Raw genomic sequence first — 60948 nt, 5'->3', positions numbered from 1 at the left:
ATAAGATAAAAAAAGGAATGATCAGGTAAATCCCAAATTGCCAAACTAACACAAAAATATCTCAAAGCCAAATAATTGGGGCAAATTTGACAAAATGAGGATGTCAAAATCAAGTTTCTTCTCTCCACTACTTCTCTAAATCTTTTTTTGTTGGCAATTAGAGACGTCCATTTTCTTGTTTTTCTTACAGCTGTTTTTGCATTTGAGGATTTGGGTTTGGATTATTGGTGCTTGGGAAGAATTAGATTACTATTACTATTGATTGCCATTGGTTAGGTACATTATTGATACATGCAGAGATGAATGACAAAAAGTTGAGGGTGTTAATGCGTAATGCTGTTTAAGGTAAAAAGTAGGCATAGGCAAGCAAACAAAAGCAAGCTTTCCACTTTAATTATGATTATACACCTATTGATGCTTGCTTTTCCAAAAGGCAAACGTAAGCTCATATAAAGAATGGGGTAAGGTAAACCCCCTTCTATTCTCATGCCTCTGTCTTAATTGGAAGTTGGAACTAATTAAGACCTTAAACAATAGCACGACAACGTGATTTGTCCTTTACTTTCATTTAAAATTACACAATTTCATAGAGATTGACACTAAAATTGATGCTTTTTTTTTATTTAAATTTTTAGCCTTTTCTTTTCAAATAAAATTTTTTTCTTCAACAACAATAAATTTACTATTTTGATTTGAAATTTTATACACGGTCCGAATTCTAGTTTTTATATATATATATGTATGTATGTATGTATGTATAACAACATGACATGACTTTAATTCTAATCCAAGAGAAAGAAGAACAACATCATCTTTCCATGCCTAATAAATCAACACCCAAATCTAAAATCAATATCTTCAATTATGGGGGGGGGGGGGGGGGGGGAGTGTTGGGGAGGGGGGAGATTATTAGGATTTCAAACCAGCTACCAATATGAGAAATGCAAAAGATTTACTAGAACAGAATATCAACCTTCAAATGTGTATTGGCCAAATTTTTTCACCTGTTCTCTTCTCCTTCAATATAGTTTTACCAACTTCATAAATCACAACACTTAATTTTGCAACCAAATTTTATCAAATTTCTACACCTTTTTTCCCCCTTGTTATATCTGTACTCAAATGCTAAGTAAAGCGTCTCGCATGTAACTTGTCTATCTTACAATGTGCTTAAAACTTTTCCACTTAATCCTCACGTGGATTGCTATTTTTAGGAGTTTTTATATATAAAAAAAAGGTATTATAACGATTTAATATATATGAGATAAAAAAGTGATTGAAAAATATGTTCACGAAAAATGTAAAAAAATTTTCATAAAAAATCGCAATCCAAAACAAGGCTACAAAAAAAAAAAAAAAAGAAAAAAAAATCCTTAAACCCCAGATTAGATATTACCATAATCTTTCAAAATCTCACACATTAAAGAATCAAAATATTTTTTCCACCGCTCATAAATTGCCTGTTTGGATTGTTATTTTTTTAAATTTTTATAGAAAAAAAATGTATTGCAACGATTTTTATAATGTGAGTCAGTTGAAAAATATGTTGTAAAATTTTTTTAAGAAAAATTGACAATCCAAATCGTTGGTAAAATAAAAAATAAAAAATTATTAAAAGGTAAGGCCCGCCACATGGGCACTACTTGCCTGCCTCTTGCGACTTAACAGTTAACACTGCATCCCTCTTTAAAAAAAAAATAATAATAAATTAAATTGTTAAATAAATAAATAAAATTTTCCTGAATTTCACCACATTCACTCTCTCTCTCTCGTCACTCCGGATATACTTACATATTATATACATAGGCAGCCCCAAAAAAAATAAAAAGTCACAATTAATCGATTCTCAATTCTTTTCATTCTCATTTTGGATTCTTTTGGGGTTCAATCAGTTCTTCTGAAATCTAACAGTTTTATTACCAATAAATTCTCTCACCTCTGTTTTTTTTTTGTTTTGTTTTCTAATTATCTTCCTTTTCTTCTCCACCTGTGAATTACTAAAAGCAACAGAAGCTGCTGAGGCGATCGACGAAATGGCGTCGCCGGTCCGGTGAAGAAGCGTCGCCGGAGATCTATCTTAATTTGGATCTGTCAGTATTTCTCTCTCTGGAAATTTGCACACGTGCGTAAATTATAATGAAAATTTTAATTTCATGAGGATAGTTTAAGCTGTTCTCAAGTTGTTCACCACTGATGAGTGATATAAATCTGCTTCATTTTGCTTCTCTCTCTTTTTTTTTTTTTCGTTTTTTTGGGTTTGAAATGAATTTCCTTTCTGGTGTCATCTGGGTTCTAGTTTGCTTAATAAGTAGCTAAAAGTACTTATTGGGTAAACTATCATAATTCCACTAAGCTTTTAAGTATAATTTTAACTTATAAATATTCTCTCTTTTTTTTTTTCTTTTTGGGATTTAAATTTCATGTAAGAAGCTTAAAAGCTTCAAGTTCAAAATTTTGGGTTCAATCTGAAGGTTTCTTTGAGTTATGTCTTGTTGTTTGTATTATACGCTTTTGTAAAAATGTTGATTAGTTGCTGATTTGGCGGCGCTTTTCTGATTAATTGTTTCAGTTTTATAAGAGGAGAATGCATTTTGGAGTATTATTACGAATTTTTCAAACTAAATTTGATAAGATTCTTAGATAAGTTAAGTATTTGAATTTGATGTTTCGCGAAATGCCTAATCTTTTTTATAGCAAATTTCCAATTTTTTAAAGAAGTTTTGAATTTTCTTCTGGTGAAATTAAATTTGATTACTTTGTTTTGTGCTTCTGATTTCTTCTCTGTTTTTGTTCTTGGATTTTTGCTTCGCCAGGGTTGGTTTGAATTAGGCGACTTTAATAGAAGGGGTGGTGAAAAAACTGATTTAGAAAACATAAAAGGAATTTGGGATGCCCGGATGAGCAAAAGAACTGATGTTATTGGCAGTGGAAGGAGGAGGGTTCTTCTCTTCTTCAGCTTCTGGGTATAGCAAGGGACTGACCCTTCTTTTCTTGGGTCAAAAAAACGAAGAGAAGCCCATGAGAGTGACGCCGTGGAATCAGTACCAGTTGGTTGACCAAGATACTGATTCTGATCTCCAACTGGCTTCTGGCAAGAATCGGTTTGTCCGCGGGTGCGCCTCCTTTGTTTGCTTTGGTCGCGCTGCCGCTGGACTTGAGAGCCCATCCCCTTTAAAAGTGGGCCCAGCACAGCAGCAAGAAGTTTTGCCACAGCCTCCTGTTACTGAGAAGTGTAGGGATCAGATTCAGTATGCTAATGACCATAATTCTGATCCAAAGGTTGCTCTTAAAAGTAGCTTGAAGAAACCATCAACTAGTGTTCCTGTTGCTGAGGATGGTAGTGATGAGAGTGTGGCCTTGTGTGGAAAGGACACTGATGCTGTTGTTCATACTGAATCGAGGAAAGTTCAGTGGACAGATACATCTGGTGGAGAGCTAGTTGAAATTCGAGAATTTGAGCTTAGGTATGACAATTCATTTCCATGAAAAATTTAGCTGTATCTTATAGGAAAACTAATTAAAGGTTGCTGTGTCTAAAAACTTGTCTTATTGCTATTCAGGCCTTTTGTGATTAACTGGTTACAACTTTAAGCTGTGAATCTAAAGGAGGTTTTTTCAATTCATGGTTGGAATTGTTATTTGAAAACACCCAATTCATACAGACCCTATGTTTCATCTTGTTAAAACCTACTAAAAATGGTATTATTACTTGAATTAACCAGTAGTATTAGATACAAATACTGTCGGATAATTATGTTCATCTGAAGATTTTGTCTATGCTTTATCTAGTCTGTGCATTATCAACTATCACTGGTGCAGACATTAATTCTCAAGTTACAATGAGAACAACCCTTCATTAATGGTCCTGGAATTAAGGGAATTTGTTAGATGTTTACCATCTTTTATCCATACAGACTGGAAGAGAAACAAGTTGACCTATTATATATATATATATATAAAATCTTGACCACTGCTATAGTTCGTTAAATTTTTCCAAATTGGGCTGAGTTTTTTTTTTCTAAATTCATTAGGAATTCTATTGAACATGGGTGTGCCAAATGAGACAAATGAGATTTTTAAACTGCAATACAATTCAGTTCGTCCTCTAATTTTGAGAATGTACATGAGCTGTGCAATTCGTATTTCAGTAATTTGAGGTGTCTGTTGCCATGGTTACTTCCGATGTCTGTTCAAGCATATTCTGTTAGAAGTTCAGATAAGGCTTGAAACTGGTGTTATGAATAACTCATGCATGACATGCAGCAAATCAAAAAGTAATGCAATGCATCCCAATAGGTGATTCAGTGGCCAATGGATTAGTGATAAACCTATACATAGGTTCTGGAGTTTATCTGTGTTTCTTATCCGTCAGAGCAGACTCAGAAGCACTCATATGACCTGTTTTCTTGTTCAACATGATATGTTGCTTATTGTTTCATTCTTATCAATGCATATAAGTACTATGTGTTTACACATATTTTGCATCTAAAGATATTAAGTAGAAGGTTTGCCAAAAGGAAGGATAGACCTTAATGGTAGCTTGACTATCATACGTGTTAAATTGCTATCTAGTTCCATTCTTATTGATCCATCATGAAAAATTTTGCTCAAGAAATAAGTAGTCCTTTGCCTTTATGAATTGTTGTTTATGCTGTACGTTTTATCATAATTCATGTTAGATCAAATTGTTTCTGGTTGAGAGGAGTTGATGTTCTGAATTTAGGTGTAAAGGTAGGATAGAACAAGTAACTGTGGAATGAGATAATACTATAGAGCTAAATGCTCATAATGTGAGGATAAGTATGTTCCTGGTCAGGTGTTAAATAATTTTGATAATGAGCTATGAAGATTGCAGATTCTGTTTGATGTATTATCTTCTTATTTCATGCTTGTGGTCTTAAATCTCATCAAAGAGTATGTAGAACCCTTATCAAACACTCCTGTTTTTTTGCATATCTGATTTCTCCAGTGTTTTTATTTTGCATTTAATGAAATTGCAGCGACGATGGTGGATCTGATGATGAGTTTGACAATGGGAGCGAAAGAAACTGTTCATGCATGATAATGTAGTTTCGAGCTTCTTCTTCTGAAGCATTTTGGGCTGATTTGTGCCAAGATATTACATTAGACGCTGCTTAGTCATTTGAGCTGCAATTGTCAATGGAGTGTTTGAGAAGCAAATTTTTTGAGGCGCTCAGTAAAGAGGGTCAGTGCTGAGATGATATTCCATGCTGGAGTTGGCTTAACTGGTCTGTGGTGTCCATATGCAAGCGCTTGTAGTTTCAATTTTGTCTCCGAGAATTTCTTCATTTCCATGATATTCATGTTATATAGGTCATTGTCCTGTCCATTGTTTCATCATCATTCAGTTCATATCAATTTTTTTCCTCCTCCAGATTTTCCTTTATTTCTCTTTTCCCCCTTCCTTCTGAGAGTTTCTGGGATTTACATTTTCCATTGACGCTTGTAGCCTGTAAATTTTCATTATAACGATGGGATATGAGGCTTGAATGTAGATTTTGGAACTAATCACTAAGAAACAGTTTACGCCCCTTTATTTTTGGCAGGAAAGCTGCAGTTGGGAGTTGAGAGTTGAGACTGAAGTGAGACCTTTCTGTCACAAAGTTGGAATCAGCATTTTATCATCCAGCCCTTGCTGGACAAATGCGCTTCAAACAAGTTGGATGACTGGAGTTTATGATTATAAACTCATCAATTCAGCGAATAGTTGAGTCTATTTTAGCATCCCTTCGTGTTGTCTAGCGTCGTTCACGTTGCTGGTTGCTGCAAGTTTTGGGACCAAACGAGAAAGGAAAAAGAGAAATTGAACTCTTTTTGTTGGGTCATTTGGATTGTGACGATAAGATCCCAGCCTAGGTTATCTAGTTCCTGTTTGAGTTTGAAGAAAACTCTAACCTTGAACCTGAAGCAAATTCGCGATGACTGTTGAAGCTAAAAACTCCAATTTATAAGAGTTTATTAATATGTAGGGATAACTAGAGTTTATGATTTTACGCTCATTTAGAGCTGTTAAATGGAACGAGCAGCTCGAAAGCTCGATTGAGCTTGACTTGATAAGGCTCGAACTCAGTTCGTTAATTGTGGTAAACGAGTTGAGTCCGAGCTCGAAATATGCTCATTTAATTAACAAGTCGAGTAAACCCGACTCGTTTGTTATTTGAGTAGTTCGATTGGATTCGATAAGGGTATATATGTCATTTCATAATTCAAAAATATAAAAATTAAAAATTATATATTTTTATTGTGATCAATTTGTACGAGTTCGAGTTTGAGCTCGTGCAAACTCGGCTAGTTTGTGATAAATGAGTCGAGCTCGAGCTCAAACTCGAGTCACACGTCCCATTTGGTGAGTCGAGTTCGAACACATTTCAAAGCTCGTCCGCCTAGTCGAACAAGCTTGAGCCTGGTTCAAGTTAAGCTCGAGTCGAGCTTGCCAGTTAAATACTCGATTCGACTCAGCTCGATTAACAGCATTGCTCTCATCTGAAGCATGCAAGATTTTTTTTGTACAATTCACCGAATGGTTGAGTCTATTTTAGCATCACTTTGTAGTATTTTAGAAAAATTGTTACGTTTTTTGTTAACATATTTTTCAATCACTTTTTGACCTCACATATATCGAATCACTATGGCAAATTTTTTTCTGCAAAAAGTTAAAGAAAAATGCAATCCAAATAAATTGTTACGATAAGATCCCAACCTCGGTTATTAAGTTCCTGTTTGAGTTTGAAGAAAACTCTTAACCTTGAACCTGAAACAAATTCCCGATGACTATTGAAGCTAAAAAGTCCCAATTTTTAAGAATTTATTAATATGTATAATAGGAGTTAAAGACTCCAATTTACAAGAATTTAATGTATAAGAACTTTAAATGGCACGTAAGAATTCTACAGAATGAACATTTGAGGGTTTAACTTTTAACTTGCTCCATGTAATCTACAGGTTTTTCCCAAAACACCTCTGTTGAAGAATTGGTTGTATTCTTGGCGGTTATACAGTTGAAACCTGAGAATGAGCTGTGAGTGAAGTCAAAAGTTTAGTGCCAACCATCTCTCTCGTGTGGACAGTGGACTAAATACAAGAAATCACCACCCAATTCTCGTAAGAAACTTGGCCATATCTTAACCACAAAACTAAACTCCACTTCAGGACAGACTGATTCTGATAACACATGCACGGATTCACCACCCAATTCCTTTTTCCCTCCTCTCCCACCGTATTAGAACTTGGAAGAATAAGCACAGAAAACAGAAAGTGCAGAAAGCAAAATTCAAGAAAATGTCAGTGGCATCATCATCATCCTTCCCATGCATCAAACTGAGAATCCCATCATCACCTACCTCCTCTCCATCATCTCCCTCATCTTCTTCTTCATTCTCGTCTTCCTCTTTCAGATTTTCTACAGCTAAGCCCCCAATATTTACCATAAGGAGTTCTCAGGCTGATGGGCCTATTAGAAGACCAGTGGCTCCTCCTCCTACACCTGTAAAACCAACTCCACCGTCCCCACCACCTTCTCCTCCTGCTGCTGCTTCACCTCCGCCAACACCTATTTCCCCTCCCAAACCTGTGGCTGTGGCTGCTGTGGAAGATAAGAATGTCATTACCCTGGAGTTTCAAAGGCAAAAGGCTAGGGAACTTCAAGAATACTTTAAGCAGAAGAAACTTGAAGAAGCAGATCAAGGTCCCTTTTTTGGTTTTATTGGCAAGAATGAGATTGCAAATGGCAGGTAGATACATAATGTAATTTCAACTTTCTAACAGTTTTTTGGTTTATCGGCTTTAATTTATGCACCTTTCTCTTGGATTATAAGACTAAGTAGATGCGGTATTTGGGTATTTCGCTATATATTTCTGTATTGATGAGGATGGTATTCTCGTCCAATCTTGGGTCTTAAAAGCGATTCAATCTTGGCAAAACATGCAGTTGCTGAGTCAACAAAAGATTTAGTCTTGGTCATGTGCACTCATTGTGTTGAGAACTCTATTGTCCCCAGCTCAATTGCAGAGGGAAATAGTGAAATTTTGAAAGCTTTATCTAGATATGACGTTAGGCTTATGCCTAGGTCAATTGAGAGTGTTTCAGTATGTAGTTCAGTATTGATGAGGATGGTATTCTAGTCCAATCTTGGGTTTTAGAGATTCAGTCTTGGTAACAATTGCAGTTGCTAAGTCACCAAGAGATTTAGTGTTGGTAATGTGCGCTTATTGTGTTAAGAACCCTATCGTCCCCAGTTCATCTGCTGGGGAAAATAGTGAAAATTTTAAAGCTTTATCTAGACATGATGTTAGACCTATGCCTGGTTCAATTAAGAATGTCACAGTTGCCTGATTGATTAATTGAAAAGGTATACTGTATTTCTTTCCGTTTTGGTGCTCTGGCTACTAAGCTAGTGCTTATTAATCGATTTAAAATTTAAAATCTCAATTGATAGTGACAATGGTGGTTCTCATATATGGGAAAACATCTGATTGTTGGGTGTTATTGTGAGGATTGCAACAATCTGCCATCCATGGACAATTATCAATTTCTTGCCTCATTGAATTCTGACTATTACAAAGCAATTTGTAGAAATTGTCTTTAAGAAGAGAAAACCAAAGGCACATGTTACATGAATGAGAAACTCAGAACAACCTGATTTTTGGATGGTCATCCTAATGAGCTATACTAGGTGATTAACGAATCAATCCAGTTACAAGAGAGTTCATTTTGCAAAAGTTCATGAGACTGAAGGTTGCGACAATCCTGCTGTTCTAGTGGCATAAATACCTTCTTGCTAGTCGAATTAATCAATACCATTAGGAATATACAATGTTAGAACACATATTTGTGTGGGAACAGCCAATGATAGTCTTTCATGTGGATATGTTGCTGGTAGTAGGGTAAAAGCTATAACAAGTGGAAATTCAATTGTAAGGATTTTTCAGAAGTAGTCAGATGACTAAAGAGTACTTAATTAGAAAACCTGCAATTCCCTATTTTGACATTCGTCTGTTTTTTTTTGTTTTATTTTGTGTGCTAGGATTGTTGATTAACGTGCTTTCTGATTCTGACTGACATTTGAGCTAACGAAGGGCAGGATATTATCTGAAATTAGTGATACAAATTATAGTCACACCTCTTGAGTTGAGTTATGGAAGTTGTCAACTTAGTTTCTGTGATTAGATATTGCATTTAGGAGTCTGCTTACTGCTCATAATGTTGTTTTGTATACATGTGTCTTTATTCTTCTCAAATCTCTGCCTAAACGTAGTTTACATTGAATGCTAGCCGACTTTGTTATTGTTCTACAGGGACAACTTCTTTTCCACTGATGTTTCAGACATTGTATGCAATATCGCAAGGACTCCAAACAAATAACTTTTGCATTCTCCAAAGAGTCTAGATTTTTGTAAAGTAGTTTTCTCTGAAGGGGTCTAGAGTAATTTGCCTGAGAAGTATTCTTTCTCATTCATTATAACTATTGCAGAATCTAGAAAGATAAAAGTAATTTCACTCTTGTAGGAACTTGACGCTTTACACAAAATCTCTTTATTGCTTATTTCATCTCTCTCTCTCTCTCTCTCTCTCTCTCTCTCTCTCCCACACACAAAAGCTTAAGATTATGATGAGAAAAATGATATTGTCACTTTTGAAAATTGAGTGAAATAGTAGAAATGGATCTTTGGTGTTCCAGTTTCCAGACCATTCGTTGATATTGTGGAATAGTTATGGCAAATGCTATCAAAATTAAGCCAGTAAGCTGTGAGTATGTGCTTCATTATGAGTTATTACTACATAGCTGATATGTCTAACTATGTGAACTAGAAGAATCACAAATCATTTCCTATCTGCTGTCAGCATTAAAATGATCTACATTGACGATTTATCTTTGAGCTTCTTTTACAATCAGTACTAGTGCTGAATTCATTTGTAACATAGTCTAATCAACCACTGTTATATTTCTTCCCTTTACCTTAGCACGCACTGATAGTTATGGTGGAGAAAAATAAAACTAGTATCCACTTCATTTTTTATAGCTGCAGTCATAAACAGAATGCTGGTTATTTGAACAAATGTAAAAGCCAAACCACAAAACAGTCATATTATCACTTTAGTTAAACTGCTTACTAGTTATCCTTGGTAGCATTTTTTGCTATTTCTGCTACTTGTTAATAAGAGATATGTCAAGAAGGCAGGTTATTGTTTTCCATGGTGTTCGTGTATTTTGTGATTTGTTTTCCATTATGCATTATTTTCATAGAAGATGATTTCTGTCTCTCTGTTCTCAAATCCTGATTGAGCAGATGGGCGATGTTTGGTTTTGCTGTTGGGATGTTAACAGAATATGCAACTGGTTCTGACTTAGTAGATCAAGTTAAGATTCTGCTGTCCAATTTTGGAATTGTTGATCTGGAATGATTCTTCAATGGAGTACCATAAGGCCACTGCTCCAGCCCCTCTTTACTGTATCTTATGTACACATAGTTGATGTTCCCTTGTAACTTCTTGGCACGATTTGTTCCACATTCGTTTTGCTCAGGTCACTCGATTCCAGAATATTGCATCTATTGAACCTTTGAGTTTACCCATAATATACAAGTCATGGTTTCTCCAATGTTCTTGGGAGTTTTCGCTGTCCAGTCAATGATGCCAATCGATGAGTGGAGGCACGTCTTAAGCATCTTGTTGAAAAATGATTCAGAGTCTCCAAAAACAATGGAAACCGATTAATACTCTTCTGCTTTGGCCTCTCTTCTTGGTTCAGAAGGAGACCGAGGTGTGTGTATATATAATATGTTCACCTAATGCTTTTGGTCTTGACAAAAAAAAGGGAATGCAATAAAAAGTTCATTTTTAGGAATTTATGTTGTTCCAGGATAGCTGTAAGTTGCACAGGATTGAACCTTCAAACAATAATTGGATTTGGGATTTTCATTCGGATTCTGTCCATTGACATTACGTTGTAACTTAAGGTTCCCATTGTTTTGTGAGAAAGCCCTGGTATCAAGAACAGGATCATGTTAGATCTGAACAACTCCTTAATGTATTGTTCCTGCAACAAAGCATAAGTTGGTCACTTTTAAACACGCTTTTTTTTTTCTTTCCGCGAAGTGGATTTATTAATCAGTCTAGCTAATCCAGATATTATCCACCGCAATAAATGCTAGACATCTGTCAACGGCATGTTAATAAGAGCCTTAAATGGAAGAAGATAAAACAAGGGTGAAGCATGTCCGTCATAGCTCTTTTCTTCAAGAAAGCTCAGGGCATCGGTAATCTAAACGTTGAACATCAGATGTATCCCAACCCTTTTGTCCCATCCTAAACTATAATTGTATTGACCAGTTCTCTCTACAGGCATAGAATTAAGCAATCCAACCAAATTCCTTTCCTTTTCCCTTCCCTTCGTTTTCTATCTTTTGGCTCATTGTTAACTTTAAATATCTATGGGGGAATGACCCTTTTCTTGGACCATGTGTTAAGCTGTCATCAATCGAATGGTACAATCTAAGAACATCCCATTTGATTTGTTTATTTGTGTACTTTTGCCTTAGTTCTTGTTGATTTGTGTACCTTTGCCTTAGTTCTTGTTGATTTATCTAGATATACCAATTTTTCGATTCAACAATTTTCAGCTCATTCCTTCTAGCACTTCTCAAGGGATTAACGAAATGGAACTGAATAGCATCAAATAAGAATCAAACGCAGGACGTGGTCACGTACACATTTTGACGTTTTTCAAGACAAACATCTGCGTTAATTCGGCTCTAATTCACTCTTTCTTATGTCTGAGGAATAGCTTTAGTGATCTTGATGCAGAAGCTGGATTTGATCAACTTGAAATCTCGCTGGCTTACATCAGTAGGTAAGATGCAACTGGAAATTTGATGAATCAATGACATGCCTGCAACTAGCGCTGGATCATTTTAAAGTGTACCGCTAATTATGCGCTACACTAAGGTTGTACCCAATTTCTACATCTACATGAATTTCAAGAAGAGAAAAGAGAACGGTAGAGCAGCATATTTCAAGAACCGATTTGATATTCCTAAGCTTGAGAACTAACTGATCCCGTGGTAAAATCACATTTTTTTTCCTGTAGCCAAAATGATGTGAGACCATTAACAATAATGTTCCTAGAATCAAAATTACAATTTTTTTTAATCATCAGAATTTCCTAATCTAACTTGCCAGCATAGTGTAAATTAAGCAGCAGTTAGAGAACTAAAAGGGAGCCATTTGTTTCTCCTTAAATTGGTTACATAATTTACTTTTTCGGATGAAGCTAGGAAGATATCACTAATCAGAAGATTCTATGAATTCAAAGCATAATTCTGTTATGTTGCTTAACACCTCTTCGCCGGAGGAAGCTAAGATTGTGCTTAAAAATATTGAAACTTGGTAGGCTATAAGTATTTTACCAAGCAAAGCATGTCACTTAAAAGAATTATTCCAAAAGGCCGGCCAGCCGGCCTCCTCGTCTTTGACATCTTCTTCTGTTACCCTTTGCTTCCTTTCTTTCTTGGCTTACTACAGACTTGCCTACATCTCTATTATCCCTCTTCACCATATGTCTTCTTTTATTCCTTTTTGTTGATTTACTCATTTGCAGTTGCTGCATGGATATGTCACCTTTCAGCTTATTTTCTCTTGATCATCTAAAGATTTTGCATTCTTTTTTGCTTAGTGTATGGGGTGTACTCAGGGCAGGCCTTCAATGAATTCACCTCCTCCAGGATTGCTGAAGTTGGAGATGGAAAATGGTTATGATGCTAAAGGAGGTTATGCAGCAGCAAGGAAATCAACTGGACAGAGGCATTATACAATTGGAGCAGGTCAATTGTTCAGGCATGAATCAAGGCATGAAGGTGGTAGTGGAAAGACAAGCACTGGCAGGAGAGGGAGTCATGAAAAGAAGCCAATCACTCGAGAAGAAGCACGAGTTAGTTATGATGGAGGTGAAGAAGGTGGCAATTATGGTAGGGGTGGAACTACATCAAGCGCTGGGAATAAAAGAAGTCAAGAGAAGAAGCCAATCAATCTAGAGGTGCAGACATACAGTTCGAGTGCAAATGGTGGTGTTGGAACTGCCTCTGTTCGAACATCATCAACTAGAAGGGATGGAGAAGATGGTGAGCTAGTTGATGGATGGCCAAAATGGCTGATTGATAACATCCCTAGAGATGCATTAGAAGGTCTAATTCCGAGAAGTGCAGAAACCTATGACAAGATTGACAAGGTTAGTTTTAGCGCTATTTGTTTTTGGTTCGCATATGCTCCTATATGGAGGATCAGCTACTTGATAGCATCATTTGATTAATCAGAAATGATCTGTCCCTTTTTTCTTTTTTTTTTTTTTGCTGTAGTTTGCTATTCAAACCGATATTGCACGTATAAGCTATTCTTAAATTGTTTATTAAGTCATTAGCATACCTACGTCTGCAGTTTCTACCGAAGATAGCTAACAGATGCTTCTTGAGAAATGTAATATCTGTGCTTAGTGATAATATGCAATTTTGTAGATAGGCCAAGGGACATATAGCAATGTGTATAAAGCTCGAGACAAGTACACCAGAAAGATAGTTGCTATGAAGAAAGTTCGTTTTGACACAACAGAGCCTGAGAGTGTGAAATTCATGGCAAGAGAGATTAGGATTCTGAGGAAATTGGATCATCCAAATGTTGTGAAGCTTGAAGGTTTGGCTACTTCAAGAATGCATTATAGCCTCTACCTAGTCTTTGATTACATGCAATGTGATTTAGCAAGCATTATCACACGGCCTGATGAGAGGCTAACTGAACCACAGGTTAGAAAGTTCTCCATGTGCACTCGCTTATTGTCCGTTTGGATATTTAAGCATGACCTTGTTAATTGCTGATTCAATATTTTGACAAAGTGCAGGTCAAGTGCTACATGCATCAACTACTTTCTGGGCTGCAGCATTGCCATGAGAAAGGCATTCTGCATAGAGACATCAAAGGATCCAATTTATTAATTGATAAAAAAGGGATGCTAAAAATCGCAGATTTTGGGCTTGCTAATTATTATAATCCTGAGAAAAAGCGCCCACTTACAAGCCGAGTTGTGACACTTTGGTATAGAGCTCCAGAGCTACTCCTAGGCGCAACAGAGTATGGAATAGGTATTGATCTTTGGAGTGCAGGATGCCTCATGGCTGAGATGTTTATAGGGAGGCCAATTATGCCTGGTAGGACAGAGGTAATTGAGTTTGTTTATACAGGTTTGAAGTATGCAAAAACATTCATTGTAACATACATGATACATCAGCATAAGTTGACAGAGGTGGAAAAGTATGATAGGAAAAGAGAGCATGTCAAATAGATCATAACAAAGTATAGAACAGTGCAAAACCTGTTTGACAAATCTTGAAAATAGCTATATAATATATGTTCGTTCTTTATAGTTCCCTCTTAATTTTTAGTCACCAAATGCAAACTTGTTTGCATTATTGTTTTGTTTAGGTAGAGCAAGTTCACAAGATTTTTAAGCTTTGTGGCACACCTTCAAATGATTTTTGGAAAAGAGCGAAGGTGGCAACAACATTCAGACCACCACAAACCTATAAGCCTAGACTTAGAGAAGCTTTCAGGAATTTTCCTGCATCTTCTGTAGGTCTTTTAAGCACTCTTCTTGCTCTTGATCCTGAAACTCGCGGTTCTGCAGCATCAGCTCTTCAATATGAGGTAAGAAAGATCTGTAAGTGCATATCTTGCTAAAGTAATAAATTCGTTGCAGAATGAATCTGAACTGACATATCAAAGGTTCTGAAAATAGGACATTTCAGGCAGTGTTTGAGCCTTGTTTATCCTTTTTCCTGTTCTTTAATGCATGATTGAAGAAAGAATAGTTCCATTACTTATTTAGTTTTAACATTTGGAAGCATGCTGCAGGAACTTATCACTTGCTTAAACTGTGTACATGAAACTGACATACTGGACTCCCTATTTATTTCAGTTCTTTTGTACAAGTCCTTTGGCGTGTGATCTCTCTGGATTACCAGTGACTTACAAAGAGGAAGATGAAGAAATTCAAAGAACTGAAAGGAGAACGTGAGTTATTTGACATGTGTTTTCCTGAATAAGAAATAGCAAATGTAAAACAATAGTTTTACAAATTACTTTTGGCTTAAAAATGTAGTATACATCAGCCAATCCGAAGAGTTTCCAATTTATAACTGATACCCATATTATGATGCCAATTCACTGCAGGGCATAATAAGAAGTTCCAAATTGTAGGTTCTTGATCCTGTTTTTTATATGGTTGATGCAGTACTCTCGAACTTTTAACATACTAGTGAATAAGCACTATAATTACTTGATGAAGCTGAAGAAGGCCTTAGTATGCAGCTAGTTTGCTCAAGAAAGTTCATTTGGCTTACGGTATCTATGACAGATTGACAGAACTTGAATAGCAGATTTTGTAGTGCTTTGTTATCTGAGACCTTGTTTGATAATTCAATTCAGTACTTAAACTTAATGGATTCAGATCTTAACATGTTCAGATATGTTTGATAACAAAAAATAGAGGTCTGACTTATGTAGGCAAAACTTACTCTAAAAAATAAGTGATAACTGATAGGTTATTCACTTATCACTTAATGTAGAATGTACTCAGGATTTTTAGTATTTGCAATTCAGTAAAGGATTCAAATTTCAGATTTCAGTTTTATCAAACGTATACTGAGCGTTGATTTTGTTTCCCATACAGGCATAGACGTTCCAAAATGAGGCACCGGTCTCAATCACATATAGTACACAGGAACAAAGATACAGCAGCAGAAAAACCAGGAGATCCAGGTCGCTCTGAGGTATGTAATGAGTCGTACACATTTTAACTAAACCTGCACGTATGGAAGAAGGCATTGGCTTGGTAATGTTTCGATCTGACAGACAGCCCTTCTTAATTAGCACAACACTTGATCTATAATTTGTAACCTTAAACTTGGAATCTGTGGTATCTGTGTCCTATGCTACTTTCCAGGAGCCAGAAAAAAGTGCAGAAACAATCACACTCAGTCAAGGACCTGGAAGCAGTGCAACAAGCACATCCTCTAGTGGGAAGACAACAATCATCACCTCCTTTGACGCAGCAGACATGGGGAACAAAGAGAGTCTACCTCGGAATTTGGCATCACCAGACATACCTAATCGCCAGAATTCTTCAAGAACAGAAGCCCGTCCTCAGGCCAATAAAAACATAAAAAATCGGCCCCCATTGCCGGATGCCAAAAGAAGCTCTCGTTACAACATGAACATCAATGATAAGAATGACAACATTATCCAGTTCCGTGAGCAGGTACAAAGGTTTATATCCACCAGGGAATATCGAAACCGGGATCTTAACAAGCTCCTTGAGCTACATGCAGTTGATTAGGCCATCTTAATCAAGTCTAGAAGAAAATTAAAACTTATGCTTCTTTCCTTCATGTGTATCCTGCATCACTTTGTCCTTTCCTTGAACATTAATTGTTGAAATCAGAAGACATTACTAATTCTTTTCCCATTACCGGTTGCATATCCTCGCTTCATTGTGTAATTTGCTATGAACTGCGCCAAAATTGTTTAGAGGGTGGATGGTGCTAGATGGATCCAATTGAACATCTTGTTAGACAGTAGTTTCTTTTGGCTCTCAAAATTTGAAATCTGTCTATATAGTCCATCAGAGTACCAAAAGTGAGTTATAGCAATTGCAACCAGCACTAATGTTCTAACAGTTGGGCATGACGGTTTCATAACTACTCAGTACAAGTTCCATATGCCAATGCATGAACAATTATTCTTCCAATTAAAGAAAATTATCACCTTTCCAAAAAATAGCAGAGAAAAGCACAAAGCTAATTTTTTATGGTATCCACGAAAGTAAAGATTAAACCTTCCAAAGTGATCGTTGACTCTAGGGAAGTTTAAGAGAGACTTCAAGAATTTTGTGGACTGCCGCTCCAATGGGCTGGAAAATAGAGAAGAACTTTGTTGCTGTCTTACCACCACTTATATCAAGGAGTGAGAAGGGAAAAAAAATCCCTGCCACCAATCATTTTTATCCAGCCAATGCCAGCAGTAGTAGCCACACTAAGATATCAAATGTTGAATGGGCAATAGAAGATCCCTAATGCCCGTCAAATTTCCTGATTATGCAGCTGCTTACACTTCAGAAATCTTTGCTTAACAAGAATAATAATAATAGTGACAAAATAAAATTAAAAAAAGCATTTGATCGAGGGGTACCTTGAAATTTTCTTCTTCATACAAAATTGAAATCCAAACATTTCAGCAATGAAAGTCCAACTCAGATGGTAAGTATCTGCATAACTTGAATTCTATAGTCCTATTTGCGCTTGAATTCTTGATTGGTGCTTAAAATTGTTGAATTCTATATGGACACCTAAATCTAGTTCTTCTTTCTGTTCTCACCCTCCTTTCAGTAGCAAATGTTCAAATTGCATATGCTATTCCACCCACAAAAAAAAAAAAAAGAGAAAAAATTCGTTAACCTAGTTACTTCAACATGAAAATTAAGTGATAGTAAGGACGTAGTTTAGTGTTCTGATCTTCTATCGCCATTCACTACTTACCCACACAAATCCCTTCTGAAAAGATACACGATGTTTCTTATTAACAGGAACAAGAATTTACATCTCGACAGGCTTACAGAATTTGCATTCGTGACACAAGTTACAACTAACGCATGCGACTGTCTCCATTTCATCAAATTTTTGTCTGATCAGGAAACAGAATCACAATTACATCCTTTAACAAGCATGGAGAAATTCCCCAAGGCTCCACAGCCAAAACAAGAAAAGGAGACGAAGAAGAATTGGAAGAAGAAAGACAAGCCTAGAAACCATAACGTACATCACTAAGTTTGGTCTTGATCCACTTGAAGCTTTCCCTTACAGTTGCTTTGAGTTTACCTTCAGTTGTGAACATGTTATATGCTGCAATTCTCTTCTTCCTTTTGAGCTCTGGATCATTTGATGCTGTAAATCCTTCACCCCTTGTGCTTGGACCATTAAAAATGTACGAGTTTGATTGATCCTGGAAACCATATTCACTAGAGTAAGATGATGAATATTGTGGGAATGACTTACTTTTCTCCATGCCTCAACAATGTATTGGACACTTTTTTTTGCCTAATGTGATCATTTCTATTTCCTTGCTTTGCATCATATATATATGCATGATGACACAGAGGCATTTAACCAATTTATACCGTCACACATTGCAGTAAGAACGCTATTTTTAATTGGGAGTCTAGCAGAGGTTAGGTACTCATGAGAAAAACGTTCTTTTTTTATTCCTCCTTTTCTAAACTCAATTTCTAGAAGGCTAGTGAAATTCCAAGAGGGACATATTGTGGAATAGCACAGTGAAAGTAAAATAGGACTCCATCCAATAATCGACTTCAATTTTTTTACAGTGATCTTAATGGAGGACCACAACAAAATCAAGTACATTGAACTTCGGAAGGAGGAACGTTTTATTTTAACAATTACTGCCTGGTTTAGAATACAATGAACTTCAAAATAGGTTGAGAGGGTCTTATGAAAAATAACAGAAAACTATGAGTCTCAATAATGCTAACAATTAAAAGAACCAATACTCTACGTTGCTTGACTACCCAATTCTTTAATTGGTCCTTGGTCGATCTTGGCTTCAATATCTTATTACTGCCAAGCATTGGTGAAGTTGATTTAGGCCGAATCTCTTGATTCTTGATTGTGATGCCGGACTAAACAAGCTTCTACAGTCCAAATTTGTAACTGTATATTACCCTCCCACATTGGGAGACTGGGGAGAGTTGTGTAGAAACTCCAAAGACAAATGTGTATTCACTGTGTAATTCATTTCCAGCTACAGCAATTGATTGTCAACATCTTGATAGCTATTACAAATTTATATATATAAAAAAAAAAAAAAAAAAAAAGAAGAAGCAAGAATTGTTGTACATGCAATTGATGTTGGAGATACAGGCTTGCACCAAAATCATATGCATGAACAGGAGAAGCATCAAATGTTTTGTGAGGTCCATGTGGTTATGTTGGAAAAGGATGGCTTTTTCTAAATTTTCTTTTCTCACGCTGGGAATCATGAGAGGCAATAGTAGGAAATTAGTGGGGACTAGCTTTTGCAAGATTGCTCATTTGGGTGGCCCAAATTGGGTTCACATTTCTGATTTCACAACTTCGTATGTTAAAATGGAGGGCTAAAAATCCATCAAGAATCAGGTGGGGTATTGAGTGGGGCTCAGAGGCATTATCATGTCTTGAAAAGGACGAGGCAATTGTCTTTGGGGCAGGGGGAAATCTATGTAAATACCAATTGGATTGTGTCCAGCATGGTCACTTTAATAGGCGAATATATATGTTTTAAGGACCAAACTTTTTGCTTTAACCAAGTGTCTAAAAGGGGCATCGAGCTTTTCAAAGGTGTCTAAAGCCTTAATTTAAGAGGATTGAACCCCTTTTGGAACTTTGAAATGATTCAAATGGCTATAATTGCATTTACGTAATTCATACGTCAATGGAGTTATTCGTATTCGTTTTACGACGTGCAACTAATTTTGTTTAAATCGAATCGAGTTTCTTAAAGGAGAAACCCTATTAATATTATCCTTTTCATTTTCATGGTTTTTGAATCCAAAATTTCGCGGTTAAAGGATGAAAACCCTGCCACTTACATCAACATCTGTTGGTAATGCAATTTTACTTGATCAAAAAGTGATTGTGATTAATAGATGATAAACTAAAAAGTTACTTTTAGTGATAATATTATGCCTGAGAATTAGATATAGAATACCAGGTTTTAGTGACTGATTCATATATGACTTGAGTCAACCATATAAGTTTGCTGAAGAAGTGAAAAAGGCAAAAGGAAATTGGAAGATAGAAAGTAAAGGAAAAACGCCTGATGAAAATAGTGAAGGGACCCATTGTATAAATGGGCACGTAACTCTCTTAGCCCATGCTTAGGGCCCCTTAAATCTCTAACCTGCAGTCTAATCCACCTAACATTGCAATACAATCGTTAGTAATGGGCCTACTGCAATATTTGGATTTATGCGGAGTTCAGTCTGCTGTGCCTCTCGGGTCAGACCAGCAGGGGTTGGTAAAGTCAATGCTCGGATTCTATTTCTAATCGCGGGTAAGTTCACTAGCTATTGGTAAATTATATTTTACACCCTTCAACTATATCCCAATTTCCACTTTGGTTTTCAAACTCTAAATCGGAACACTCTAGTTTTTAAACTATATATTGATTCCACTTTGATCAATAAATTATAAATTATATCTCGATTCCCTTTTTGGATCCCTAATATTCTTTCTTCCCTCCAACTTTGAAATCTTTGTCTTTGTTATTGTTTAATCTGATTTTCCTTCTATGCTCTTGCAACATGCAACAATGTTGCTAAAATGACTAGCATTTCATTGGTTTTTAGAATCACATTGATAATTGTTCTTAAATGGGAAGGTTTTAATGGTTTAGGGACTAAGGTGTTTCAATTTATAATTGAAGGATCAATTTATAATTGAAGGATCAAAGTAGAAATTGAGATATAATTGAAGAGTGTAAAGTGGAATTACCCCCTTTCAAATTTCCCTTGTGCTTTTGGTTTCCCCTATTTAAAAAGCAAAAAAAAAAAAAAAGACATAAAAAAACTATTTCTATCGTTACTACGAAAATCATGTAATAAGCACTACAATACAAGGATAGTTTATCGGCAAAATTTACTTTTCCTATATCACTAGCGTCTAACCACTGAACCACTGAGCTTTAGCTCAGTGATCACGAAAAAGGGACTAAGTCCCTCTTTGGGTTATAGGTCGGGGGGTTTGACGACCCTTTCTGTATACCTACTAACTCCTTACATAATCTTTTTAGGCTTATCGTTGCTAGGAAAAACTATATCACTAGCATCTAAGAACTTGGATAAGAGTAAGTCTAGTGATATATGGGCATGAAATTCTGATGGTTGATACCTTTTTTCTTCTCTCTTTCCACATGATTTGTGAAAATAGGTGTTAATTTCTTCGTTTGTTAGAACGAAAGCGATGTGCATTTGAAAGTTTTCAAAAACCGATAAGGCAAATGTTCAATTTAGCTAAAGAAAAAAGATTGAAGTACTCCAAGGTAAAATCATGGCCCTTTTCGGATTAAGTTGGAATAGTCGGAACTCTGACCTTAAAGAATTCACAAGGTTCTGCTTATTGCTCCACATTTTACAACAAAAACCATGAACTTTGGTGGCGCCCATATGAACCAAGTCAGCCTTATTAGGAAGCTCACATGTACTAGAATCAAGAACAAAGAATATAGAGCACAATTTCTAAGTTTTTGCTAAGAAAAGTTGACTTTAGTATAACAATTTGTTTTGGTCCTACAAACTGATTTGCAATACACAATACACTACCAACTCACTTTGACAAGTTCACCTAAACCATGACATAAACAACAAACGATATCGTACAAAGAAAGTCCAAGACAAAAAGTCCTAAAACCTTATAATTCAGCCTTGGATTCATCGTCAACCTCCACCACGTAAGACACATAAGACTTGTTATCAGAATTTCTCACTGAACAATTTGCACGAATTTCTCCTTGTCCACCAGTCAGAACACTGAGCTGCCCCATTTTTTGCATGGCAAGCACAAACTGCTCAAAGAACAATTTCTCATCCGAAGCAAAGCTTGTGACAATGTCACTCGTTCTACTATCCGTGTATAAATCTTGGTCAGATGTAAACAACCCTTGTCGATTCACCAAATTAACGTAGTATTTGTTGTCGAATAAGTTCGGAGTTCGAATGTCCAAAACAGTAGTACTAGTAGAATTAGATTCTGGACAAGTTTGCTTAAGGTCATTGGCAAACGTCTCCTCCATGGTTGGATCTTGTGTTGGATACAGTCTAGGAGTGAAGGAAGTGCAGTGGCTGATTCCGATGGTGTGGCCACCGGAGAGGGCTACTACGTCGGTTGCGTCGAAATTCTTGGTGGCAAGAGAGGCAAGAAGGGCACTTGCGTTGCTGGTAGGTGGCGGAAGATTAGCTAATGTTGCATTTCTCGTGGCAAAGTTTAACCCGTCTTTTCTTCCCAAGGGTATTTCATAGTCCGGACCTCCACTCTACAATAGCATGAAACCCAACGTGTCACTGAAATATTATACGTGCAATCTATTTTAAGATTGCCTTAATGAAACGCATATGCGAACAACTGTTCGAACATACCAAGAGATCAACAAAACTCTGCAATATAGGGTGCGTAGTGCAATATCATAGGAAATATGTTATGTATAATGTAGTTGCCAGACATTGTTTATTCTTGATAAAACATGTTGCAATCAATTTATCTATATACTCATCCATCTCAAACTCTATTCATCCTTCTCTAATCCTTATGTTCCCTCTCTCTCCGCTTCTTAAATCGCATATTTCTCCTATTAGAAAAAAAAATGCCTTCACGGATTTCATCCTAAATTTACATGGCTAAGCAAAAACAAGATATCAATTTTGAAAGGTAATTTTTTGAAATTATCTTTGTTTTTACCAGGAAAACAGAGTCGCGTGCAGCAAGTGCCACAATATCAGCACATGAGACCACCCTTCCACATTCCTTGTGGACGTGCTCCCGAAGGCTATCAATGATCTTGAATGCCTCAGCTCTTAAACTCAGATTTGGGGGTGCGTCCTTCTCGCTAGGGCCACTATGGGATCCATCAAGCAACACTGAAGCATCACACCCCTGCAATATATTTTAACATTCAAAACCTAGTCATCTAGACTACACAGTCAAATCACGTTACTAAGGAAAAAAATGGCCACAAATTAATTGTTAGTACCAGTTAATAGCTAAAGCTAGTAATTTCATTTCATAGAAACCGACTGATTTTTTCAAGTCTCAGACAAGGACGTCTGAATTCCCGTTGGAAGTTCAAAAGGGACATCTTCACTAAAATGGAGCACTTTCATCGTACATCTTTATTATCCCATTAACTTCACGACTGTGCCCAATTGTGAAAAAAAAAAAACAAAAGTTTTTTCATTAACTCCATTAGAATAATAGAGCACTTCAATTGAATCCCCATTAATGGGAGAGGGAGAGAGAGAGAGAGTATAGATCATATATGCATGAATTCTCATGTTGTTGGTAAATATCTTGATGTCCTCCTCAGTCTTGTTTAATTTCAATTATCACAAAGAAAAATATGAAACATTGTGTTTATTATTGCATTTAGATATTTGGAGCCAATTAACACTAAAAATCCTTTTAGCCATTGCTACTAGATGCCAATTTAGACACTAACCTCCTTGGTTTAGTGTGGAAATGAAGTTGTATATTCAAAAAAAAAAAAAAAAAACAAAGTTAAGCTTCTATATATAAAGTATAGGTTAGTAGGAATTCGAAGTCAACTACCAATTATTTTCTCGAAGAAACAAAAATGTTTTGACCTGAACAAAACAGTCATGGAAATGGAGGCGAAGCAATCCGGCTGCCTGACCAATATCGTCCTCGAAGATCTTCTTTAGATGGTGTCTGATAATGGTCGTTACCTTAGGACAACTGGAATGGTAGAATGAGGCGGACAGTCCTTCAGTTATTGGAGCAGATGTGCCATAGGATGAAGATGAAGATGCCGATATGAAGGAGATGGTTAAGAATAGAGCTACTAAACAAGGAGCAATAAACTTCATGGTTGATTTTGGGATGGCTGAACTTGCAAACGATTAATGCCTAAACTTGGTTTTATGCTTGTAGCATTAGTCGAAGTGGAGGTCATATATATAAAGTTTTAAACTGAGATCAAAGGTGGCTTTTGGAAAGCCTTTGCCAAGAAAATATTAGATGCCTTCTCAGGTAAGAAGAATACGCAATATCATTTGGAATAATTACTATCGTACTTTTTGTAATGCGATGTATGTGAAATAAAAAAGTGATTGTGAATATAAAAAATGGGTTGTAAAATATATTTTTGATACAAACGAAATATTATTTATAATAATTTGCTATCCAAACATTTGATGCCTTCTTACGTAAGAAGAATACGAAAGTCTTTGCCAAGAAAATATTAGATGCCTTCTTACGTAAGTAGAATACGAAATGATGTTTGATTACAAAAAAGACCAAAAGCATCAGGATTGTGACCCATTCAGTGTTCATATTTGAATGGTAGGTAATTTTCTTCTAACTTGAGTTGGAAGCTTCGTCTAAATTGTCTTTCCAAGCAACTTAGCAAGGTGAACTGTATTCACAACTTGAGGTGTGAGCATCATCTTGAAATTGAGCTTCTATGAAACGATTGAGAAAATCATGGGAAGCTTGCCTTTCGCTTTTTACAGTTTCTTTTGGAATCTTAATAGCTTAATCCTTTAGTTAGTGAGCACAAGTTCTCATGTATCTCATTTTGGAATGAAAAATTCATTTTTACCATCTCTCTATATATAATTGGTTTATCGGAAAAAGTTGGGTTGGATAATAAGATAATATGGATCGTAAGTAGGAGGTCCTAAATTTAAAATTTTTTTATAAAAAAAAACGGCTTCTTCTTATCCTTATCCTTCTAAACGGTGGGAGAAGAAGTCAATTCACTTGTTGGACGTGGTGACATTAATGGAGCAGCTGAATGCCGAGGGGTATGAGTGAATTAGCTGAAATTAGGGCAAGTACGATTGATCTGTGGATTCAATCATCAAAGGGCAGAAGGAGATGAACCTCAATTAAGGACCACTTTCATCTTAAGAAGGGCTGAAAACAGCGTAAACATGAAATTTTGTCATTTAGGGGCGTTGTTTAAAAACTTATCTTTGGTAGTATAATTCATTTTTTCTGAACCCTCTGAAGAACACGACTAACATATGTTGGTTCACTGTTATCATATCCAAAATTTCAAAGTCAATTTAAGGCAAGGAAGCCTCCAAAAGAAAAAAAAAAGGTACATTTCCTGATTGATAAGGTCAGGGTCATTTTCATAAACTAGGGGGATATTTGATATACATAAACTAGGGTAGTAGAAAACAAATGCAGGGCAAAGATGGGAGAAAGCAGAAATTTCCGTGCAGATGATGTAGGATCAAGAACAGAAGAAAGTAAATTCCGATTGAACAAATTGCCCGAATTTCCCTTTTGATTTCCTGTCAATATGCTAAGCTGCCTCATCTTTTACCATTGTAAAATCAAACCTCGCAAAGAACAAACTCTTGATAAACTCTTGAAAATGCCCCTAGCCCAATGATCAGTGTAAATTAATAAATTAAAAAAAAGGTATATTTGCTTTCTCTCCTCAAATTGGGAAGTTTCATGGTACATCAATATAGTAGCTATTAATGGAATGTGCCAGTAAGTAAAATTCTATTCTACATTTTCCTTGCAACTTACAACTCATCAAGAATGGAAAGAGTTTCGTTCTGATAAAATGAAGTTGGTTAGTGCGTATATGATTTTTACATTCTAATTTTTGGTATTAAACATTATCACATTTCAACTCCACTCTTCTAGTAAAAACTTGAGACATGTACTTCAGCATGCAAATGAATCTTTTTTACCTTATTGTCCGTCGATGAAAACTACCAAAATTATCAGTTGAATAATTTTTCATGTTTCTTTCTTGTGCTAGAATGTACCAGGTCCAAAATAATCAAAAGGGCCGGGGTACAACCTAAAGTACTGACAATATATTTTCAGGCAGGCCTCTTCACCTGCTCAAAGTTGGAACTTCATGTGTATTGTCGCATGGCTTTGCTAAGTCTAGTCTACTACCTGCCCTTAACACCAACACCATCACGCATTGAAATCTTTGATCCTCATGATCAGCTACCACAATCCCACTTACTCTTCTCATCGCCTTCCATTTGGTAGTTCCTTCTTCAAGTTAAAATTATCGAATTAGTTTTGCATTGAATGAAGTCAGCTCCACAAAATCCATTATGGAGTTTGATTTCTCATAAACCTTTCAAAAGTGAATCAAGCCCTCTCAATTCTAACCACAAAATCCATCTAGTAGGGTAGAATAATTTTCCCCTCGTGCGTATGATAATATTTTAACATTGCTTCGTGAAGAATTGTCAAAGAGATTCTTCCCTTAACCATAAGGAAGATTACCATTAGCCACCACAAATTTGCCATACATCGTCTAGTTGATGCATCAATTGGCGGGTCAAAGGAGATAAACCTCAATTAAGGACCACTTCCATATGAAATTTTATCCATTGGGAGCATCACTATTATTTTTGTTCTTCTAGACGCAAAAGAGCCGTCTTTGTTACAATTAAGCTACTGTTTCATAATAAGTTTTTATGTAATACAAGCAAGGTACTGAATCGTACATTTCCTGATGAAGAGTAGGGTCATTTCAAGAATACGCAGAATATTTTACGCCTATATCAAGCTAGTTGAGAAATGGCACGAAAAAGTTTGGATAAATCAGAAAAAGTCAAACAGTGGATGGAGGAAAAGAACAAATGAAAAGAAAGCAAGTATAGCCAAATGACAAACTAGATGCCAAAAGTTACGTATTATGCCTGACTTTTATTTTTTGTAATATTGAGACTTTGTTATTTCCAGAATTTTGGCTCATCACAGTCTGGCCTAGAAATTCTCCATGACTGGATCATTCACAACCTGCAGCCTCAGAACTGTGACAACCCTTTTCCTCCATCTTCCACCACAGAGGACAGAGATAAGTCCAAATTCCTAGCCGAGCAATTTGCACGAATTTCCCCTTGATTTCCTATCAATACGCTCAGCTGCCCCATTTTCACCATCGAATAAGCAAAACTCTCAAAAAATAATTCTTGATCAAGAGCAAAACTAGTGACAATGCCCCTCGTCCTACGATCAGTGTACAAGTCCTGGTCCGACGTGAAGAGCCCTTGACGGTTCATGAGATTAACATAGTACTTGTTGTCGAACCTGGATGGACTTCTAAGGTCCAAAACAACCGTGTTATTGGAATCCGAAGTGGGACAAGTCCGGTAAAGCTTTCTGGCAAAGGAATTCTCCATGACTGGATCTCGAGTTGGATAAAGTCTGTTGCTAAATGAGCCACAATGGCCAATCCCAATTGTGTGACCACCTGAGAGAGCCACTAGATCCAGGGTATCGAGATTTAGTTTTCCAAAAGAAGCTACGAGGGAAGTTGTGTTGCCTGTTGAAGGTGGAAGAAAAGCTAATGTTTCATTTCTTGTAGCAAAATGTTGTCCATCCCTTCTTCCCAATGGAACTGCATACTCAGGACCTCCGGACTGCAATACATCATAGTGATGATTAATTGTCACTAAGACAATGGCAATTTTTGTCTGAATCAAGAATTCAAATTGTTGGTAAGATTCAAATAAGAAAATGTACTTTTTTTTTTTGTTATATACTAATGCGTGCTATTCATTAATTAAGATCGTAGAATTTAATACGGAACCATATCGAAACAATCATAAGAACAATAAATCAAAAGAATATTTGCTTTCTCTTCTCAAACCTAGAAGTTTTATGGAACATAAAAAAAAGGCAATAGGGAAAGTTATCCACATGAAGAATGGAGAGAAAGTTATATCCTTAAAAAATGTAATTTTCTTAGTGCGTTTTTTCGTTTTGCATTCTAAATTTGGTATCAGACATAGCATTTTAAAACTCCATTTTTCCAGTAAAATTCGAAATATATACTTTAGCATGAGGATCAAACTTGTTTCCTGATCGATGATGACTCGTACAGGTGTGAATCTAAGATGCATGGGAGTAAACTTAACCTTTCTAATGTATACAAAAAAAAAAAAAAAAAAACGTTTCTGGCTGTCCCAGTATCTAAAGTGCACATATCTTTTCATTCTGTTTGGTACTAATTTATACGGGGTTCGAAATAAATTTTCCCTTTCGATGTAACAGGGTCCAACATAATTAGAAGGGCCAGCAAATTACTGATGCTGTAACATTTCTCAATAATTGTACCAGCTAACCCAAGATCAGCATCATCACACATTAATTTTGAGTCAGAGGTGGAGAGAAAATGGGGGTTAAAAAAAAAAAAAAGAAAATGTGATCAGTCAAGATCAACTACGTACCAAGGTCTGACTAGTTTTCCTTACACTTCCATTGAATAGTTCCTTTTTTGTTTGGTTTTCTGGAGTTAGTTTTGCATTAAATGAGGCCTGCGTCACCGTTCCTTGCAAACAATAAATCGACCGCTCAATCCTAATCTCTGATCACAAAATCTATCTACAAGCCTGGAAATGAGGGCATTTAAGTTTCATCGGTTAAGGGCTTCCATGGTTTCTTCTTCTTCTTCTTTTTTCTTTCTTTTTTTTTTAACTCTTTAATTTGGAGAGGATCTATGGTGAAACTCTACTTACACCTTAACAATTAGAGCTTATTAGTTAGTATTACCAAGTATTAATTAGCAACTGAATTGCACTCCATTTTTAATTGAGCGTTAATTTGGTATTATTTAAACAAAAAAAAAAAAGGAATGAAAGTTTTCTTCTTCCTTTTTTTTCTTAAGCGACAGGTGTTGAATCTAAAATTTTCTACTTATAATCTCTCCCACCTTATTGTCCAATCCAACCCAACCCTCCCCAAATGAAATGAATGGGTTACTTCGATGTGAATTGAGCAAATGAATGCATAGAGACTCACCAAGTAAACTGAATCCCGAGCAGCCAGGGCAGTAATATCAGCACAGGAGACAACTGTACCACACTTCCTGTGGACATGCATGCGCAGTTCATCGATGAGTTGAATTGCTTCTCGCCGTAATGTCAAGTTAGGCGGCGCGTCCTGCTCACTCGGCCCGCTTGCTGATCCTGCTAGCAGTACTGATGCATCACAACCCTGTGGGGATCAGCTCAGATTAGTGAATTATATATTACTACTTCACAACCCAGTTGTGACACAGAATCATTCTTGACTAATAAACAACCCATACTAAAATGTGAGAATTTCCAAATGTTATCCGAAGATCTTCTTGTTACCTTAAATTGTTTGCAGATTACTAGATGAACAAGTCTAGGTGCACCCCCCAAAAAAAAAAAAGTAGTAGTCTAGCACTGATTTTGGGTCGGTTTCTATAAACTTGGAAGAGATAATTTGATATTCTGATTAAAGTTAAGGGCCCTAAAGCATAAATTACTTGCCAGGCATGACCAAATTGTTTCAGGAATGGAAGAATCACATTATTTTGTAGTAAGAATACGAACAAAACTCAAAAGCACCTGGACAAAGCAATCATGGAAATGGATTCGAAGCAATGCAGGAGCCAGGCCAATGTCGCCTTTAAACGCCTTCCTGAGGTGCCTTCGGATGGTAGATTCCAATTTGGGACAGCTACTGTCGTAGAAATCCCACGAAAGTCCTTCTGCTAACGGTGGATAACTTTGACTTAGAGCCTTAGTGACGTAAATAGAGCTATGAAGCAAATATGAAGAAAAGACCAGACAAAGTAGAGCAGTAGTTGTCAAAGCCATTGTCGATGTTTGAATCGATCTACAGACTAAACATTGGGACGCTTTTTATAGCACGGAAATAAAAGCAACCAATTGTTGAGACAATTATTATTGTATAGGGTACTCTTTATCGAGCGCGCTGGCCTTGTTTGGATTGAAGTTTTTTAAATAAAAGTTTTTATGTTTTTCGTGATCACATATTTTAATTATTTTTTAATTTCATAGACATTAAATTATTACAGTATATATATATTTTTTTACAAAAAATCTAGAAAATAGTAATCCAAGGAACCACGTCTCATTCTCTTGCACTTGTCCCCCTCTCCTTCATTCGAAACCGAAGAAGCTTGTCGGCAAGGATACCACGTTGCACCTGTGTGGCAAGCCAATCCTAGGACCAGTGTCATATTATGCATGCATCCATCACGAAGACCGAGCAATTGAATTATGATTCAACCACTACCGGACTGAGTTAGCTGCCGCAACAACTCAACCATTTCCCTGGCTTTGGTTCAATTTTTTCACTTAATTCATGTGAGATTCAAATTGTCCCGCGTCCACAGGTCAATCTACAGATTATATTAATCCCGTGGATGACATTTCCTGATTAAACAAGGATAATCTTTACGTAGAGTTTGTAGTCTGTAGGAAATTAAGGGAAAATGTAAATTAACAAATGTAAAATGACAACAAAAAAGAGAGAGAGAGAGAAGGAAATGTTAAGATTTCATATTGTAGAATCCAAAAAATTTGACCAAAAAGCTGTAGGAGATAAATTTTATAGAACCAATATATATGGGGAGGCAATTTTCATGTATAATAGCAATATATGTGAGAGAAGAAAAATAATGTATACCAACACTAATATATTAATCACACGCTATAATAATAAACCTATCAAAGCTTTACTCTTCACTTTTCTTAATTGGTCACAATAATACGAACCCTATTTATAGATTAGATTATTTAGTTAATAAGTTTTGACAACCACAATAAATTACCGAATAAATTACCTACTATAACTTGACTCCAATACAATTACTAAAAATTTGATTTAACTAAAACACTGTTAATTAACAATATAGAAACTTCTATTTTTTGGGTTTGATTTAATATGTCAATATTGCCTCTCTTAAATCAAACTCTCTCTTGGATCAGACTCACCACCAACACTATTCACTATCAATAATCTCACTTGCAAATTTTACCGGTATCACTTTGAATTCTTCATCTTCAAAAGCTTTTGTTGCTGCAATATTCCACGTCTTTGGATAGATTGTTTTCATCATAGAATTTGATATCAATTGATTGACAATCCATCACTTTGTTATTTTAATAATCATAATTCAACTGACAAGATTTTTTTTTTTCAATCTTTGTCTTCACATCCGCAATGAATCTGACAATTTTTTTGGACCAATTTTCACCAACTGGATACTTCATGACCAACCTTGTGATCCAACTCGATCAACTGATTTCTCCATGATAATTCTTATATTCTAACTCTGATACCGCATCAAAAAGTCAAACGGTGTTTGGGTGGACAAGAATGATGATATAGCAACTGAGGCAATAACATATTTTTCTGACCTATTCACGTGTTCTTTACAGTCATCTTCCGATTTGCGGTACCTAATTCCATCCATAATCTCGGAAGAGGATAATGAAAAATTGGAAGACGTTCCTTCGATTGAAAAAGTCTATCGAGTCGTGAGATCAATGGATGGGGACAGTGCTGCTGGCCCAGATGGTTTCACAGGCAAATTTTTTACATTTGCCTGGGAAGTTGTCGCCCAAGATGTATATAATGCAATACTCAGTTTTTTCTGTGGGGCAGAGTTGCCTCGATTCATCACATCTACCTCCATTGTATTAATTCCGAAAATGCCAAATCCTCAAGAATTTTCTCAATATAGGCCCATCAGTCTGTGTAACTTTTTCAACAAATTATTATCCAGGATCTTAGCTGATAGAGTTGCTTATGTACTGCCCAAAATTATTTCACCCCAGCAGACAGGCTTTGTGAAGGGGCGTAATATAACAGAAAACTTTCTGCTAGCTCAGGAGATAGTTTCGGGTATTGGGAAAAAGAATAGAGGAGGCAATGTGGTAATAAAGCTTGACATGTCTAAGGCTTATGACCGGGTGGCATGGAATCATATTATTGATATTCTTAGGAGGTTTGGCTTCGGAGAAATATTTATTGATTTAGTATGGCGATTGATCTCTAATGTTTGGTTTTCGGTCATTTTAAATGGGGCATCTCATGGTTTTTTTAAATCTACGAGAGGCCTCCGTCAGGGTGATCCTTTATCGCCTGCTTTATTCATTATAGGGGCTTAGGTGTTATCTAGAGGATTGAATAATCTCGCCATGCAATCGGGTTTTGTGGGATTCAAAGTCCCGTATGCATGTCCTACTATAACTCATTTGGCGTTTGCGGATGATGTTCTCATATTTGCAAACGGATCCTCTTATTCTCTAAAGGTTATCATGCAGGTACTAGAGGCGTATCAAAGGTGTTCGGGACAGCTAATAAATGTGCTAAAAAGTTGTTACCTGGTTCATCCATCTTTACCACCGACAAGACGAAGGGTGATTGAACATATCACCAAGTTTACCTGGCAACCATTTCCAATTCGGTATTTGGGTTGCCCCCTTTACTTTGGGAGATGCAAATCATCATATTTTGGAGAAGCGTGTCAGTCTATTCTAGGGAGAATTATATCATGGAAATCAAGGATGCTTTCCTTTGGAGGTAAGATAGTTCTAATCAAACATGTTTTGGCATCGATGCCAGTACATCTGAAGTCGGCTGCGGTTATTCCGAGTAAGGTATTTAGAACTATAGAAAAGGCTTTCTCGACCTTCATATGGAGCTCATCACCCGAGGAGTCGAAATTTCACTGGATACGTTGGTCCCATATGTGCTATCCGATAGATGAGGGAGGAGTTGGATTTCGGAAGCTACAAGACATCTATACAGCTTTCTCATTCAAACTTTGGTGGAATTTTAGAAAGGGTTTGTCATTGTGGGCTGAATTTATGAAAGCAAAATACTGTAGACACCTTCATCCTTGTCAGGTAGAAATCAAGGCAATGGACTCCGCACTCTGGCGCAGGATGGTCAATGTGAGTCGACAAGTGGAATTCTCTATGCTATGGATTGCCAAAGACGGAGCTTGTCATTTTTGGTACGACAATTGGTTGGGGGGTGGTGCTTTGTTCCACCAAGCGACCGTTGTCCCAAATTTGTCTTTTGGTAATTTCATCATCAATGGACACTGGGATATGAATTTGTTATATCAGATACTGCCCTCTATTTTAGAGCACCCGTTTCCAGAAGAAGGGGGTGAATCTGAAGTCATTTGGACGCTCACAACATCTGGAAACTTCTCTATAGCCTCAGCATTACGGGATATTAGGCAGGCCCGCAACAAGTCTATGGTCTTTAATACAATTTGGCATCCTCAGCTCCCTTTCAAAGTTTCATTCTTCATGCTACGATTGTTGCTGGGGAGACTGCCGGTTCCAGATCGGTTATGTAAACTTGATTTACATTTACCCTCAAAGTGTTTTTGCTGTTCTTCGGCATCTGAGGAATCAATTGAACATTTATTTTCTAATGGCCATATAGCGTCGACAGTTTGGCACTATTTTGGAGCTTCATGTGGTTTGTCCTTTCCGGGGTCATCTTTGAGGCCCCGTATAGTGGGTTGGTGGCTCAGCTCATATGATTCTGAAATACAACGATTTATTGGGCACATTCTACCCAGCATTGTCTGTTGGCAGATTTGGAAATCAAGGAATAAAGCAATGTTTGAGGATGTTCAGATGAGGCCGCTTGCCATTTGTCGTGCCATTTTCTCGGAAATCCAGACCATGGTGGGAATTCATTTCAAACAAGTATTCAGAGTACAGTCATTTCATCATTTGTATGATTGGTCGTATTCTTCTCATACTGAGGCTACATACAAACTTGTTCGTTGGGAAGCAAAGGAATCCGATCGGTTCATATTAAATACGGATGGCTGTTCTAAGGGCAATTCAGGAGTGAGTGGAGGCGGTGGGGTTCTTCGGAATTCAAATGGCATACCTTTGATTGGTTTTTCGGCATATCTTGGGGAAACTACAAGTCTATGTGCAGAGGTTCGGGCACTCCTTATTGGTCTTCAAACTTGTGTACATAGGGGTTTTCAAAATCTCTATGTTCAATCGGATTCTTTATTATTAGTTGGAATTCTTCACAATCGCATTCAATGCCCCTGGAAGATTCGACGAGAGATTAGGCAGATTTGGCAGTTGGTGAAAGATCCTGATCGTTTTTCGCATTGCTATAGGGAAGCTAACAAAGTTGCTGATGCGCTGTCCAATGTGGGCGTATCTCATCCAGAGCATCAAGTCAAGGTTTACGAGGCCTTTAATTCGTTCCCAACTATGGCTCGTGGGGCCATTCGACTTGATAGATTAGGAATGCCTTCAATTCGGAAAAGTAAGCGTATGAAGGGCTGAGAACAAAGGACAACTGGAGCTAGTATGCGGTTGAATGAGACATGGAGGTTTTGTGTTTGGTTTATTACCTTTTTAGTCGATTGCTGTACTTCGAATTGGTCTTTCTCAGTGTGTAAAATTTGCTCCTATCAATAAAATAGAATAATATTTTAAAAAAAAAAACTCTGACAGCAAAAAATACTTAGGACTAATCTTGTAGGCGGGACAATTCTTTAATATTCACATACCCACGACTAACCTTGTAGGCAGAATAATTCTTCAATATTCACAGACATCGTGGAATCAATTTTTTGAACCTAAGGCTTTGATAGTAGATGTAGAATCCAAAAAAAAAAAAATACACATAAGTGTGGGGAGATTAATTTCATATGCTCACAAACATATAAGAGCTGACAATTTATACATATACAAGTAGGTGTGCGAGAAGAGAAATAATACCAATAATATATATTAATCACACACCATAATAACACACCTATCAAACTTTCACTCTTCACTCTTCTCATTTCATCACAATAATATGACCCCTTTCACTCTTCTTATTTTATCACAATAATATGACCCCTTATTTATAGAGTAGATGATTTGGTAAACAAATCTTGACAACCACAATAAATTATCTAATAAATTACCAATTTCTAAACACTATAAGTACTATAACTTGACTCTAATAAAATTACTAGAAATCCGATTTCACTAAAACACTGTTAAATAATTATATAGAAATTTCTATTTATTGGGATCGATTTAATATTCCAACACATATATCATGCTAGACTTTTATTATATGTAAACATTTCCTTTTTTCTTTCTCCTGCAATTTGACCGCTCACCACTTGGCCAAGCCAATTTCTTCCTTTTCCACCGACCGGGGAAGGAACAAGCTATCTGAATTTGTAACCGAGCAATTTGCCCGAATTTCTCCTTCAGTACCAGTCAACACGCTCAGCTGCCCCATCTTTGTGATTGCATAAATAAACTTCTCAAAAAACAGGTTTTGATCAACAGCAAAACTTGTAACGATTTCCCTCGTTCTGCTATCAGTGTACAGGTCTTGGTCTGATGTGAAGAGTCCTTGCCGGTTCAGGAGATCAACAAAGTAGTTGTTATCAAAATTATTTGGACTTCTGATGTCCAACACAGTAGCATTCGTGGAATTTGATGCGGGACAAATCTCATAAAGGTTGTTGGCGAAGGTTTCGTCCAGGGCAGGATCTTGAGTTGGATAGAGTCTATTAGTGAACGAAGGGCAATGGCCAATCCCAATTGTGTGACCACCTGATAGAGCCACAAGATCAGCGGCATTCAAATTCTTGGTTGCAAAAGAAGTCAAGAGGCCACTTGTGTTGAGTCTTGGTGAAGGAATATTGGCTAATGTTTGATTTCTTGTAGCAAAACTGAGTCCATCTCTTCTTCCCAGTGGAACATCATAATAAGGGCCACCAGACTGCACTCAGATTAAGTTGACAATTGCAGAATGATAATGACAAATTAAATCCCTGAAGTGGAGGACATCTAGATTATCAAGAAAAGATGACTTTAATTTGTCTTTTTCATTTCATAATTTCACTAGAACTTGCTAATGAACCTCTATTGTTCAACCATCAGAGATTTGCCCTAATCTATTGGACTAAATAGACCGGTGTGTTTTAGTCGTTATAAAAGGACAACTAGTACAATAGTCAGGAATCAACGTAGAAAAACAGTGTATTAACTTACTACTAGACCAAGTAGCAAGGAAGAAATCCAACTGCATGCGCCGATGTGGGGTCCAGAGGGAGAAAATTCACCAGGTACTACACTGACTGCACCCTCTTTTGGAGTTATGAAAGCAGAAGTTTGGTTGCTTGAGTTATGATATATTAATTGAGAGAAGGAAATTTATGTTTCATCAATACAAAGAACTTGGTTGATGACAATAGTATTCCAAAAACATCTTAGTACGTTGTTTTTTTTTTTTAACTAAAAACCCAAATTCTTTCTGTACTACGGCTTTTTTTCAAGTTTTCATCTCTATGTTTCACTAGTTCAACAGATTTTGCAGATATTGTAAATTGTATTACTTTAACAAAACGAATCGACGTAGCCACAAACAATGCCAAATAGGCTTACCAGGTAAACGGCATCCCGGGCAGCAAGGGCAGTGATATCCGCGCAGGACACGACTCTACCACACTGGCTCTCTATAATTCCACGAAGGTCATTTATGGTTTTGAACGCTGCAGGTTGCAATGACAAATTGGGAGGTGCATCCTGCTCACTCGGCCCGCTCGCTGATCCTTCCAATAGCACTGAACCATCACAACCCTGCATAGATCAACTCAAATTCCAATGTGTTGGAATAGAAACCTAAAAGCTTTCCAATGTGTTGGATGAAGAATTTGGAGCATATATATAGAGTGCAAGATTGAAAGGTTAACAATATATAATATCATGTCCATAGCTCAGATAAAAACTAGGATGAATATGCTAGTTCATTACTAATGAACGTAAATTCTACTTCAAGTACGTGTTTTGATACATCAAGCGATAACCCTTGTCGAGAAAGGTCCTAATTTAACGGGCAAAATTAAGATGTCAGGAATTAAAGTCTAGAGTTCAAATCCCTCTTCTTCGTCATTTCTTAAATCGCTTTAGTAAAAGAAGTTAGAAAAAAAAAAGAGCGATAACTACTATAAGGCGGTTTGTACGAGAAAAGAAGAGATTTGATTATACATACATATATATTAATAGTTTTACGAGAATGCGAAATTGTGTATTGCAAGCTAATTTTGAATTTGGATGCGTTATTTAATTTGCATTATTACGTGCAACAGGCGACATGCTGTTTTATCATGAAATGAAGTTTATTTGGAATGATGGTGTATAACCTGAACGAAACAATCATGGAAGTGAAGGCGAAGCAAGCCAGCAGCTACGGCAATACTATCATTGAAGACTTGCCTGAGGTGATTTCTGATGGCATATTCCAGACTGGGGCAGCTAGATTCATAGAAATCCCACGAAAGTCCTTGCACTAGGGGTGGATAAGTTTGTGCTTTCGTAACATGAGAAGAGCCGTGAAGTAAAAGTGAAGAAGTGGCTAGAAAAAGTAGAGAGCTTAAAGAACTGGTAATCGAAGCCATATTTGGTTTTTGAGTTTCCTAGCCAACACAATGCAAAGTAATTTATAGCCTGCAGCGTATTAAGTCTTTTAGTAAAGTGAGACTAGGCACTCCAATGGACCACGTGGTTGCCACATCTTTTCATCTTGATAAAATTTCAACATCAGGGGACAATTTATTTCCACATATGAGTTTACTTCACTGCTTCCATCTGCTAGAAACATTGCAAAAGATTGTTCAAATAGAAAGCTCAGATTGCCAGGTTTTAACTTTGCAACAACTCAAGTTGACTATATATCTACTATTGTAAACATTATATACACTTACACCAGGATTAACGCCTAACTTTTGAATCAAGGTCTAATTATGCAAAGGAAAAATTGCCAATTTTGTCCCTAAATTTTTTTTATTAGTATTGATTTAGTCTCTAACTTTTATTTCTAACCAATTTGATCCATTAATTATGCTGCACTTCCAATTAAGAACTCCGCGTCGACACCACCATTTAAAACCAATTTGCCTTCTAATTAACCAACTAAACGGGAGTAGTTTAGAAACTTTAGTTGAAATGCAAGAAAAAACCTGAAAATCGCCGATGGATATTTTAAACCAAGAACCTGATTTTTCTCCTCTCTCTCTCTCTCCAACATTTCTCTCACAATCCTTATTTTTCTTGAATATCTGGAAGAAAATAATGGGATATTTTCCGTGTTTTCTTCATATTGTTGAATCGATTGCCTATTTATGGATAGGGCTGCAAACGAACCGAACCGCTCACGAGCCGAATCTTAACTCGAACTCGATATGGCTCGTATCTTAACTCGAGCTCGATCAATATCGAGATCGAGTCGAGCTTGAGCTGGTCAAATCAAATTCAAGTTCGAGTTCAAAATATTAAACTCGTTAACTCGAGTATATATGTATATTTTTTATTTTAATAATAAAATTACATATATATATATCCTTAATTTTTAATTATTTATTATGAAAAATATTATTTTATTCATTTTTTAAAAAATAAAATAATTATTTTTTATTTTTTCAAACTCGAACTCAATTCAAATTTGAGTCAAACTTGAGCTTGAGTTTTAGATTGGCAGCTCGGCGAGTTCGAGGTGGAGTTTGAGCTTGATAAAATTAATTCAAGATTCGGTTCAATTAGGCTAAAATTTGATTCAACTCGACTCGTTTACACCCTTACTTATGCATGGAATTTGAGTCCAATTATTGCAGTGATAAAGGAGGAGCTTTTTGGGTTCGCAATCAAGAAGCCATAGATGTTAGGGGTGTAAATCCTCCTTTAAGTTTAGGGTTAATTACATCTACCTCCCTTGAGGTTTGGCCAAACTACAAATTACTCCTCATGATTTGAACAAATAACAAAATGAGCCTTTAAACTCAAAATTCTATAACAAACACCCCCCTCCCGTTAGTTAACAGACGTTTGACTGCTTATTTAGATTATCCCAGCAAAACATATTAAGTGAATGTCCCAAATTACCCATCCTTTAAAGTTACAAATCCCTCTTTCTTGTCTTTCTTTTTAATTTTGTCTTCCTCATCTTCATTTTATTTGTCAAAAAAAAAAAAAAACCAAAACTTTAATGCCATAGAAATAACCTGCGGCAATGGGACGGCGCCATCCGAAACACCGCCAATCACTACCAAAACCGATGAAATGACACCCAAGAACTAGTCTTCTAGCATGTAACTCGGTTTCCTTTCTTTCTTTCTAATTTGTTTCTATATTATTCATCCTTTTGTTTTCTAAGACAAAAGAAAGCTTTTCAAACCACAAGATAAACTAAAGAATGGTAAAACAAAGGCTACCACAGTCCTATGAACTTTCCGTCTAAAGGTCATCAATCCGATAAATACACTCAAGAACATACTCCAATTTTAGATCTACCCAACTATTAAAATAAATAGAGGAAGTCAACCACAAATATCATAGACAATACAACCTGGAGTATCAGCATCAATAAGTTTTTTAGCCATCAGATCTCAAATTTGCCGCAAATCCAATAGATAATTTTTTCTAATGAGCTTTCAAACGGAGAAGATGCATACAGATGAAGGTGGAAGTAGGAAAGTTTTAAAAATCCAAATCAGTGGTACATGAAAGAGATAGGAAAGGAAGGAGATGGTAGTTTTTTTGGGGGGGGGGGGAAGAAGATTAACGGCAGTAGAGAAAGAGATAGCAATTGAGAATGGAGAGGATAGAGATTATGGATGAGGTCCAACTGTTTCTTTCTTCATTTATCTTTATCTAATGATTTTTCTGATTTCTTATTTTTATTGAATTTCTCCGCTGCACAAGGATTGTATTTTATTTATGTTTTGTTTTTTTGTTTTGCATTTTTCTTTTTTAAAATTTTTTTATTAAAACATTTGTATGGAGGATAATTTAGCCATTTGACCATCGCTAACAGTAGGATGCTAACAGAGTTATTGCCAAGGGAGGTAAATGTTATTTATCCAAACTACAAGGACTATTAGGTAGTTTGGCTAAACCTCAAGGGAAGTAAATGTAATTAACCCTTAAGTTTAACGTACAATTCAAGGCTGCACATCGGTCCTTATTGGGCTCCATATTGCCCTGAATTTAATCCACTTAACGCGCTCTTAGCTGGTTTCGCTTTAGTTGGGATTTGACCGTGGAGGTCCAGTGGTCAATTTCCCTGCTTCAGGTAACATGGCAAATGCAATTATTTGATTTGTAAAACGTCTACTTTTTGCTTTGTTTCTTTCTATTTAATTGTGGGCTTGAATTTATTTATGTAGGTCATGGCTGATGAGGGTCTGGTACCGTCTCCAGAAGAAGAAATCAAGGCAAGACATGTCATTGCCAAGCTCAAACAGTTTTTATTTTTTGTTCTAAATTGCAGTAAAAGAGAATCACTTTTTTTTTTTTTTGGGTGCATCGCATAAACACTTGATCCATGTCTCATCATTTGCGTAGTTCTTGTAAGTTGGTTAATCTTGATTCCGAAGTCAAATTGCTTGATATTGCAGAATTATGAGGTGGGGTCGGTTGGGGGTTGAAGATGACATTACAGAACTGCATTTCAAGGCTCGTACCACCCATCATTTTCCAAGGGGAAAAAATGAGGGAGAGAGAGAGGAGATGAGAAGAACTTCCAGTAGATGAAAGAGTACAGACTTTCCTGCATTTATTACTTTGTGATTGTTGGTCAGTTTATTGGGCTTTATGATAGCATTATAAGGTAAGATGAACTTACTACTGTTTCATCACTAAAGTTCCCAAAATACCCCTATGATTTTTTGCAAAATAGGTTTTTTGGCTGAATACCATTTTGCAAAAAAAAACATTGATGTTTTCTCAACTGATTCATCAATTGCTAGGAGTTAGGTTCCGGGGACAGGTCGAAATGGTAGGATTCTGAATGGTATTCCGAGTCGGAAGAAGAACTCTCCATCAAGTAAATGCTCGATTATTCATTTTTTTTTAAATTTTTTCTAATATTTTGCATCATTTTTTTTTTTGGTGATTCGAGCTTTTTATAAATAGCAATTCTTTTGAATAATCGTTAAATAACAGATGTTTTATCTGAAAATGGAGCTGGAAGTTCATGACATCAATCACAAAGACCATAATGACCTGATCATACTTGACCTTAATCACACACACAACGTTCTTTGCATCGGCAACCCCTAAAAAAAAAGACGTGTCAAGAATAACTGAGCCTTGTTCTCAGCATAAAACATCCCAAAATTCATAAAATTAATACTCCCTCCGTCCCACTTTGATAGTTTTGTATTCCTTTTCCATCTGTCCCAAATTGTAGTCCACTTTTCAATTAAAGAATGTAGTTGTTTTTTAATTTTTCTAAAATGCCCTTATTCAATGTAAGTAGTTATTACTATAAATCTACCCCATTTAATGAGAGTTGATCCTTTTTTTACCATCAATTTAAGTTCTCATAAAGTTGTACCATATTTAATGTGAAGGTATTTTAGGAACAAAGCAATTTAAATTTACTGTTCCAACAAAGTTAGCTATTTTTTCTTAAACTGTGTGAAAAAAGAAACAGGACTATCAAAGTGGGACGAAGGGAGTAAAACAATAAAAAGGACATATAAAATAATCCAATTAATATTAGAACAGGTCCCTTCTTGACCTGTTGGATACAGTTATGTCTTGTTATTATCTATATTTGGGGTAAATTTTAACCTTGTTATTCCAAAAGGACCATGCCTTAGGCGCATCTCTTCTTTGATCTTTTTCCACAACTATAATATTTCTAGTTGATGCAATTCAGGACACATTAAAAAATAATACAAAAATATTTTTTTTTGTCTCCTTTGACATTTCGAAATCCAGAAGGCATATTAAAAATATTGCTATTTTACATGAAATCAATATGTTTCCCGCACGGATCTTACAAAATATATTCATTTGAGCTTTGAAATTTGCAAGACTTAATGTAAAGCAAGTCAATTGCCATTATATTTCTCAAAAATTGCAACAAAATTATATATTGCGAACATAAATGTACCCTAGTGTCTAAGACTGCATTATTTCGACTTTGACAAACGTATTTAGTCTTTCACGATCCACACAAGTCTAGGTTTTATCTGTGCAATTCAGATCCATGCGGGAAGTGGGATGAAGATTGTATTTTGATAGTAAGATCTGTCCAATGTTCATTTTTTTTAGACCCTCATCTCCGAGATTTTCAACAAAACATCTCATTTCTTTCACTTTTCATCTTTTCTGTCTATTGGTCATTTGTTTTCTTTTTAAAAATCCTCATCTCCAAGGTCAAAATTCCAAACGCGACATGGGACGATTTAATATTTCTTCATCTATTTCCATCCATCTAAAATTTTTTTTTTTTTTTTTGAACATGACAAGTTTATTTTGAGAATTTGCAGAAGAGAAGATAAGAAGGACCCTTTTTTCAATCAGTGTTAGTAATTATTTAATAATTGTTAGTACCAATCTTAGTATTTTGATTACTTTTAGTATTGATCTTGAGCCAAGATTCAATATTGACCAAGACAAAATTTGATGATTTTCCAATTAAAATATTCTCTAACCGATATCTGAGCTCTGGAACACCTTGGAATTGGTTTCACTTTTCGACAATACACCTCATTTTCGATTCAACCTAGAATTTGGGGCAATTAAGTCTGGTCTAATGTGTCTTAGCGTCACGTCATTCTGGTCTAATATGTACCTATATACATACATACATACATACATATATATATATATATATATATATATAGTTTTAATTCCTTTTTTAGCTGAATAACATTTTACTTTATTCTGCAAAAACTCGTAGATGTTTTCTCAACTGATTCATCATTTGTCTAGTGTTAGAGTTCGGGGACGGGTCGAAATGGCGGCATTTTGAGTCGAAAGAAGAGCACTCCATCAACCAAATGCTCAATTATTCATTTTGATAATTGAATAATGGAGCATAACAAAATGTGGATATGTAGAATTTTGCAAGTAAGCTTTTAATCCTAGACACGCTTTGCAATTTGACAAGGGATTAGCTAGAGAAGCGAAATGGAACTTAAGATGCAAGTTGAGATGGCAATCACAAAGAAAAATTTTAGTTTGATTTAGGTAGCAAGTGGTGTCATTCAGTCATTCAAAGTAAATGATACATTGTTTTGAAAATCGGATTGGACCGGTTAGTTCGACCGATCGGATTGCGAATCGATCATAGTTTCGATTTGGTTCATACCTCGAGTTTATTGAACTTAAAAACTAGTGAGAACCGTGCGAATCGGATTGAATAGTTGAACTGGCGATTTTTTTGTTTTTTGTCTATTAAATTGAAAAATATATATATATATATATATATAGGTTTTCCTTAACCCTAAAAACTAATTATTAAATGTCACATCTACTCACTTTTTTCTCATTTTTTGCCTCTTATCAAGTTTGCATTTCTATTTTCTTTTTTTCTGACTTCCTCCAAACTCCAAACTTCAAATTTTTTTTTAAGTTGCAATCTCTAAATCCAAAAAACGTGATTTAATAATTTAAACTCACAATGTCTAATTCCCATGGACGTGAATTTTGTATAATTTTAGAATATTGTGGTATTTTTGGGTTGGATTTAAGATTATTTTTTAGTAGATACAATTGAGATTGAAATGAAATTGATTTGTTGCAATTTATAATTTAAAATTTTTAATTGTGAAAATCCAAGTTCTTTGAAAATATTAAATTTTTTATCATATAAAGCTTTAAATTAGTCCATTGCATGTCTTATTTTGTACATATATTTTATATAAATTATTTTTAAAAAAATTTCGTTGAATCAGAATTGAACCGGTAAACACCTCGCTAATTCAATTAACGGTCCGACTTTCAAAACATTGAAATGATGACGCGCTGTTAAAAACAGGTTCGCGGAGGACAAATCCCATTCCATCCAACCAACATGTTTTTATAAAAATTCGCCTTCCAAGCAAGTCAACCAGGTTAAGTAATAATTGCGCTTCACCGCAATCCTTTTTTGACCGTCGAAAAGGTGAACTTAAAAGGCGCAGAGCCAAGAAAATAGCACTGGACGAAGGCGAAACAGAAGTACTAATTAAGGTACAAATCTGTGATAAAACTACAACGGATCTACTGATTGTTTCCGGTCGTTGCCACTATTACGCATCATCCTACCTGAAGTTCTATTTTTCCGTCAACACGATTGGTGGTGCATCTCAGCGGAATTTTTCGTCTCTTTATGGCCCAAATACTTTAAAGGGATAATTTCAGAAACCTCCCCTGAAGTTTCTAACAATTTCACTGAGCTCCCCTAAGATTTAAAAAATTATACTTACCTCCCTACCAGTCTAATTAATATGTTATAGTCCACTGTTTAAGGGTTACTGATAAAATTTGCTTAATTCTGATCTGTTAGTTATAATCCCATCATTGTGGATTAGTTGTCATTATTAATAAAAATAACTTTTTTTCAAAAAAAAAAAAAAAGAAAGAAGAAAACCTGAGATTCCTGTAACCAATCAATAAACCGCTATCCATATATTCCAATTTGTCTGGATCTGACCAGGAATTTTCCAGTCATTAAAGAAACAAAATTCTACAAACGTAAATTTGCAAGTGAACATCTCAATTTGGGAATGAACAGAGAGGTTCTGGATGGAGAATTACTTGCCAGCAGCCTCCTGACTTAATCAGGATGCCACGGACGAGGAAAGCCAGAAAAGGAAAAACTAATGAAATGCCCACATCCTCCCTGCACCCATAATGATGGCCCTTAATGCAAAAGACAAGAACAACAACATGATGATGAAGTGAAATCCTTCCAATTTCCAATCAAGAACATGCACGTCACAACATTAATTAATGATAGAAAGTACACAAACTCTCTCGTGAATTGTCACTAAATGATCAGTGACCAGAACCATTCCATGCCAAGATGCGCCTGTGAGGTTCTACACAAAATACTTCCTGCTGTGCATTACAGGAACCAAATTTTGCCAAAAAGTCATGTTTACCTAACACTACTTTGAGTTTCAACCTCCAGGAGTCTTGGATCTTGGAAGTTGGAAGTTGGAACCTCACATTGCAGAAAACAGGGATTTGTGACATCCCAGGTTCTGTAACTAGAAACTAACCACAACTTATGGTACTGATGACCTATTCTAAATTCCTATGTTGAATCATTTAGCTGAGGAATTCTTCAGCCCAAGTACTGATAACCTTTATATCACTCTGTTGCATAATAAGCTGTGTGCTATACATCCCTGTCATGATCACCTCAATTTGCCGCAAGCAAACATTCCCATGTTGCGGTTGCGGTTCTAAACCTAGGACAGGGCAAACCCAAAAATACCAAAAAAGAAAACATACACCTGATCAAACCCCCTCCAAGCTGCCACTGGGCTCATTTTTGTGGAGAAACTCCATCCAACATTTGGGCAACTTCCTTTATTGCTGGCCTAGTTTTACCATTCTCAGTAGCACACATTTTAGCAATTCTAAAAACTTCTATGACCTCGTTTTCCTTGAGCTCATCCTTTAGGATATTACCATCCACCATTTCCATGTACCGCTTTTGCGCCACCATGGTATTAACCCATTCCATCAACCTAATCTCCTTTCCATCTTCCCACGGAAAGGGCAAACTAGGCCGCCTCCCGGTGACAATTTCCAACATCAGTACCCCAAAGCTATAAACGTCCCCCATCATCGTTGCCGTCGTCGCGCCGCCAAGGTATTCCGGCGGCATGTAGCCCATCGTGCCGGCCACCTGAGTCGATACGTGCGAGTGGGACCCCTCGATGCTTCTAGCCAATCCAAAGTCAGCTATATGTGCCTCGAAATTCGCGTCTAATAGCACGTTACTGGCCTTAATATCCCTGTGTATTATTGGTGTATCCAAATTATGCATATAAGCCAATCCCCTGGCAATTCCGCTGATAATCTTAATCCTCGTTACCCAAGATAACGGCAACCTGAAAACTGAATGCTCCACGTCCACGTCATCGGTATCCTCGGACGGGCACGACGTGTCATACAGCCATTGGTCCAAACTTCCCCTCTCGATATACTCGTACACTAAAATCCGCTCCGAACCCGTGGAGCAATACCCGAGAATCTTAACGATATTCCGGTGGTGGATCTTTCCCACGGTCTCCATTTCAGCCTGAAACTCCCGGAAGCCCTGGAATGCATCGGCGTCGAGTTTCTTGACGGCGACAACGACACCGGAGGAGAGCTTAGCTTTATAAACCAACCCGAAGCTCCCGTCTCCGACTATGAGCTCCGGAGAGAAGTTCGCTGTAGCTTGAAGGAGCTCCCCCATGGAAACCGGGTTCAAACTCGAGTCAAAGGTTGTAGTTTCTCCTATAGTAATTGAAGAAAACTCCGGTTTGTTAGTGGGCACTGCCTTGGGCCGGGTATCCAGTGTTCTGACCCGAGATCGGGGTGGATTAGGGCGCTGTCGTTTCGAGCTGGTTCTGCAGATTACCATAAGAACTCCGAAAAGAACAGTTACTGCGAAGAAACTAGCCATGGCTGCTAATACAGCTTGGAGGGTTGGATTCATTTTTCTGGGTTTCCGGGTGGATATTTTTTGTGGGTTGAATCGACTGAGAAGGGAAGGGAGAGGAGGACAGGATCAAAAGGGAGATGAGCCGCCATTAACGGGTCTTAATCTATCTTATGTTACAAGGAAGAAGAGTAGGTGTGTTGTGCTGTCTTGTTGGGTTGACTGAGGTGTACCAGTCAACGGTTTGGTTGTTCTAAAGCTCTTTCTAACATCACAATTATGAATGTAAATTGAACGTAAATTTAAATTTGTTCTTTTTATATATATAATCTAAATTCTAACCTGGTCGTTTCCTTTATATATATTTTTTCTATTACTATTAGGAAAGTGGGAAGAAAATAGAAGAGAACGTTTCAACTAGTTGTTTTAGCACAACTTAGAACCTTCATAAGCTATACACTAAGCTCTGCATGTTCGTGTTTAAAGTTTGGACAGTTTGCTACGTTTTCGTGAACACATTTTTCAATCAACTTTTCACAACATATATATTAAATCGTTATAATAATTTTTTTATAAAAAATTCAGAAAAATGCAATTCAAGACATAAGTTTTTAAAGGGATTGATTGCCCCATTTGACTGGTTCAAGAAAATTGATAATTCAGATTGGACTAACGATTAAGATTTGAACTTTCTAAATTCCTAAATTAATTGTACTGTGCATAAAATTGGATGAATTTTTTTTTTGGGTATAAAAAGGGGAGTTTGATAGGAACCAACTAAATTATCTTGCACTGCTGATGCACTAGTAACGAGTTAGCTGAGAATTGACTACAATTTTTTTTTTTTTTTTGGGGTAGAATGCACTTCTTTCACAATGGTATGCTGTTTTCATTGGCATGCATACCCCCAAAAAGTAACAACTTGATCTAGTATTCAAGTGTACATAGTATTAATTATGTGGTATTAGTCATTGGGTTTGGCATTTTCCAACTCATTTAAGTGTTTTCACTTTTCAACTCATAAAATTGCTCTGTGGATTGTTTGACTGTCAAACGTTTAGGGACGAAATTGGTGCCATGTGTGGTGCCGGCCGGCCAATCACAAATTCAACTGTAAAAAGATTCTAAGGTATTTCCGAGGACTTCAACTTCTCTTTTTTGACTTCGTGGCACGAATGGTTTTGCTCATGAAACCCAAGTTTTGCACACGGATCAAATATTTTTATTTTTAATTAATGTTTTCGTCCCCACTCAGCAATCAACTTTTGAAACTGTATGCAAATACTTTGAGTTTGTTTGGATCGAGGCTTATTTGCAAAATATTACCCCCTCCGTCTCACTTTGATAGTCCCTCTTTTTTCACACAGTTTAAGAAAAAGTAGTTAATTTTATTGGAAAAGTAATTTAGATTGCTATTTTCCTAAAATACTCTCACATTAAATAGAGTACAATTTTATGGGAACTTGAATTGATGGTAAAAAAAGAATCAACTTTCATTAAATTAGGTAGGTTTATAGTAACAACAACTTACATTAAGTAAGGGTATTTTAGGAAAATTAAAATACAACTACATTCTTCAATTGGAAAGTGGACTATAATTTGGAACAGACGAAAAAGGAAAACAGAACTATCAAAATGGGACGGAGGGAGTAGTATTTATTTTCATCACACACACGTTTTTGGGATCTGTCCTAGAAATAGGGATCGATGATGGTCAATTAATCATTCTAAATAATATTTTAAATAATCTCCTATTCAAACAACTCTTTAGTTTTAACATATATGCCAATCTATTCTATGTAATTGTTCCTTTTTTTTTTATTTCTTTTGCTAGTTACTATCACACATTTTGGCTTTTTCTAGTTAGTCTTCAGGAGAGGGTTAAGTCGTGCGAGTGTTTGGAAGTGCCTTATAGGCTTATGCTCCGAGTTAGGTCTCAAAATTGACCTTCATTATCCTTAACAAACAAAGGTAACATCTGTGGTAGAGATAAAAATAAGTGTGGATTAGACTTTTTATGTAGATTATGTTGACCGACTTGACTTTAACATGATGGCTATGAGAAAAGTAATTCATCTTCACATTGCATAATAACATCATATAAGTTAATAGTACAAGGTGTTTATTCAACTACATACTTGAAATTCGTGTACCAATAAACATAAATCAAAGATAGCTACTGTAGTATTAAAGATTTGACATTCTTATAGAAAATATGGACATGGTAACTATTTATACAAAAAATAAAAATTGTTAACCTAAAGATTCTAGCTTACCATGTTAATTAGGCATTCATCGTGTAACTAATGTACTGGTCCATTTTCTTGAATCTTGATCGGTGTAGGGACCTTTGACTGGCTGTGTATCATGTGAGAGTTTTTTTTTTTTTTTTTTTTTGTCATTCATCGCCATTTTATCTATATCCTACTCTATCCTAATCTATCTAAGGAAAGATCCAACTGGACCTATGGAAACATATGAAAATTGAACTATCACCGGACCAAACGAATGCACTACGGCATCCGTCTATCTGAATTTTTTAGAAGATCCGCTTATTCTGGCAATTGGAACCTTAACCTCCACCCCCACCAAGCCTTAGCACTGTATCATGTGCCAGTTGAGAAATCAAATTCCACCATTTCCCATTATATTATATAAGCTATTCTCCAGATTCTCTTCTTGTCATTATATATTTTAGCCTTTTTTTTTAATATGGATTACTATGGTCAGCAAGTCTCTAAAATTATCAATATCGGGATTAACGCTGTACCCCAATTATTCGCTTCTTTTAAAATCCCGTCATGTTACTAGATTGACTTTGACACTAGCACTAACACTCTCGAGATTTTAAAAAACTTCGTTGACCACACTTGCTTTTGAGATTTTGGTAATAATTCAGTCCAAGTCGAGCTAGAATATTATTGTCACGAGTGAGATGGGATTTTTATTCCATGAATGCCCTTTTGGTCCCTGCATCAGCAGGAGATTGCAAGTTCTTAAAAAATTGAAATGATTAGTAAAGTTGAAGGGGTGTAAATGTAATTCAGGGACTTTCAAGCAAGGTTAAAATGGAAATAATTTAACCACCAATTCTTATATGATTGGAAATAAAAAGAGCAGTTACTAAATGGAAGAATTGAACATGTGGCCACGTTCTGTTAGACCATCTAACATTGCGTAATTTTTGCAAAATAGGGTATGAATCTAGAATTGTTTGTATCTAGTCTTGCTAAGCAACGTGATAAATGGCAGCAAGTCGGTGAAAGTCAATCCTTGAATAGCCTCTTAACATATTTGTTTGAATACTGCATTAGTTGTCAAAATTTATTTGCTCGCATTATAAATATATTTTTTAATTATTTTTTTATCTCGTACATATCATATCGAAAAAGATGCTACAAATATTTTTTTAAAAAAAAATTATGTCAAATAATCTACTATCCAAGTGCACTATTACGCTGGGAAAATACATTATTCGAAATCTCCTAGGATAGAGTTTTTTTTTTTTTTTTTTGTGGGGGGAGGGGGTAAGTAGATACTAGGGCTGCAAACGAGCCGAGCCGAGTCGAGCTTTGAGTTAATCGAGCCGAGCCTCCAAATTGAATTGAACTCCAAATTGTATAAAAACACTACTATATATACTTCCTTTTATAAATTGAATTGAACTCCAAATTGTATAAAAACACTACTATATATACTTCCTTTTAATTATGGTACTATTTAGGAACTTTAACTTCCCAGTTATATACTATCTCCTTGCTTGGGATTCTAAATGGAAACTGTTGATCCTGGACGACAAAACCCTGATACTGCATGAGATGATCCCTTAAAAGAAGATATCACTTGGGAATCTGGGATGAAATGCATCCTTAAAGCTTAAACATTTCCCCCTTTCATAATCTCTTTTTAAGAAAAAGAAACAAGATATTCGACTGACGGTGAAAACGTGCCTAAAGAAGAGATTTTGACTAGAAAAAGGGGGAAAAAAAGGGAATTTTTTTGTCGTGGTCATATTCTTGTTGGAGCCCACACGGCGGTCAAGCCAAAACCCTTGCATAGCCAAATTTATAACACGGTAGCATACACCAAAACTGAAAATCCATGGAGGCCAGGCTTGAAAATGGCAAAAGATTCTAAGTCCAACTTCTACATTTAGAGAGGACATAAAAAAAGTTTGAAATTCATGATGGAGAATTGGAAATGCTAGAAAGAATATGCAGACCATTAAGGCTACGTATAGGCACCCGCTAGCCTAATTACGCAGATGAATCGAAAAAAAAAAAAAAGTGATTCATCAAGATGGATCGAAAAAGAAATCTTTATTGATTCTACCTCTTATTTTTTATGAAGAGAATGGATCTTTTTTTTTTTCAAAGGATCAGGAAAAAATGGGTGTAACTGCAACATTAAACGTCTTAATTTTTACATAACACAATTATAATAAAAATGTGCATAAATATAAATTACTGCATCTTTACGTTTAGACACTTTTTTAAATTAACTGCAGTTGGTCTGAGACCAACCCCCATTAGCCAAATCGAATATTAGAATATATTAAAGATACGTTTTAACTGAAAAAAAAAAAGAGAGAAAGAAAGAAAGACCTGCTAAAAATGTGCAACTTGTAAACATGCTATACTAGTCAGTTCTTAATCACTCATTAGACAAATCCTAGGATGAGATTTCAGTTCAGTTTTCCCTCTATAAAATAAAGGATTAATCTTTCCTACACCGACAATAATATATACACAGTCAGCGTTGGAGGAATAGTAACTATATAAAATTTGAATTTGAAATTCAGCTTTTGCACATATGTCATAAATTAAACGATGATAATGTATATACTATCAGTGTATATAAGATTTACTCATAAATACATAATCGATTACCCCTTTTGCACCTAAAAGGTTAAAGTTAGTAGTTTATCTCTCTCCACCAGTAATCACTTTTTCTTTTTCTTTTGTTCTGGGCACTGTAAAACAAACATCGAATGAATTTTCAGTCCATAAGTAGTCAACTATCCCTTTGTACCCAAAAGATCACAGTTAACATCTCTTTCTCTCCACCAATTTTCACCTTTTCTTTTTCTTTTGTTTTTCAGAATATCCAAGTATAGCATTATAGAATTAAGCATGCTCTCTGTGTATCTCCTACAGGGAAAGAATCCAATATCCCAAATTGCTAATCGAAGATTTTTTTTTTTTTTGGGGACCAAGTTGATGTTTTCAAAAATCATTATTGAGTATTGACTTTAATTCCTCATGTTTCGGTTTCAAACAATTGAAAGAACTGGACAAACTTCACATAATCATTGCTAGTAAATTCCACAAAGCACGGCTTAAGTTTCTCCCTTTTGCAGTATGATTTCATTTAAGCACAAATATAAGTGGCGTTTATTTGAGCCAATATCGTTAACCTTTATTTAGGCCAATTCTATTGTTTTCTTGACTACTAAATCAAACTTAAGAAAGAAGAGAAGAGTCACTCTCCACCTCCATAGTTAAGTACGACCCTAGTCAAAATTGTTAATTATGAATTTTCTGTTATGGCAAAATCAGGGGCGGAGCCAGAAAAAAATTTTAGTGGGGGCAAAAATAACATCAAAATTTTTTATCTACTCTTTTTCTAATTTTTTAAGCAAAAGAATAATAAATTCACCAACAAGTACAAATGGGAGAAGAAAGAGGAGCCGTCGGTTGTGAAGGGAAAATGGAGACCAGAGGAGGAAAGGGAATTGGGGAGTGGGAACCAAAAGAAAAGACTGATATAATTGGTACTTGGCTCTGTTGGGGGAAAAAATGGGAGACCAGGGGAGGAAAGTGAATGATATAAATTTTGTGATCTATTTTTTACATTTGTTCTAAAAACACTCTGGGGGCACCTTTACAATTATATCAAAATTGTATAACTATTATACAAATTTGAGGGGAGGCAGTGGGGGCCCATGCCCCCAGTGCCCCCACCTTAAATCCGCCCCTGGGCAAAATCACTGAAATAACCTTAGAACAAATTCCATTTTCTCACACTTTCAAAGTAGCTGCATTTTGGGAAGGCATAGCACAACTAATATTTACAAAAAGGTATAAAAGTTCTATTTCCAAAAGTTTGTGGCAGGATTAGTTGAAATGTTCTTGGGCAAAATTTTGTGACAGTTATCCTGAACTATCCATGGCTTATGTAGAGGGTGGCAACTTATCTTACTACATGATAATTATATCATAATATGCTAAAGGCATATTCGGGAATTCGTGTCTGATGTTATACGTTTGGATTTGCCAAATTATCAATTACAGAAAATTTAGGGGATTGAATTGTAATTAACTTCTTATCAGATTTGAAAAGTTGAAACATCCCTTGAAAAAAAAAAATCCTCCCCAATAAAACGATAAATTTGTAATTTTTTACAAAAAAAAAAAGAATTTAGATTAAGGGCCAAAATTCGTAAATAAGAAAATGAGCAAGTAATAATAATATGAAGATGACCATGAATGAATCTAAATGATTTAGAGTCAAATCTAAGTACAAAGTGCATGTCCACACCTAACCTAATCTGGAAGTGCTTATCACTTTCTCAAGGCTCAAGTGCCCCATAGAACAATGTATCAACCACCATAGCCCCCAATCCTGCACCTACTATTGAAGATTTCTATATTAGTCATGCATGCGCAAATTCTTTGAAGATTTCTATTATTGACTCGGCCTAACTTCACAAGTAACCTATAATACTCGTGTGGTTTGTAATAAAAACAAGAGGAGGTTTTCAACTTTGCAAGGTACAAGGTAATGTTAAAAGGTCATTATTGCCTACAGGATTACACTAATCAGTGCAGTCAAATTGGCTTTTACGCGTTCACATTCACATCTGTCTTCTTTTTTACACTAAACACTTCTTAATTTAATTTTATTCTGTCACTCATAACGCTTATACGAGGTTTTCGTTAATTAAATCCTAAAGTTACACGTACAAGTACTAAAATTATTGCAGGTTCATGCATTTAAACGACTAGGATTATCTTGTATCATGGCACAAGTCGACCTACTCGATAAGTATTGACAGTTTTCTTTCTGCTTTTCTTTTGTCCCTTTTTCAATTTTTTTTTTTGGTTTTAGCAAATCAATGAATTTAGCCATCATGTATAGTAATAACCTTTGTTATATTAAAAAAAAAAAAAATGCAGGACTCCAGCAGTCGTATGTTTGTCAATCAGTTCTCCCAAGCCAGCAAGAAGTAACTTACCAAGAAGAAACATAAGAGAGTAACCAAAGTAGCCTGAAGTTTCTTTCCCTCAAAACTACGGGTTATTAGGTTTACAAGTCACAAAATCTGCCACTCATGCAATATGAGGTGCAAACAAAGAGTAGTATCCTCCTACGTTTAAGGGGAAGTGGCTAAACATAAACTACGTGATTTATGAGTAGGGATGTAATCGAACCGAGTCAAACTCGAGTAGTGCTATACTCGAGCTCGACTCGACTCATATATTCCTAGGCTCGAGCTCGGCTCGAACTCGATCGAGTCAAAAAAATTGATACTCAAAACTTAACTCGATGTACTCGCTTTAAACTCGAAACTCGACTCAATAAGGCTCGACCCTTAGTCAAACATTATAAAGCCGAGTCTAATCAAGTTTTTTGACTCAACTCGACCAAAAAAATGAGGCATTTTTTAGACATTTTTTTTAGGTATTTTTATAATTATGTTATTACTTTTTTACCCTTATAAAATTTTATTATAAAGAAGAGTATATTGTAAATTCTGTATAACCTATACCCATAATAGTCATTTTATAATTATAATACATATATATTATTTAAATTATAAATATATTATTTAAATAGCCCAGCTCGACATGCCGCGAGCAAAAAATTTGAGACTTGAAACTCGACTCGAACGCCAATCGAGCTACTCGAAACTCGGCTCGAACTGGGTCAACCCGAGTTTGAGCCAAGCCGTTGACCAAGCTACTCGCGAGCGCGAGTAGCTTGGCTCGCGTACATCCCTATTTATGAGCACATAGTAGACTCATCTGCCTAGTATTTGCCGACTATTATGGTGGCATAAAGATGTGATTGGTAGCTTGAGAGAATTTTTGACAAGAAAAAGAAAAGAAGTAGCTAGGCGGGGAGGATATACGAATCTGGCATTTGGTTCTTGATTATTGAATTCAACTGAACATAATAATGGTGGCATGAAGAAGCTCTTTTTTTTTTTTGGTTTTTCATTCTTCCGCCCTCTTCGCATCCTTTCTTTCTGGTCGTGACTGTCAAGTTTAAAATTCGAACTCTAAACTTCACCTCGGGAGAAAATAGCACGAGGAGGCTTGATGACAAGTATAGTTAGTTTTTAGAAGAAAGAAATTTGAACTGCGGAAAATGCCAAACAGCATGAAATATAAACTAAACCCACAAATGTTCTTTGGAAACTCTGATTTCTTGTTTTCTTTTCTTTTCAACTTATATCACGTTCGATCCTAAGGAATTAAAAGTGGAGCTGCTTAATGAACGACACTAAATTGCAAAAGGTCACTAAGTACTCAAAAATAAATTTTATCTTCTTTCAAGTCAATTCGAAAATGTAAACGTCTTTCACCAAAATTTCCAACTAAGTTCTCGTAATATAACCGTTCTTTATAGTTTTCCTTTCTTTCCCACATTCTTTGACTCGCCAAAATTAGTCGTAGACTAACTTCACTAACAACCTACTCACCTGGTTTATAAATAGAAGAAAGATAAGTTTTTTCTTTTTTCTTTAATTGATTGTTAGAATTAAGAATCGACTTTCTATGGTTACCTTAACTTCAAATAAAGCATCATCGTGCAGGCTTTCTTGAACACTAATTAGTATATCTAAATTGACTTTTAAATGTGCGACGCTAAGTTGCAAAGGGTTACTACATACTAAAATATAAATATTTGTGAAATTTCACGTTCTTTCAAGTCAATTCCAAAATGCAGAAGTCTTGTACCAAAATTTCCTTCTAAGTTCCAATAACATAATCCTTATCCTCAACAAAAATGCTCCCCCCGTCTCGCAAGTGAGTTTCTTGGGTATTTGTCTAAAACTTTACTGTAATTTACTGTAGAAGTTTTTAAAAAAATATTTGAAGTGTGTTTTATTTTGAATATTTTAAAGTGTGTAATTTAAAAATTTTGAGAAATTTTTTGAGATTACTGTAACTAAAGTTTTTAAAAAACATGTAGCAGACAAACTTGGCAAAAAACTTATCTGCCAAACATATTAAGAGAAGCTTAAACAAAAAGTAAAACTTGTCCACAGCGATTCAAACATCAGATAAACATCCCCTTACATAACATCACTTTTAACAGAAGAACAAAAATATCTTTTCCACCATAACAAAAAAAAAAAAAAAAAAAAAAGAGAACTAGTTTAGTAGTATTATTTATAAATTCGGTCGGAAGAATTCTAGCATTGGTTGGTCTAGATTTTCGAGTTAAACCATTGGATGTAAATATTCAAATGCATTAGCTAGCTCAGATGTTTCAGGCCTTGAGCTAGTGATCCTTTGTGTTTATGGTACTAGACGTGCATTAATTAGTCTTGAATGTTGTACCTGCTCGTGGATTTCTGTCAAATAAGAAGCATGCAAGACAAAAAACGATCGAGTTTAGGCTTCTTTATCCCTTTTAAACATTTGCTAATCCACTATATAAGCCTGACAATTAAGTCAATCTTTTTTAATACTACTATACGTTAAAAGGGTTGATCTATATCTATTTCTATTCAGCAGCTTGCCCATGGACTTAGTTGCAGCTTGCTACCCCTAACTTACAGTTTTATATTGCTCCTGACCAGTCAAGGCCAACTCATGTTGTCTTAGAACTCACAAGCCAACAAGAAAACAAACACATACAACTTATTATAATTCAGTCTTAAATTGACAATGTAATCAGCCACCCAATAAAAACAATAAAAAAAAAAACCTTTTGTTTCGTATGGAATATTCAACAACTCGTCAATTTGAGAATTGAGATTCTCATTTTTTTTCAAAAATTTTTTTTTGGCTCAATTACCTTTTTATCTCACACATCGAATCACTACGCAATAAAATTTCAGAAAATAGGAATCCAAACGGGTTTCAAAAACTTGATCAAATGTCTAAATTAATATACTAAGTTCTAATAAGTTCTAAAGTTAGTGGTACCTAGGTCAAATGTAAAAAATTTTAACACACAAAATTTTCATATTTTTTTGGATTGAGATTTTAATTACACTCTTTTTGTACAAGCCTTATTGACAAATTATAAAAGTCAAGGATGTTTAGTCAAGAAAATACTGAAAAGTAAATAGAAAAAAGGATTAGTTACCCTTTTTTTTTTATTCCGTTTGTATTTCAGACGATCTCGAGTTGCAAAAAAGCTACCCAAGTTTCCTAACATCTGCAAATTTTGCAAGAAAAAGTTAGTTTAGATACTAAAATTCCATAAATATCACTAATTAGAGAATCACTTTTTCTAATTACAACATAAGACAAAAAAGGGAAAATAAATTTCAATTTTCTTTAAGTTACTCTTTTATAACACATTCCTTCTCGGGATCCAAATCGAGTAATAAGGGTGCAAATTAGAACGTTTGGAACTCGCATTTTTTCACTTTGGTTTAAATTAGTATCTAATTGAACCCTCTTTTTTCCTCCATTCTAAAAAAATTGGAAACGTTGTAAAATTTGAATTATGGAAACTTATGAAATTCAATGCTTTTTTTAAAACAAGTTGAATTTTTTAAACTAGCATTAAGGAATAAGCACCAATAATATTCTATAGGTAAAAAAAGAAAAAAGAAAAAAAAGAGAACCTCTAATTCCCAAAATCAATAATGGTCATCATTATCCTAACACAATGACCTAAGAAAGAGAAAAATCATTCAACTTTCCAACTGGGTAGTCCGTTCCCAAAACATTCCCCCACTTTCTCACACACACTACACACACTAAAACACCTCTAAAACGCCCAGACCGCCACCATTCGGAAAGGTCCCCTTCCCTTCTTCTCCAGATCACACCACCTACGCAAACCCATCTTCATTTTCGTCTCTATTAGCCAATTATTCTTCCAATTTTCCTAAACCCTCTTTCTATCTTCCCATATTTGGACAGCTGGCCCCACAATTTCACTTGAATTTTTTCAAATTTCCGGCAAAAAGAAAAAGATTGGATTAGATTCATCTATCTTTATGTCGAACTCTTTCTCTGTCTCTACCGTGTGACTGTGTGAGAGAGAAAGAAAGGAGAGAGAAGGGGAGATGAATAATGATAATGATAACAATAAGTATAAGTTTCAAAGCTTCGACTCTGTCCCGGCCTAAGTGAAAGAAGAGGAGTTGAAGAATTTTCGGGGCGCGTAGGTTTTGGGGGCCGTTAAATTTCTCATGGCAAAGCGCGTGTATGAAGTTTGGAAAGGAAGTAATGTAAGCTCAGATGGTTTATTTTTGTTTAATTTAAGCTTTTTCATTGAATTTTTAGTTTTTCTGGTACTTGAGATTTTGGGATATTGGAATTATTCTGCTTTTTTATTTTTGATGATTTTAGCATCTGGGGTGCTTATAATTTTCTGGGTTTTCCTTAAATTTTAATGGGTCATGATTGATTAACTTGTTTCTTTGGTAAATTGTGATTAATTGTTGCTTTTTGAGCTAATTTGTGAGCAGGAAGGTTTAATGATTTCAGTATTAGGTCAAGTTATAGGAATTCAGGGAATCCAATGGAATTGAAGTGTTTCATTAAAGAGTTTAAATGTTGCGTACTTTGGGGCTTCAGATGGGAGGAAAACTTCTTAATTAGGTTATTGAAAGTTTGGGGTTTTCAGGTTTGGTGACGGAGAGAATTCTTATTTGGAATATGATGTTTGAATTTAACAGTTTGATTTTTTTTTTTTATGTTGGCATTTTGTATGTTTAGCATTGTGAACTTGCGTGGTAAATCTGTCCTGTAAAACGATTTTCTTGACCTGCCTGGAGTTGCAAGAAAGGAAATTTTATCTGAAACTTACATTTGCAATGCTGAGGTCCGGTTGCAGTTAGCTACTCAAAAGGTTGGTTGAGATAGTGGTAGGTTTTTCAAGCTTGATTGTTGGTTAAATATTCATAATTTTTTCTTGAAAGACCAATATTATAGCTCACGGGTAAAGAAGATAATATATTAATATGATCATATCTTGCTGAAGTTACAATGTTTCTTCTTTACAAGCAGCAGACAGTTAGGGACTGTGTTAGTCAGACTCTTTACTTTGCCCTACCCTACTGTGTTCGACTTTTCATTTTACACCAGGCTAGCAATGTCTGCAGGACTCCCGTACCAAGTCCAGTAACATAGCTTTCAATGGTGCTTTGTAGGAGGACTGTGCATCAATGCTGTAGTTGTTGAGCGTAATTAGTTAACCGTTCATGTCTTGGTGCTCATGAATAAATAGGAAGGTAATTTTGCATTGTTGTAATTGGTTTAATGCCCAAAAAGTATGAAATCTGTAGATTTTGATGATTCAATTAATTTTCAGTCCTTCGATTAGATGTATCAGAAAGCTTAGAGTTCCTTTTACAAAAAACATTTCTTGTTAATCTGGGTTTGATGTTGTTGGCTATGTAGTTTCCTAATCTTTGTTATTTTGTTAAGGAAAATTACTTAGCTGTACAACAATGAGTTGATTAAACAAGTCTGCAAAGAAAAAGATTATGGTTGTAACAGGAGACAAATGCAAGAAAAAAGTTTTCATCTTCCCCCCCCCCTCTCTAATCAGGGAGCTTTCTTTATAAAATATAAGATAAGATAGAAAAATAAAAAGAAAAAGATAGAATAAGTTTTCATCCTTTTTTTTTTAATCAAAGAAAAAGAAAAAGAGAGAAGTTTAGTGATGGATACGGCAACATCGGGCTTAGAAAATATAAGAGAATCACATTAAGAATGTGTATTTTTTTGCCACCAGTTGGCCAAAGTCTCTCTGTCTCCCTCTCTCCCTCTGTTTTTTTTTTTTGAGGTCCACTTGCTTCTTTTGATGATGATTTATGCTAAAGTTACATCCACATTTTATTATGTAGTAAAGTTAAGTTTCCTAGGAGATCTGTGCAGGATTCATAGACCCAGACAAAGTGAGTTAAAATATCATCAGGCAAGTGTTAGGGGTTAACCTTACAATGGGTTTGTTGTGTAATCATAGGTGGTGTAGTTGTGTGATGAGAAGATGCAGAACATTTTAGAGACTGTAAGAAACCCTAACGTTTACTCTATTTGACTACCTGATGGAATTTCCAATTAGTAACAACTTCCATTTTCTTTATTCCTGCTAATTTTATAAATTGTAGGTTTTGCAAAAGCATTTACAATGCAAAACTGGTGAAACTGCGATTAGTTTGAACTTTTTAATAATCTTATGGATTCTTAACTAAGACTTAAAATAGGTTCATTGAAAACTCAGATTGAAGCTATTTATGCTCCTAAAGAGGCTCAACGTCCTCTGCAAATTAACAGAAAAAGGTCCTCTGCAAATACCGGAGTGAAGCTTAAGATTGCCCTTTTTTATTCCTTTTTTTTTTATTGTATTGGCTGTTTTATCATGGTCTAAAATTTTGAACTCAACCTGCAAAGTGAGGATCTTTAGTCAAGTTTAGGGTGGCCCTAAACTGACTGTTTACCGTCTTTGTCTGCAAACTGAGAATGGACTGAGATATTTAACAGGAATTTTGTTCACAGTAGTGTTGTCTTCTTACTATGATGTGGGAATGTTGCGATTGTAGTACCTACCTCCAATGAATTCTAATCATTTTCAGAAAGTTTTGGTTAAGATGAACTCTGTTTATCTATTTTTAGATTCTGTATTTGGGTACATTTTTTGGTCAAGCTTTATAATTTGTCTTGTTTTGAAATCAGGCTTAGCAGTTAGTCCCTATCTTGGCTTGCACTATCCTAATTTTAGCTTCCTGTATCGGGTTCAAGCTCTTGCTAACTTGATAGCTTTAATAATGTTGGTTAACATCCAATTTTCTTCTTATTGGTTCTCCATCTGTATGGCTTGTAGTTATCTTACCTTAGTACATATTACCTTCCTACTAATGTATGTGTTATAAACACAAATGGTATTTGCATTAATTGAAGTCTGAATTTAGCAAAGTTTCAGTGAAAACTAGGGGTCTAAGCACCTGGGTGTCAGAAGAGAAGGATGTACATAGTTTGAGATTTCATAACAGTCTGAAAGTTCAGGTTGGTGCTGCTCTTATTATTTTTTGATCTAGAATGTTTAACTTGTGCAGAAATTTTTTCTTGGTGGGAGGTTGATGTTTGGACCTGATGCTAGGTCGCTGCTCATAACCTTGTTGCTGATCATTGTCCCAGTTGTTATCTTTTGTGTTTTTGTTGCAAGGCATCTTCGACACGAGTTTTCACCATATAATGTGGGATATGCAATTTTTGCTGTAGCTGTTGCTTTTACGGTTTATGTAAGTACGCTTAATCCCTCATCTCTAAGCACATATGTAAAAGTATTCTAGCAACTTTTGATAATCATTTGTCGTGCATGCTGCATCATGGTGAATGAAGAGATATTCATGGTCTCTTGGTCATCAAGTTGCTTAGCCTGCATAAGTTGTATTATTGCTTTCAATGATCAGATTGCTGATCATTTCCTAATACGGCATCAACCTTTTCAGCAGTTGAGAATGTAGTGCTAAAGCATTAAAGAGAATTGCTATTGAGGTTATATGATTCTTATATTTATGTAATTGTGCCTGGCATTGGGAATGTTTCATAAGTTAGTAATTTGACATAAGTAGTAAAGGGATATGTTAATTATTGGTGTTGCTCATATCATGACATTAACCGTCTGAAAATGACATGGGTGATTCTCGGTGAAGCAAAATGCTGTAGTTTGATTGCTCTAGACCCATGA

The 60948-nt window shown here is 35.8% G+C and overlaps 7 protein-coding genes and 1 pseudogene across 10 annotated transcripts in view; 4 read left to right on the top strand and 4 right to left on the bottom strand.

Annotated features, from left to right (window-relative positions):
- Nucleotides 1-1764: 1764 nt before the first annotated feature.
- LOC113715113 (uncharacterized) lies at nucleotides 1765-5395 on the top strand. Of its 2 annotated transcripts, none has more exons than XM_027239283.2 (3): nucleotides 1765-2090; nucleotides 2814-3464; nucleotides 5001-5395. In XM_027239283.2, exons 2-3 carry the CDS (start codon nucleotides 2914-2916, stop codon nucleotides 5068-5070), a joined length of 621 nt encoding a protein of 206 aa, XP_027095084.1. In that variant the 5' UTR covers nucleotides 1765-2090; nucleotides 2814-2913; the 3' UTR covers nucleotides 5071-5395. The 2 variants fall into 2 exon arrangements, with proteins under 2 accessions (XP_027095084.1, XP_027095085.1); XM_027239284.2 differs by having other exon boundaries at nucleotides 1765-2122.
- A 1732-nt stretch (nucleotides 5396-7127) lies between these two features.
- On the top strand, nucleotides 7128-10619 carry LOC113713429 (light-harvesting complex-like protein OHP2, chloroplastic). Its single transcript, XM_027237153.2, has 2 exons — nucleotides 7128-7751; nucleotides 10309-10619. Exons 1-2 carry the CDS (start codon nucleotides 7300-7302, stop codon nucleotides 10421-10423), a joined length of 567 nt encoding a protein of 188 aa, XP_027092954.1. The 5' UTR covers nucleotides 7128-7299; the 3' UTR covers nucleotides 10424-10619.
- A 151-nt stretch (nucleotides 10620-10770) lies between these two features.
- On the top strand, nucleotides 10771-16529 carry LOC113714270 (probable serine/threonine-protein kinase At1g54610). 3 transcript variants are annotated; one of them, XM_072069481.1, is made up of 9 exons: nucleotides 10771-11505; nucleotides 11641-11870; nucleotides 12693-13244; nucleotides 13528-13812; nucleotides 13908-14225; nucleotides 14489-14710; nucleotides 14982-15076; nucleotides 15735-15834; nucleotides 16008-16529. In XM_072069481.1, exons 3-9 carry the CDS (start codon nucleotides 12696-12698, stop codon nucleotides 16398-16400), a joined length of 1962 nt encoding a protein of 653 aa, XP_071925582.1. In that variant the 5' UTR covers nucleotides 10771-11505; nucleotides 11641-11870; nucleotides 12693-12695; the 3' UTR covers nucleotides 16401-16529. The 3 variants fall into 3 exon arrangements, with proteins under 3 accessions (XP_071925582.1, XP_071925583.1, XP_027093859.1); XM_072069482.1 differs by lacking the exon at nucleotides 10771-11505 and having other exon boundaries at nucleotides 11567-11870; XM_027238058.2 differs by lacking the exons at nucleotides 10771-11505; nucleotides 11641-11870 and having other exon boundaries at nucleotides 12471-13244.
- Nucleotides 16530-21217: 4688 nt separating this feature from the next.
- LOC113714269 (peroxidase 12-like) lies at nucleotides 21218-23973 on the bottom strand. The gene is made up of 3 exons (XM_027238057.2): nucleotides 23469-23973; nucleotides 22567-22761; nucleotides 21218-22144 (listed from the first exon to the last, which is right to left on the bottom strand). The coding sequence occupies exons 1-3, from the start codon at nucleotides 23709-23711 to the stop codon at nucleotides 21524-21526; spliced, it is 1059 nt and encodes a 352-aa protein (XP_027093858.1). The 5' UTR covers nucleotides 23712-23973; the 3' UTR covers nucleotides 21218-21523.
- Nucleotides 23974-26512: 2539 nt separating this feature from the next.
- LOC113713295 (peroxidase 12-like) lies at nucleotides 26513-29534 on the bottom strand (annotated as a pseudogene).
- A 5251-nt stretch (nucleotides 29535-34785) lies between these two features.
- LOC113713601 (peroxidase 12-like) lies at nucleotides 34786-37081 on the bottom strand. Its single transcript, XM_027237357.1, has 3 exons — nucleotides 36827-37081; nucleotides 36069-36263; nucleotides 34786-35403 (listed from the first exon to the last, which is right to left on the bottom strand). Exons 1-3 carry the CDS (start codon nucleotides 37079-37081, stop codon nucleotides 34786-34788), a joined length of 1068 nt encoding a protein of 355 aa, XP_027093158.1.
- A 7265-nt stretch (nucleotides 37082-44346) lies between these two features.
- On the bottom strand, nucleotides 44347-46370 carry LOC113713680 (leucine-rich repeat receptor protein kinase EMS1-like). Its single transcript, XM_027237462.2, has one exon. It carries the CDS (start codon nucleotides 46111-46113, stop codon nucleotides 44950-44952), a length of 1164 nt encoding a protein of 387 aa, XP_027093263.1. The 5' UTR covers nucleotides 46114-46370; the 3' UTR covers nucleotides 44347-44949.
- A 10594-nt stretch (nucleotides 46371-56964) lies between these two features.
- Nucleotides 56965-60948, top strand: part of LOC113714795 (protein S-acyltransferase 8-like) — a 7461-nt gene continuing 3477 nt past the window's right edge. The window contains exons 1-2 of the mRNA XM_027238874.2: nucleotides 56965-57481; nucleotides 60314-60499. Of these exons, the coding sequence (XP_027094675.1) occupies nucleotides 57443-57481; nucleotides 60314-60499 (225 nt within the window). The 5' untranslated portion in view covers nucleotides 56965-57442. The remainder of the gene's footprint in view (nucleotides 57482-60313; nucleotides 60500-60948) is intronic.

Source organism: Coffea arabica, chromosome 10c (assembly GCF_036785885.1).
Source record: "Coffea arabica cultivar ET-39 chromosome 10c, Coffea Arabica ET-39 HiFi, whole genome shotgun sequence".
Classification (NCBI taxonomy): domain Eukaryota; kingdom Viridiplantae; phylum Streptophyta; class Magnoliopsida; order Gentianales; family Rubiaceae; genus Coffea; species Coffea arabica.
Note: the sequence above shows the minus strand (reverse complement) of the source record. Positions and strands in the feature narration are given on the sequence as shown.

What these genes read in the sequence shown, in the direction of transcription:
- LOC113714269 (XM_027238057.2), bottom strand. Translation starts at nt 23,711, where the DNA reads ATGAAGTTTATTGCTCCTTGTTTAGTAGCTCTATTCTTAACCATCTCC. An exon ending in TCCATGACTGTTTTGTTCAG is followed by an intron (nt 22,762 to 23,468) that starts GTCAAAACATTT and finishes AATATATTGCAG; the next exon opens with GGGTGTGATGCTTCAGTGTT. An exon ending in CACGCGACTCTGTTTTCCTG is followed by an intron (nt 22,145 to 22,566) that starts GTAAAAACAAAG and finishes ATGCTATTGTAG; the next exon opens with AGTGGAGGTCCGGACTATGA.
- LOC113713429 (XM_027237153.2), top strand. Translation starts at nt 7,300, where the DNA reads ATGTCAGTGGCATCATCATCATCCTTCCCATGCATCAAACTGAGAATC. An exon ending in AATGAGATTGCAAATGGCAG is followed by an intron (nt 7,752 to 10,308) that starts GTAGATACATAA and finishes CTGATTGAGCAG; the next exon opens with ATGGGCGATGTTTGGTTTTG.
- LOC113715113 (XM_027239283.2), top strand. Translation starts at nt 2,914, where the DNA reads ATGTTATTGGCAGTGGAAGGAGGAGGGTTCTTCTCTTCTTCAGCTTCT. An exon ending in ATTCGAGAATTTGAGCTTAG is followed by an intron (nt 3,465 to 5,000) that starts GTATGACAATTC and finishes ATGAAATTGCAG; the next exon opens with CGACGATGGTGGATCTGATG.
- LOC113713601 (XM_027237357.1), bottom strand. Translation starts at nt 37,081, where the DNA reads ATGGCTTCGATTACCAGTTCTTTAAGCTCTCTACTTTTTCTAGCCACT. An exon ending in TCCATGATTGTTTCGTTCAG is followed by an intron (nt 36,264 to 36,826) that starts GTTATACACCAT and finishes TGATCTATGCAG; the next exon opens with GGTTGTGATGGTTCAGTGCT. An exon ending in CCCGGGATGCCGTTTACCTG is followed by an intron (nt 35,404 to 36,068) that starts GTAAGCCTATTT and finishes ATCTGAGTGCAG; the next exon opens with TCTGGTGGCCCTTATTATGA.
- LOC113713680 (XM_027237462.2), bottom strand. Translation starts at nt 46,113, where the DNA reads ATGAATCCAACCCTCCAAGCTGTATTAGCAGCCATGGCTAGTTTCTTC.
- LOC113714270 (XM_072069481.1), top strand. Translation starts at nt 12,696, where the DNA reads ATGGGGTGTACTCAGGGCAGGCCTTCAATGAATTCACCTCCTCCAGGA. An exon ending in TTATGCCTGGTAGGACAGAG is followed by an intron (nt 14,226 to 14,488) that starts GTAATTGAGTTT and finishes TGTTTTGTTTAG; the next exon opens with GTAGAGCAAGTTCACAAGAT. An exon ending in CATCAGCTCTTCAATATGAG is followed by an intron (nt 14,711 to 14,981) that starts GTAAGAAAGATC and finishes TATTTATTTCAG; the next exon opens with TTCTTTTGTACAAGTCCTTT.